Source organism: Cetorhinus maximus, chromosome 7 (genome assembly GCF_964194155.1).
Source record: "Cetorhinus maximus chromosome 7, sCetMax3.hap1.1, whole genome shotgun sequence".
NCBI classification, from domain to species: Eukaryota; Metazoa; Chordata; class Chondrichthyes; order Lamniformes; family Cetorhinidae; genus Cetorhinus; species Cetorhinus maximus.
The window spans coordinates 70,385,365-70,457,453 of NC_135885.1; positions in this window are offsets into that span (position 1 = coordinate 70,385,365).

Consider the following 72,089-nt stretch of genomic DNA (forward strand, 5'->3'; position numbering starts at 1 on the left):
AATGGCCTAGGAAGACCCTGGAAGGCTGCCAGCGAAGAAGACATCTTTGATGTTGTCAATAGGAAATTATGGTTTCCATAGTGGCTGCAAATGCAAGGCAGGAGGACAGGTCGGGTGGGCACTAGGCCCCTTGGTTTTCTGATGAGTGCCTCGAGGTCCTCCTGGAGGAGGTGGCTGCCAGGAGGGATGCCCTTGTCCCCAGGGACGGGAGGAGGAGGCCACCGCACCTTACAAAAAGAGCTTGGGAGGAGGTGGCAGTGCTGATCAGCAGCCATGATGTTGTGCAGCGCACCTGGTCCAGTGCCACAAGAGGTTTAATGAACAGCTGCGCTCAGAAAAGGTGAGTACCGTGTTGGCATGGATCAGTGTGTTGAAGTGTTCATTTCTGGCCATTTCCCCCACCGCCGTGGAGCTCGAGGGTGTTAGAGTCTGCATGTTAACCTCAATGACGCTGGAGCTGGCCAAGGGAGTGAGCCCTGGCTGCCTGGGCTGAGTGCCTTGTGATTTGAGGGCTACAACTCGGATGTGCCCTGAAAGGTGCTCCTCAGGTGGAGTTGGCCAGGCTGCAAGGGCGCTGCAGGTTGTGAGTGGACTAATCAATGCTCCTTTGTCCTTTCAGGAGAAGACAGCCCATAACAACATTGAAAGGTCATGGACCGGCGGAGGTCCTCAAAACCTCCTAATCCTCACGAGGTACGAGAAGGATGCCTTAGAGATGGAGAGCCGGCACACACCTCAGTCAAATGGCCGCGGAGAGGCTAAGGTGTCAGACAAATGTAAGAGTGCAGTGCACAGAGTTGAGAGTTCTGGATGGTGCAAACATTCTTGTGTAGTCTCTTCATTGATGGGAGCCTCAAAACTGGATTCCCCATTGATCATTGAAAGACAATGGCACCTCGATGCAGATCTCCATTTTCCCACCAGGGTGCCTGGCATGCACAGTGACAGTGTGATGACTTAAACCAATGACGTGTCATTGTTCTCCCTTAGATTTGCCACCGAGCACCCAATCACAGGACCCCGAAGAGCCACCCCTGACACCAGAGGCCCACCTGCGTCACACCTGCTATCTGAACCAGGCACCAGCGCAGATATCAGCAGCTCGATGGGCGTTAGATCGGTGGCTAAAATGACACAGCACAATGGTGAGGGCACTTCATACTCACTTCATACTCACTTGAGGTACAGGCAGAGGCAGACAGTGCCCGGGGCACTGGCAGTAAGAGGGCTGCTGGAGACCAGGAAGATGCTGAGTCTCTGGAGTCATCCATTAGGCGGCAGATGCTGGAATGTCCAGCAAGATGTGTGGGAGAATCTGGCGGAGATCCATGAGGGTATGCGTGTCATGGTCTCCATTATGGAAGAGTCCATGGGGAGCATCAGCACTCCGTTGACCCTCATGGCCAAGTGCACTGCCTCCTTTGTTGAAAGAGTGGCGACCCTCATGGAGAGGCAGCACCAGGGACAGAATCAGGGGTTCCTGCGGTTACGCTCAGACCTGCAAACCTTCACACATGCACTGACCTCAGGTGATCAGTGTCTGTGTGGGAGGTTAGTGAGGCACCCTGTATCCCAGCTAGGTGCCCATCTATCACTGGTGAGCAGGGAGGTCCATAGCAACCTCACGTTAGCACACATGCTGCCTGTCATCTCTGCGGGCTTCGTTCAGGGCACTCTGGATGATGACAGCAGCTCCTCTGCCCTTCTGCCAATGACTATGGCATCTGATGAGGCTGTGGTGACCGGGGAGATGCCAGCTGTGGCACTAGCCGCTCCCTCCCAGGTTGGGCCAGCACACAGGCTCCACTGGCCAGAGGACGACCGCCAAGGTCATCAAGGCCGACAGGACAACAGTCAGCAGGCTGTCTCCAATGCTGCCGCCAGTGAGTTGGGGGGTGGTTGGGGGTGGTGAGGTGCGGGGTGTGGGTGGGCGGCACCAAGATGTAGCACTTGCCAACGTAAGTTTAAGGCACCATGAGCACAAGAGGGACTGGTCATGGGTAATCTTCTGTTTACGGATGAATGAAGACCAGGGAAGGTCAAAATGAGATAAATCTTCTTCTGTCATAATGGCCTGAGTACGCCTCACCTTTTTTATTTAAGTTGGTGCAGGGTACGCCAGTATGTAATGCTGGATGTGGGTGGCTCTAAACTTTATTGCACAGGCACTGAGGTCTTTTGGGGTCAAAGGAAAGGGCTATTTCAGACATCCGGGATGGAGGAGACAGCCCTAGCATGAGGTGGTTGTGGTTATTTGGCAGCCTAGCTGAAGAAGCAATGGATCAAGGCATCCCTGGGGTTGTTGCATCCCTGGAGGTTACCAAGGTCTCCCTCCACACCCTCAGTGTTCTCCTCACCGTGCTCCTCTTCAGGCTCAATACTGGATTCATCATCTGTGGCTGTGCCGCTGTGTCAAGATCTTCTTCTTCCAGTGGGTCCCCCCTGCCAGTGCCAGATTATGGAGAGCGCGGAATGCAACCATTGTCAGTGACACCCACTCTTAGGGGTATTGTAGTGCTCCCCCTGAATGGTCCAGGCATCGGAAGCGAATCTTCAGAAGACATATGGTTCTCTCTATCACTGCCCTTGTGGAGGCATGGCTCCTGTTATACCGCTGCTCTGCCTCTTTTCTTGGGTGGTGGAGAGGCATCATAAGCCACCTTTTCAACGGATAGCCCTTGTCACCCAGCAGCCATACATTCAGACGGGTGGGAGCACTGAAGAGCCTTGACATCAGGGAGTGTCTCAGGATGTACGGGTCATGAGAGCTGCCAGGGGACCATGCACGGACTTGCAGAATATACATCCTGTAGTCACACACTATCTGCACGTTCATGGAGTGGAAGCCCTTCCTGTTGACAAAGGCACTCGGCTGACCTGCTGGCGCCTGGATAGCCATGTGTGTGCAGTCGATGGCACCCTGGACACTGGGGAACCCAGCAATCGCTGCAAAGTCTCTGGCTCGCTCAGCCTGGCTGGCCTCAGCATATGGAAATTAATAAAGTCAATACCCGCCTGAACAGAGCTTCTGTCACCAGCTTGATGCAACTGTGGGCAGCTGACTGGGAGACTCCACACAGATCCCCCACTGAGCCCTGGAAAGAGCCAGAGGCATAGAAGTTGAGGGCCACTGTGACCTTCAGAGCCAGTGGCATGGGGTGTCCACCCACACAGTTGGAGCTAATTTCAGGCCCAATCATCTGACAGATGGAGGCCACTGTCTCCCTTGTGAGGCGGAGCCTCCTTCGGCACTGCATAGACATATTGAGGTAGTTACATCGCTGCCTGTAAACCCTGGCAGCGGGATAGTGGCGCCTTTTGAGGCCCCTTCTGCCTTGGACTTCCTGCTGGCCCTGCACCCCTTTATGCTTGTGCCTCTCCTCACACAGATCCCTCCCCTGGAAGCTGCATTGGGACACCTGGCCTCCCCTCCCTTCCGCCCCTCTCTTCCTCCTCAGAGGAGGTGCCTCCAGCGGAGATCAAAATCCCCATTACCAGGGTTATAGAAGGTTGTCTGATACCTGGAAGGGTCCACATGATCTGAATTCTCCGGGGTCCTTGGAGACACCAAGGAGTCCTGAAATGAAGCCTGGAAATGCTAAGAATGAAGCCCCGAACAGAGATGAAGTTGCCAAATACTAATAAGTCACCAGCAGCAAACTACCTACCAAACTCCTCACTATTCACACTGGCAACGCTGCTGACCCTTTTCATCCCACCAACAGATGAGGTTTTGCAAATTGTTGATTGCCCACCTGCCTGTTTTGCCTGTGTGACAAGCGCGAAATCGCATGGGCAATGTAAAATCACTACCAATTGCCCTTTTAGTGACCTGAAGGGGCCTCTTAATTAACAGCGGGCGTGGCTCTGACTCCTGCTTGCACCGGCCAACCAAAATTTCGCGCAAGTGGGCGATGACGTCGGGACGCTCACTCGACGTCAGCACCCGTTATTTTACGCTTGAGTGGGTCGGGACCGTGCTCGCTCAGTGAAAAATTCTGCCTCAAGTTTTTGCTGGATCTACAAATCTGCTACCCTCTGAAATAAAACCAGAAAATGCTGGAAATACTCAGCAGGTCAGGCAGCATCTCTGGAGAGAAACAGGGTTGACATTTCAGGTCGATGATCATCATTTTATTACATTACAGAGCAGGTTCAAGGGGCCAAATGGCCTACTGCTCCTATTTCTTGTGATCTTATGATAAATGTGGATGCCGCTAAGGAAATGCATACAGAAATCAATTTTCGTCCATTCGCTCATATGGAAAAGTCTTTGGTTACAGACATTGATAACAGATTTAGAGTATAAGAAACAGTTGCCACAATAGAAAGAATTTAGAGCAAGCTGGAGGTGTGTGGGCCCAAAAATTTGTGATAACCAGGCTATTCATGATGGATGTCATTTTCCCTGAGGCGGGAAATGTGGGAGATTGTGACTCGACATTCACCTAAAGTGATGTCAGGATTGGTGTTTAAATGTTAGCCGCAAATGGAAATTTTCATGAAATTGGTGTTTCCGGTGAGGCAGGCAGGATCCTGAAGGCTGTGAGACCTGAGACAGGTAATGCAATCCTGAACCTTGGTGGCAAAGCAGCTACCTCAATATGTCTGAGGTGCAGTGCCGAAGGAGGCTCCGTCTCTCAAGGGAGACAGTCAACTATATCTGTCAGATGATTGGGCCTGAGATCTCCAATAACTGTGTGGGTGGACACCTCATGCCAGTGGCTCTGAAGGTCACAGTTGCCCTCAACTTCTATAACTCCGGCTCATTCCAGGGCTCGGTGGGTGATCTTCATGGTGTCTCCCAAGCTGTCCACACTTGTGTCAAGCAGGTCACAGACGCTCTGTTCAGGCGTGTATTGACCTTCATCCGCTACTGTTGGGACCAGCAAGCCAGACACAGCAAGCCAGAGGCTTCACGGCGATTGCTGACTTCCCCTGCGTCCAGGGTGCAATAGACTGTACACATGTGGCCATCAAGGCGCCAGCAGGTGAGCCCAGTGCCTTCGTCAACAGGAAGGGTTTCCACTCAATGAACGTGCAGATAGTGTGTGATCACAGGATGCTGATTCTACAAGTCTGTGCAAGGTACCCAGGCAGCTCCCACAATGCTTACATCCTCAGACACTCCCAGGTGCCAGGGCTCTTCAGTGCTCCAGCCTGGCTGGCTGGATGGTTGCTGGGTGACAAGGGCTATCCCCTCAGAAGGTGGCTCATAATGCCCCTCTGCCATCCAAGAACAGAAGCTGAGCAGCGGTACAATAGGAGCCACGCCTCCACAAGGGCTATGGTGGAGAGAGCCATCGATCTTCTCAAGATGCGCTTCCGATGCCTGGACCGCCTGGGGGCACCCTTCAGTACCCCCCAGATCGTGTCTCGGTGATAGTGGTTGCATGCTGTGCTCTCCATAATCTTACGCTGGAAAGGGGGGACACAGTGGACAATGAAGACGTCGACGCAGTGGCTGTGGCTGCACATGATGAGTCCGAGGATAAGCACACACAGGGAATTGCTGAGGTGGTAGTTGCTGACCTGGGCATACTCCAGAGAAGCAGGGACACCCAGCAGGCTTTAATCCAATGACTCTTCAGCTAGCACAACACAGATGGACCACCAAGACAAGCCTGGGCTGTAGGCTCAATACTCAACACCTAAGTGCAAAATCTGCCTGGTTAGGAACAGTCACTAAGGGCCTAGTTAATAAAGCTGAATGTCCAACCAAGCACTCATTACAGTTTTGGAAACTACACATGCAGAAGAAAAGAGGCACCCTCAGCCATGGTGACATATCTGAATTTATTCTGTCAAGCAAAACAATTTATCCCCAAAAAAAGAGAATAACGTTACCAAAGAAAACAAATCATAAGGACCTCATCTCGGGCCAACACATAAGCACCAATGATAAACCCCTGGTGTGCCTAAGGTGCCTAATGTTTTTGTTTCCTAGTACCAAGTCTTGGTGCTGCCCCATCGCTTGGATTGGCATCTGGGACAGCCTGCTGACCCTGCTGTCCTGTTGGCCTCGATGACCTTGGCAGTCATCCTCTGGCCCGTGGAGCCTGTGCTGGTCCCACCTGGGAGGGAGCTGCCAGTTCCACAGCTGGCATCTCCCCAGTCGTCGCAGCCTCATTGGATGCTACGGTCACTGGGAGAGGGCGGAGGAGCTGCTGCCCTCATCCTGAGCGCCCTGAGAGATGCCCGCAGAGATGCCAGGCAGCTGCACCAATGTGAGGTCGCTTCGGACCTCCCTGCTCACCGTGGTTGGATGGGCACCGAGCTGGGAAATTTCATGCCCAGACCATCTCCCACACTGGCAGTGACCAGCTGAGGTCAATGCTGATGTGAGGGCTTGCTGGTCAGAACGCATCCCCTGACGGGTCTGCTGGAGGAGCCTCTCCACAAGAGCAATCACGCTCTCCATGGAGGACGCGTGGCACTCGGCCATGAGGCTCATTGCTTCGGCGATTGTCCGCGCAGACACCTCCACCACGGAGACCCAGCCAAGCGTAGCCTCATGTGCTATGATGTGCTATGGGAGCCCAGATGCTCCCGCACACTCGGCCGCATTTCCTGCTTTTGCTGCATCACTGATGACTCCAGAGGCACATCATCAGCCACCGACTGAGCATGTGCCTGGTCCCCTGCAGTCCTCCAACTGCTGGTACTATTGGCACTCTGTTTCTGCCAGCTCCTCCAGCGACTGTGAAGTGCCTCACTGCTGTGCCCCAGGACACGAGCCAATGTTCAAATTCCCACCGAGGTGCTGATATCTGCCCTGGTGCCTGCCTGGCAGAGATGGGTGACGCTGGTGAGACTTCAGGCCCCTCAGGTGTGAGAGGGAACCTCTGCTGCTCCTCCTCCTGGCCCTGCTCCGCTGATGCTGAAAGGAAGAACAAGAATATTGGACCAGTTAACATGGAGACAATGACAAAGTGCATCCCTGTCCCCCGCTCACCCTTCCATAACTAATGGTCAAGCCATGTTGCAAAATTAAATCAATTAACATTCAGCACTGCTATGGCTGTTGGGAGAACAATGCTGACCTCACTGTTGGACATAAATACCTGGCCGTGGCACCCCAGCCTCACCGACACCAGTGGACCTTGGCACATGGTGCCTTTCCCGATCCAGGACCTCCTGCTTGAACCGGCTAAGAATGGCGATCTGCGCCTGGCCGCTGCCAGTCCTCGCATGCTCTGCCATGTTATGACCATTCTTCTCCTGAAAATGAGAGACAAGCATTGATTTGTGCAAATTGCACATGGACTCTCTTCGCACACGGCCGGCCCCAACCAGAGTGGGACATGTCAGGACTCTAGAGCCTCCTCACCCTGCAGTTGCCAAACACACACAAAGATGCTAGGCCTTTCCCCACCCCCACTGCCCCCAGACTCATGCTGCCTACATCACATTAGGGACCACACGGCATATCCTTCCACTGCAAGGAGGCGCAAGCACGTGGAGCACAGAGCTCAGCAGATGGTTCTTTGCGACTCCACCTTGACGCTCCCCTCCCAGTATGTCATCACCCTGACTTGGACATGACCTGGAGTTCAAACACAGCGCCTAAGTGCAGCTCCTCCAGGTAACCCCCAAAACAGTCATGTGGAACTCAGTGTAACACATGCTGCAGGGGCAAAACACATCTCTCCATCACCCTTTTAGGCTGACCTCAGCATGGGCAGTATCTGCTGGCCCAACCAGCAAAGGATAAATGCCGTCAATGATTCAATGCAGTCACTACACTCAGGCTTGGGGGGAGGTGGGGGCGGGATGGGCAGCAGGTGGGTAAGCCGATCTGCTGGGTTACATGACCAATGCCAACATGGTACTCACCCTGCCAGAGCGCAACAAGTCACTGAAGTGCTTACGAAACTGGATCTAGGTGCGCCGCACCACGTCATGGGAGCTCACCACCTCCTCCCAGGCACGTTTTGTCATGTGGGGGGGCCTCCTCCTCCCATCCTGGGGAACCAGCACCTCCTACCGTGCTGCCACCTCCTCGAGGAGGGCAGCAAGGCAGTCATCTGAGAAACGAGGGGCATGCTTGCCCCCCGCCCTACCCTCCGGCCTGGTCTGTCCCGTTGCCCTACCCTCCAGCCTCGCCTGCTCTGCTGGCCTACCCTCCAGACTGGCCTGCTCAGCAGAAGCCCTCTGGTGAGCCCTTCCACTTGACATTGTGAGCAGCCAGCCTTGCAAAGACTGCCAGTGCATCATATAAACAGGCCACCAGGTCACCATTGGATCCGGCGGACAATTCACTCCCGCCACTGCCCGCCCACTCCCGCTATCCTTGGGAGTCAGGCATTACACTGGTTGGGCCTTAATTGGTCCGCCCGCGTAAAATGGCAGCACCTGCTCCCACTCCGTCCCCCCCCCTGCCAAAGAGAAAATTCAGCCCAAAGTGTTGCTAATGGGTGCCTTGCTACTGGAAGTCCATTTGAGTCTGCTCAGAAAACTGAGTGTAGGGACTTTGTTTAAAAGGATGCTGGAAGATTCACCATGTTGTGGAAGGGAGAAGAGATCCTGTTAAATCCCAGGGGAATTTGGGGATTTAAGAGACTATGGGTTGGAATCCTCGTGTTCCACCAGCAGCAGGAAGCTTGGTGGGCAGGGGAACCTAATCTGGTGTGAGGCCAAAAATCAGTTTCCTGACAGTAAGATGAAATTAAGGAATTATGCTCTCAGGACTTTAAAGGTGGGTTAAAAGTGAGTTGAGTTTCAATGTTGAGAAGCCCTTTTGCATGCATTAGCAAGTCACGCATGCTCATTAAAAGGCCCCCTGGCTGTCGTTAAATTCCCCACCAGTGAGAAATTAGAATGCTTTCACTTTTCCGACTGTGCATAAGTGGTGGGCACCTGGTGAGGTAGGCTTCTTCCATAATTAATGGTGAGCTGTCGCTGCGTTATTCTCTTTGGGGAGTGTCTGTAAATGCCAGCCTATGCTTGAGACCAGGTGGTGACTGTACAAATTGCATGGAGGGTAACCAAGGAAGGGAAGAAGGGTTAGCGAGGAAGGGTGGAGTAATGGCCAGGCAAAATTTGGAAGGGATAGTGAAGGCTGTCAGGTGCCCTTTAAATATGGCACTGGGATCTTCAACCCCTTGAGATAACGGCAGGATGGCAACTTCCTGCCTTCCCCTGCTGCAAGAATTGGCAAGCTCCTCGCAGATGCACATTTAATGAGCTGAACGTTCAAGATTGCGTGTGGTCAGCCATCCTGCACCTCCTCCCCCACAGTGGAAATCACTCCCACTTGCATACCTACCACTGAATTTAGACTCCAGAATGAAAGATTCCGGTCCATATTTCTACTAAGGGGTTGGTGTAAGGTACAAATGTGGCTAAGGGATTTTGGTTGTATTAAGGTGATAATACAGAATACCTTTTCTGTAGGTTCATGTCTTAGTTCCCTACCAAGTAATGTCTAGACAATGTTTATTTTAGTATGTTTTTTATAGTAAAAGTCTTAAATGTGAAATTCTGTTGTGCTCTCCTTTGCTTTGGTCACTGGAAAATTCATACCTCTTTTTAAAAGCTTTAACTCTTTATGGTGATCATAACATTTGAAGCTCCATCTGGTGAGCCTTTGAAAATAAGGAGCAGATGGTTGGACATCTGGTCAGGCAACTTCAAAGATTCTATTGTATTAGCTCAGGAGGGTTTGTTTGTTCAGTTGTGTAATGTAATCTCATTATGAATGCATGTCTGAGTTCCAAACCCCACTGATGGATTTAACTTATAACAAGGGCTGTTTGACACAGCTGCAGAGAATACAACGTGCTTTGTTTGATTGACAGTTTTATGAACTCATAATAGGTTTAAATGTTTCGCAAAGGTTTTTGAATGGCTGTTTGTTTATTTTGAAAGATTAATGAGCACTTTAGAGGAAATATTTTGTAAGGGGAATGTCAATATCTATGTGCTTTTAAGTTTTATGAGCTTCTAAGAGGGGCAATATTTTCAACTGGAGTTTGAATTGATAATTGTTTTTTTTAAGCTCATGAACATTTCAAATGTTTTAAATTGTTATATTGCTCACGAGTTCTACACATAGTAGATACAAGTAAGTGTCACTGAAGATACATGGGGGCATGGAGGGGCATGTGGACATGGAGCTGTCATGGAGGATATGAGGAGGTATGGGGGCAGGGGTGTATCGAGGAGGCATTGGGGGTATGAAGTTGGCATGGGAGGGTGGGTGAGGGGGTGAGGGGCGAGGGCTTGGTGGCTTAGCAACCACAAAGAGAACTGGGCCTATGTCCCAGCAAATGGAGGTGGGCCTCCAAACCTGCTGGCCTCGACATCTGCCCACCTCTGTGAACGTCATGGGTTTGCTTTAGGAGGCATGGCCACAACTCCACCCTTTCCCGAACTCTGGGGGATGAAAATTCTGTGTGAATTGGCTAACCTTTAGAAGTCAGGAATACAATGTTGGGAAATGAACCAATGCACTCTTCTCAACTCGAAGGGGAAAATATAGACCAAGGATAATTTTAAACTGGAGGGAAGTTGGACAAGTGAACATATTTTTGGTGGAATAAACAGAGGAGGTCAGGTACAATTATATAGAGTTAAATTGCTAAAGATTTTATCATTGATCGCTAAACTCAAAAGACACAACCACATAATGCAGAAGCCTCAAGTGAAATTATACATTAGGAAAAATTGCACCTCTTCCCCATCCACAGGATAGGAGATACATGGAGCAAGAATAAATTATTATTTTTATAGAGTTGAACTGACCTCAAATTAACCCAAATGGCTATATATCAGGAAATAGCATTGAGGACTATTAAGACATTAATAGATCCATTTGATTCACATGGAGTTTCGGGAAAGAGGATGCGTATTTCACATTGGTGAATAGACAAGGGATTCCATGATTAAACATGATCAAGGACTTTTTATTTAAGGATAGAGATTTATAAATTTTATAAAACCTACGAGAGCTAAGAAACGTCTAAGTTAATCAAGGAGAGCCAGCACTAATCTATTTAAATTTATCAAATGTGGATTGTTTTGAAAGGATTTTTTTTTTAAGAAGTGACTGTTAGGATAAAGAAAACACCGCCGATGTAGTCTGAATGGACTTAATGGAGGTGTCTGATAGATTTTCTCACAAGAAACATTTTTTAAAAAATGGACATTTGGTATATGAGAAGATGTGACTACGCTGGAAAAAAAAACTCAGTTAACAGACAAGAAAGAAAAAGTTAGGGCAAACAGAGATGGTTTGAAATGGTGTACCCCTGAAAGCCTATCCACCATTTGCAAGGCTTATATCCAAAGTGTGATGGAATATTTATCACTTAACTATATGAGTACATTTTCCACCAAGATGTATGATCTACAGAGACACTACAGCAATTCAGCAATGTTAGTTTGACAGCAACTTCCTCCTCTGCAACCTTGGCCATAGGGTACTATCACCAGTAGTACAGGTCAAGGGTCAAGCAGAAACCCAAATACCAACAACTCAGATAACTAGGAACAGACAAAAAATGCAGCCTTACTACTATCAATGACATCTTCAGAACAAATTGTTAAAAAGATCTGTTGAGCAATGTGAATGCAATTCTGTAAAGAAGAGACTTAGGGGTGAATTTATGTGCATCTATCCATTTCAGAATGCTATAAGAATGCTGGGTGGGACCCGATTCCGGGATTCCCATCCCCATTCTCTTTCTGGCAATTTTTGCTGGCGCAAGATAAGGATGTAGAAAGCGAGCGCACAGGCAGCCCTCACAACTTTGCGGGAGTGAGCTTTTCAATTTTGATGGAATTGGACAGCTTTTGAGGGAGATGTGTTTTCTGGTTTCTCAGGGGAGTCATGAACCATGTGGGCCCCCTGGTCCGGAGTCAGGAACCTTTTGAGAGGTATGTTTAAAAAGTGTTTGGATGGCATTATAATGTGTTTAAAAATATATATTTATGTATGTGTTTAAGGCTTTTATATGGCTTTAAGTATGTTTAAAAGTTAAAAGTTAAGAGACCATTAACTTGACCAGTAAGGTTGTGTAAGATTTCTCCAATGAATAAAGTCCTCTTCTGCTTCTATTGTATGGTTAATCAAATATGAATACATGTTGGGGACCCTGTGGTTTAATTTTCACTTTGATTTAATGTCCTGACATCTGCTGACCCTTTGAAGCACTCACACAGTAACCAGTAGGTACTGTACCAATGAACCATATATTAATACCAGCAAGTCTTTGAAATGCTGATGAAATTTTAAAAAAACTATCAGGTGTTCAACATGCCCTTTAAAAAGAAAATGGCCCTTTACATTCTCATAAAACTGTCAATCAAACACAATGAATCTCTATTGAAGAAACCTATAATCCATTTACTACTCTTAACCTTCTCCAAATAATGGTGGGGCAGGAAAAGTAACAAAGAAATAACAGTTGTGCCCAGAGCAGGTGTGCCACTATTTGAAAGCAAAACTAAGAGAAAACCTGAAACATATGAAGAAAAGGAAACAAAACAGGACAAAATTTAAGTCTGAACTCTGAAGGCTTTAAATTGCCGACTTGAAAGATAAGGTGCTGTTCCTCAACCTTACATTGAACTTCACTGGTGCAGTGCAGCAGGCTAAGGACAGAGAGGCCAGTGTGAGATCTAGGGGAGAATTAAAATGACAGGCCACCAGAATCTCAGGGTTATGCTTGCAGACTGAATGGAGCTGTTCCACAAAGCGTTCGCCCAATCTGTTTCATCTCATCAATGTAGAGGAGGTTACATTGTGAGCACAGTAGATTAAATTGAAAGAAGTAGGGATAAATCATTGCTTTGCCTGGAAGGAGTGTTTGGGGCCTTGGATGGTGAGGAGAGAGGAGGTAAAAGGTCAAGAGTTACATCTGCTGCGGTTGCACGGAAAGGTGTCATGGGAAGGGGTTGGGATGTTGGGGGACTGAGGAGTGGGCCAGGGTATCACAGAGGGAATGATTGCTTTGGAATGCTGGGAGGGGAGGGAAATATGTATTTGATGGCAGCATCATGCTGGTGGTGGCAGAAATGGCAGAAAATGACATGTTGAATATGGAGGCTGGTGTGGTGGAAGGTGAGGACAAGAGGAACCCTATCATGGTTCTGACAGGTAGGGTGAGAGGGGAAGTGTAGGAAGTGTGGTGAATACGATCAAGGGGACCCTGTCAACCATGGTGGGAGAGGAATCCTCAGTTGAGGAAAAAGGAAGCCATTTCCGAAATGCTAGTCTGAAAGGTTGCATTATTAGAACAGATGCAACAGAGATGGAGGAACTGGGAGAATGTAATGGAGCCCTTACATGGTGTAGGTTGTGAGGAGGTATAGTTGAGGTAGCTGTGGGAGTCAGTGGGCTAAAGAGCTTAGTTTAATATATCATCCAAAAATTAGCTCTTCCGACAGTGCACCATTCCCTCAGCACTGTGCAAAATGATCAGGCAAGATTTTGTGCTCAAGTCTCTGGAGTCAGATTTGAATACACAACCTTTGGACTCAGAAATGTGTGTATGACCACTAAGCCAAGACTCATGCATCAGAGAATCTAGCTCAGGCAGAAAAGCAGTTTTTATCATTTGATCTGCAAGATGTCACCTCAGACAACGCAAAACTCCCTCAGTACTGGACTGAAATGTCATTTTAGATGGTATGCCAAATCCTGGAGTAAAACTTAAATCTATAGCCTCATTATTTTGTCATCAGGAATAACATTGCTGGAGTATAATTAAGCCAAATTAACAATTGTGATCAAAGTTAATTACAAATTAGATTTTCAACCAAAAAGATCCCAAACTTAATCAAAGTAAAATGAAGAAACGGATAGATCCTGATTGATCTCAGCTGAGGGATTAGTGAAGCTGTAATAAAATATTTTCAATATAAAAATAATAATTTGAATTGACCTTTTACAGATGTTGCTGGAAAGAACAACTAACTCCTCTTAGCACCAGCTAGTTAGGCAAAAGGATCACAGCAAGTCAATCTTAAAGTATTTGGTATCTGCAATCTTTTTGCAGTATTTTATAATCCCTCTCCAAATCCCCAACAGTAAAAATATACTGAAGTAAAATGAAGTAAATCTGGACTGAAGTTCCTGTTTTCTTCCATAAATGGCTATATTTGGTTAAATTAACAAACATTAGGAAATGCATACAATAGAAATCTCAAGCCTAAAGCATGGCGTTTCTAGGTCCTGTTGCTCCACTGTGGTTTGGTACGCAGGGAGATCCAATTTGAGGTAGTCCTGCTGATATATAACTTAATGTATTTAAGTGAAACTGCAAAAGCAAACTATAATTTCCTTCCATAAAATTGGAGAATAATTTGTACAAAAAAACACTCAACACACAAACAATATTTTGCCCTTAGGTAAAGTTTAAACATTTCAAATGAAATTTTCCTGTGATCATTTTTTCAAATGTAAGGGCAGCTGCTTAGGCACATACATAGATGTTTAAGAGTTCTGTTCAGGTCCCCCTCGAGATATATTTTTTGCTGCTGTTTTTATGTTGCTCTATTTATTTCTCCCGACTGACCATATGGGCTTGGCTGTTGTGTCTAACATTGCAAATTTTCCCATTCATTAAGTTGATTCACACTTGGAACATGGAATAAAATACTAAGTTTTTGACTTGACTATGCAGCTGCAGAATGGCGCAAGAATTCTTCATAACGCCCCAAATAAAGAAAACTCATCTGTTATACTAACTTTTTCTCATTATTTTGCAAGAGCAAAAGCAGTGTTGAAAGGGAAAAATATTTAGTTATAATAAAAACAGAAAATGCTGGTAAAACTCAGCAGGTCTGAGCTCCTCTCTATGGATGCTGCCAGACCTGCTGAACTTTACCAGCATTTTCTGTTTTAATTTCAGATTTCCAGTATCTGCCGTAATTCGCTTTTAAAAACATTTAGTTGCCTTTTTCACAGAAATTCCATTTTTTTTAACTCATTTCTACCTTTTCACTACAATTATCAAAGATAGCAATTTCAGGCCTAACATGTCATAATCAAGAAAAGAACTGAATACTTTAATTTACTCATTTTTATAGAAAAAAAAAATCAGTTACCACCCTTTGTTTCAAAAGGATAACTATTTTTTCAGAGAAAAAGAATCAGAGCTTATTGACTAAAGTGGATTTAAAAAATGCTCTGGGCAGAATTTTGCTCTTGGTGGGGGTGCTCGGCAGGCAAGGGTGGTCAGGAAGCCAATCACCGCCTGCGATCGGCACCGCAATGCAATTTCACGCTAGCGGGCCAATCAAGGCCCACCCAGTGTGAAATGCGGGTGGCAGCGCTGAGTGCTGCCTGTGCGGGGGGTGGAGGGGGGGTGGGGGTCCGGGGAGGGGGGAAGGGGGAGGAGGGCGAGCGGGCCGAGCGTGAACTTCGCACATGCACGCAAGTGAGCATTCACAATCTCCCTAAGGCACGGAGCTGCCTCAGGGAGATGAGGAGATATAAAAAATTTTTTTAAAATAAAAATGTAATGAAACATGGTCCCTGCTAATGTCATTCTGTCACATGAGCAGGGACATGTTATTAATGAAAAATTAAAGGTTTTATTTCATTTTTATTTGCTTTTGGAAACCTCATCCCGCCCATGGATGAGGTTTCCAAAAAAATGCAAAGTCCGCTTGGCCTTTTTGACTGCCCGCCAACTGTTTGGTTGGACGGGCAGCGACAAATTTAATTTAGTAGATTACTTAATGATCTTAACAGGCCTTTTAATTGTTGGTGGATGCACTGCTGGCTCTGGCGTGCGCCCGCCTACTGAACTATCAGGCGACTGCGCATTGGCGTCGGCAGGCTCAGCCGATGTTAGCGCACATCATTTCATGCTTGAGGTGGTCAGGCACGCGCGCGCGCCCGCTGAGTGAAAATTTCTGCCCTCTAATTTCAGATAGTCACACCAAGTCACATGTTACATTAGAACACTTAGTTCTAGGTGACAGTTATGAATGGTGGCAATATATAGAACGATGAGGCAAACTCATAATTCACCACATGCTGAATTCTCATTCAGTCTGGCTATCAATGAATGTCTCAAAGTTTTCTATCACAAAATGGAAATAAACTCTTCTGCTGGTTGAAGAAGGAGCCTTAACAACAGCTTTGGGAGTATGCACTTCACAGTTATATAATGATACACATAATTAAAGAAGTGCGTAAAGGACCAAATGTGCTTGGGATTGTAAAATAAGTGGACGTGTAGAAATATTACAGTTTTCTGATGGATCAATGTACTGTGCCATAAAGTGATAGTTTGGGGAAAAGCAAACCTATCAAAAGGTGTTATTGAGTAAAGACTAGGCACTTTCTCAGAGAGATGGGTGAGAAAATGCCAAGGGCAGAATCTTGCCCTTGTCAGGCAGGCTTGGCAGGGGTGGGCGAGGGCGGTCAGGAAGCCGACTGCCGCCCCCGATCGAGGCCAGAAGGCAATTTCATGTCAGTGGGCCAATTAAGGCCTGCCCAGCGTGAAACGCGAACGGAAGCACGCAGCGCTGCCTGTGCGGGTGGGGTAGAGTGTGAGCGGAGCAAGCGCGACCTTTGCACATTTCCATGAGTGCGTGCTTCATAATCTCCCTGAGGCATAGAGCTGCCTCAGGGAGATGAAGAGTTATAAAACAATGAAGAACTTAGAAGTGTAATGAAACAAGTCCCCTCATGTGAATCTGTCACATGAGCAGGGGCATGTTATGAATTACGTTTTAAAATTTTAATTTTATTTTTATTTGCTTTAGGAAGCCTCATCCCGCCCCAGATTAGGTTTCCTAAAAAGTGCAAAGGCCACTTGTGCTTTTTGCCTGCCTGCCAACTATAAGGTTGGACGGGCAGCAAAAAAATTAACTTAATTGATAATTTAATGTCCTTAACAGGCCTTTTAATTGTCAGTGGGTGCACTGCTGATGCCCGTATGTGCCCGCTGACCAAAATATCGCACAACTGCACGTTGACCTCGGGGCACTCGCCTGACGTCAACGCGCATCATTTTACGCTCGAGTGGATCAAGCGCGCACCTGCCCGCTGAGCTAAAACTTCTTGCCCTAAGTTATCATTTTGGTCTGATGAACCATGTAACATGCGCTTATAAAATGGGATTGGAAGTGGCCTGGGAGCAATTAGCCTAAACTTACCCTGGACCAGGGAATGTTGCACAGCATGGTAGAACTAAGATGAAGTAGAAAGTAATTTTGAACAAATAATAGAAACCACAAAGTGATTTACTGCTGCATAGATCATTTCTCAGGTTTTATTGCACTGCAGAAGAAACCAAACATGATATTTTTTCATCAAGGCTCTGATCCAACTCAGATCATATACAGAGTACATCAGATTGTGTTTGATATCAATTGACTTTGAAAAGGATTTTTTCAAATGAAATCTAAGTGTACTGAAGTCCATGTCAAAAAAAGGCTTGATTTTGGCTAGTTCCAAAGCACCCATGTTCCACATCCATCCTCAGGGCGTTGGCTTATTGTATTTTAATTGGAGAACAGGTTTTATAATGGGAAACAAAGAAGTTGAAGATTTCTGCTTTTTTTACAATAACACATAGGTTGCAGGTCCTTTGATTTGTTTCAATTTGCCAATGTCTTTAAAGGAAAATGTTAATTTACCTTTTACATTAAAGTCACATTAAATGCAAATGCAGAGATGCTGGAAACGATAGAATGTCTATAATAAATTACAAAACTAAACTGCACAGAATCAGCATGAGTGAAACAAGCAGCACAACAAATTCAAATAGGTTTAATGGAATCTCTAGCTTTATCTCAAAATCAATGCAATGATACAAGTGTCTTAATTTTGGTTTAATGTGAGCTTTGTGAGGCTTTCATTATTTTCATAGCCCTAGATTTTTTTTTACCTAATGTGCACAGTGAGAACAGTGAAAGTTAGGTTGTGATACCTAACTCAAATCACTTATTTTTACACTTGTTGGGCAGAATTTTGCCGTTGGCGAGCAGGGGACAAAGCCCGCTCACCGACGCGTAAAATGATGCGGGGTGATGTTGGGCAGAGCCCCGGACGTCATCTTGCCCCATTTAAATTTTCAGGAAGGCGGGGGTGCAGCAAAATCCGCTGCAGGCCCGCCGACCTGTCAATGGCCAATTGAGGCCATTGACAGGATCATTTATACAATTAAAGGACCTGCCCGTCCAACCTTAAGGTTGGCGGGTCAGCCAGGAGCCCCGGCAGCAAATAGATAAAACATGAAACCTCATCCACAGGCGGGATGAGGTTTCATGCAGGATGTTAAAAATTATGAACATATCCCATCTCATGTGACATTGTCACAAGAGGGGGACATGTTAGGGATTTTTTTTTTCTATTTTTAATATTGTTCAAAGTGGAAGCGATGTCCCTGAAGCAGCACTTAACCTCAGGGAGCTGTGCGCTCTTTTGTGTGCGTGCTCGAAAGAGTGCATTCTTGCTTTTAGGCCCTCCACGCCCGCACAGGAAGTGCATAGCGCTTCCCGCCAGATGTCACGCTGGGCAGGCCTTAATTGGCCGGCCCATGTAAAACGGCAGTGCGGCCCGCTTCACTGGCGGGGATCGGCTCCCCGCCCGCCCGACAGGCAAAAAATTCATCCCATTGAAACATAAAAAGAGCTGAAGTTTAAATCAATGTCCAACTCAAACCTGCCCCCTTCTCTTTGTTAAAATTGGGCCTCATGTCTGCGTACCTATGCCCATATATACCCTAATTATATTTCTGTTGCATTCGGGTAAGTTCACAGCGAACAGAAAAATCACAATGGATTCTCACTGTTGGGCAGTGTGTTGTGCTCTCCTCCATGGCGAGTTGTGTGGCGAGCAGGCATTTAAATAGTTGGGAGGGTAGTAGGTGGGGAACCCACTGCCTTTCTGCCTCCGCCCTGATTAAGTCCATGGTCCAGTGAACGGTCTTCCTGCCCCACTGCCAATTTAGGCCTTTGAATGACCAATTAATGCCCACTTAAGGGCCTTATCCTACCATCACTGATATTAACCCAGCAACAGCTGAGAGGCTTACTATGTGGGGAACATCCTGGAGTAGGTGCCGTACCAGCAGCAACCACTTCCCCAGTGGCACTGCTATTTAATAGACCTGGCGGCCTCTGATTGGCTGCCAGCTCTTGGTGGGCGAGTCTTCCACCTCCACCCCCATGTCTTTGATCCCAGGGAAGGTCCCCCACTGACCTGTCAAGTGTCTGAGTGAAACAAGATGTGGTGGCCTTTCCTGAAAAGAGATGATGTGAGGCTCTCGCTGGCTCACTAGCCAGTCACCTAGATCCCTGTCACTTCCACAGGACACTGCCCATTATATTTAAAAGTCAGCTAAATTATAAAAAGCATTTGCTTTTTTTGTGACCCAAGTCTTCACTTAGAGCTAAACTGCCAACAATTGAACGTCATTTTAGATGCAATAGGTAACAGCCCTAAAATTACACTGCGGAATATGAGCATGCAAATACTTAAAATATCAAACTGCTTAATGTAAACCTCAGTTAAGATATGTAAAACATACGGCTACTATCTCTGCTAAGTGGCAAAATGAAGAATTTTAGACAAATGTATTAAGGCTTCATATGCTCATGTTACCTTGGACAATTTCACGGTTAATATGGGGAAAAAATCGGATAAGGCCCAAAAATGGATCATGGGGTCATAATGCTCGATTAAGCCACGCCCATTTGTTGTGATACAGGCTGCATGCAAATTTTGTGCTTTTTTGAACTATATGTAATAGAATGCAACTCATTGTTAAATACACTGCTGAGTGGCTGCATGTATCAGTAGGGCACTCAAGTTCATGCCAGGCTAGCACCACATAGATGCACTGCAGAAACTCACCAAGGTTCCTTCGATAGTACCTTCCAAACCCACAACCACTACCATCTAGAAGGACAAGAGCAGCAGATACATGGCAACACCACCACCTGGAAGCCCCTCCAAGCCACTCACCATCCTGACTTGAAAATATATCGTCGTTCCTTCACTGTCGCTGGGTCAAAGTCCTGGAACTCCCTCACTAACAGCACTGTGGGTGTACCTACACCACATGGACTGCAGTGGTTCAAGAAGGCAGCTCACCGCCACCTTCTCAAGGGCAATTAGGGATGGGCAATAAATGCTGACCTAGTCAGTGAAGCCCACACCCTTTGAATGAATAAAAGAAAATTTAAAGCTAACCTGTACTACTTAGAGCCAGCCTGTACCTCTTAAAGGAAATGGGTATTCTGGCTGCAGCAGGTGCTGGATGCTGCTGAGGAAGTCTGAACAATAAGATTAAAAATATTATAACAAGGGTGAGAGTGTGCTCTAAGGTTCTCTAATGCAGCACTGATGGCCTTAGTGCAGGAGGTGAACACGAGGAGAGAGGTCCTCTACCCACAGAGCATTTTGCCCCCCAGACAATGAGAAGGCAGTAGGCAGCAGGCAGCTGTCACAGTGTATCCCCAAGGGCCAGGATCAAGTGCAGGAAGAAGTCCTAATGCAGTCAAGCTTTGTGAAAACATCTTCAAATGCCATGTCCTTACAATGAACCACTAACCTCACACAGTGCTTCAGTCACCAGCCCCTTCACTCATCTATCAACATTCACTACCAAGCACAATTCACACGTCACATTAATAACCTAGCCTCACCGTCAAAAGCTTAGTTCTGTTCCATGCCTCACACCGGCACAGCACAGCTTGCATACACTGCCAGTCATCAAAGCATGAGAAGCACATCACCCAAACACATTGCACCACAATTACTGGTGGGGGAGGGATTTGTTTAGCCAAGGCCTGAGTGATAGGATCAGAGGGCATAGATTACAATAGAAAGCTAAAGAAGGTTTGAGAGAAAGGTTTTGTATGTAAAAAAAATGACCTGAAATCATACTGCAGGCTATTTATAGATAAATAGCTTATTGATGCTTATTAACCCATTTAAAAGAAGTGAATAGTATTGAGGTAGCATCTCAAGGTGGAAATTGCAGGCTATTGTTTTGATAAAATAAATCGGTAAGCTTTATGAGATTTTCTCTTTTCAAAATATGAATTAATTTGACTCAGAATTTAGAGCTGGTGTCATGTTCATTGTGATGATTGCGAAACAATTGTCTACTCCCATTGGCGATGGGCGTCATGGTGGGTGGGGGGTGGGGGGTACAATATGGCATGAGGGCAAAATTCAGTTTCACGCTGCCGTGAAACCATTTAGCCATCGTCCCCTCTGCCCGTCAATGGCGGGCCGCTTTTCCCACCGTCCAACACCGGGAACCTAATATCAAAGCATTTGCATTTCTTTATCTTGCCTGCCCACCAGAATCATCCCCCTATGTTGAATTTACCTCCATGTCAGCGTGGTTTCAGAGCGACGTGATTCACAACAGCATTTTAAAGGCGTGCACCTGGCAAGCTGAACTTCGAGGTGAACTCGGAGGTGAGTGCACACTAATGTTGTGCAGTGCTTGCGAGGGTTGCCTGTTCGGCTTCATGAAAAAGGCGCCATGCATTCAGTCGAGGGCACGGGCACGTCTCTTTTTCTCGGCTGGCTGACAGTACAGTGCCAAGGCAAGGGCTGCACTGTGGTTGGGGTAAGGGAGTGGGGTGGGGGGGTGCAAGGCAGCACTGTCTAATGGTAGTTCACAAGCGCATGGGGGGCAGGGGGAGGTAAGCAGCCACGCATTAGGGAAACCTTGTATACACTGAGCATTCTTCCGCAGCTGAGGCATTTTAGGCGTTGCTACATTGATATACTTGGAGTCGGGCCTCTAGCTTATCTGCCCATTCAAGCAACACAAAGGCATGAAAGTGCCATCAAATGCTCTTGAACCTTTTGCCCCTCAGGCACAGACTGCAAACCAAAGAGCATTTTAGGGAGCTGCAGAACAATTGGACAATTGGGCAAGTTGTAAAATCTCTTTACAGAAGCTGGCCATGGAGCAGTCACTGCTGGAGAAGCTCACAGCCCCTTGAAATGTCATCATTCAGGTTTGGACCAGTCTCCCCCATGGTTCAAGCTAACAGTAAAGCCTAGCAGCGTGTGTTAGGAGAATGCCTGCGCTTGAGCTGAGAACACTGCAGGCAGTCCAATGGGCAAAGCTGCCACCAACTGGTCAGGTGGAGTGGGGCAGAGGTGGGTGGGGTTTCAGGCAGCCATGCAACGCACTAATCTCTGGCCATCTAAGAGGTGGCCAGCTCTCTGTGGCATGCGTTAAGGGGCCTTGAGGCAAAGCTGGAGCCGCACACGTAACCATGAGCAGTCTCCAGGAGACCAATGCTAACCCAAGCGTCTCTCTCTTTCATCCTGCAGGAGGAGTACATCAGGAGCTTGGAGCCTGGTGAGATAGCTGCAAGCCTCGTGGCTTACAGGGAGTGGAGACAAAGGAGAAGAGAGTGACAGAGGCACCTGGTTGGCAGAAAGAGGAGCAACGCCCTCAAGAAGATGGAGCACTGGGGCTCCTGCTCATGCCGCTGTAGAGCCACAGCAAACCATCATGGATCAGTGCCTAGCTAGATCCAAGGCCTACAGATGGCACGTCATTCCTGCAGATGACCGAGGGCCAGTTGCTGAAGACTATGCATGTCCAGGGAACTGGTCGGTCACATCTACCATCTGCTGCAGGATTTGGTGCCACGGGGTCGTGAGGGCATCCACTGCCAGTGGCCATGAAAGTGACGGCGACACTCAATTTCTAAGCCAGTGGCCCCTTTCAGGGCTGTACAGATGACCTCTGTGGGATTTCACAAGTCTCCACGCACAAATGCATCCATGAGGTCACGGACGCTATATTCACGAAGAGACACAACTTTGTGCATTTCAACCAAAATCAGGCAAGCCAGGAAGCAAGAGCACTGGGATTTGTGGGGATCTCAGTTTTCCACAGGTGCAGGGTGCCATCGACTGCACTTACACGGCACTTAGATCTCCATGGCAACAAGCATTGCAGTATGTAAACCGCAAGGGCTTCTACTTGATGAATGTTCAGCTGGTGTGCGACCACAGCAAATGCATCCTGCAGGTCTGTGCACATTTCCCAGGGAGTGTCCATGACTCCTACATCCTCAGTAGATCTCAGATTCCTAACATCTTCCAGGTCCAGAGAGGCTGCAGGATTGGCTCTTCAGGGACAAGGGCTAACCGATGAGGATGTGGCTGATGACACCAGTGCGGCAGCCTCAGACTGCAGGAGAGAGAAGGTACAACGAGTCTTGTGCTGCAACTCGCACTACGGTGGAGCAAACCATTGGGATGTTGAAAATGAGGTGCCGGTGCCTGGACCGGTCGGGTGGAGCCTGCAATACAGTCCAAAGTGGTTGTCATGCTTCGCTGTCACCTGCTGCGTCCTACACATCCTGGCACTGCAATGGGAGGAGAGGCTGTTTAAACAGGAGATGGAGAAGTTACATATCTCCTCCGATGAGGAGGGCGTCAATGGGGATGAGGGTGATGAGGTTCTCGAAGGCGAGGATGACGGCCCTGAGGCCATGGCAGGCGCGCTCAGGAGGCCCTCTTGGCGCTAGGTTCATGGAAAATGATGACAACATGCAGTGAGGACACTTCATAGATCCTCACATTGCACCTGTGAATGTTTGACTCCTGTCTCACTGGCAGCACACATACCCTCTGTGTTAAGGCTCTTGTCATGGAGACACAGCAGATGCCCATAGTCCCTACATTCCAGGAGGATGATGACGATATGCAGTGGGGACAGTCCATAGATCCTCACATAGCTTATGTGAATGTCTGACTCCTGTCTGGCTGATGGCAGCTCACTTCTGCTCTGTGAACAGGGTCATGTCATGGAGATGCGGCAGGGAAACTTTAACTTGTCCTGGTTCTATGGCATCCTTCGTGAGCTGAACCGTTCAGGACCACACTGTCACCAGACACAGATGCTGATGAGAAGAGGAGCCAGCTGCACGTCAAAGGTGCTGGGAGCGCACAGAGAGAGTGATGGAGCTCTGTGCTGTCGGCCCAGGACATTCTAGCAGTAATGATAAGCCCCATCGAGGTGCAGGCATGACTGATGTGTCCAGTGACAGTGAAGGCACACCATCATGTGCTGGGAAAGTTGCACAAAGTACAGGGTAGAAGCCCTGGACTGAAACATCTGCCTTTATCTTGTGCAGAAAGGTTTCACATCTGAGTGACACGAACACTGCTCATCAGAACAAGGAGCCACAGGCAGGGAGACATTGTTGGGAGATCATTTACAATAGTCAACATTATGTACAAGTGATTAACACCCATGCCCATATGGTAAAACTACGTTTTCTTAACCTTCCTAACCTTGCCACTACGAATTGGTGCTCCCCCAACATCTACAGCGGAAGATGAGGCAGCCTCCTGGCTGCTACGTCCTGTCTGTGATGACTTTGGCGGTCATCCTCTAGAGGGCCAAATGTGGAGGGCCCCAGCCTGCTTTGGGTCCCTTGCTGTGGGGCAGGTGCACCCTCCTTAACCTGTGGAGCTGGGGCTGATGGGGTCGAGGGGATTTGGATCGGCCAGACATTCCCGGAGTCACGGCCCTGGGGTGTCGAGCTGCTGGTCCTCCTCTCTATGGGCCGCTGACAGCCCCTGGCTGAGTCCTTGAGGAGAATGGGAAGCTGGAGTGAGATAGAGCTGACTTGCAGCCCTCCCATGCTGACACTGTTGGAGGACAAACAATGGTGTCAGCGATGGAGTTCAGCCTGTGCGGCAGTGCAGGACCGATGCCATGGACCAAGGTCTCCAAGGCGGCCACCATCCTGCCAATGTTGAGCTTGGCTCATTGACATGATAGCACAATTACCCTGGTCTAAAGGTGGACGGGCTCCTCCATTGTGCCTTGCAATCTGAGGAGTGCAGCTGTCATCCCTTCCTGCTATTCCCGTGATTCACTGCAGCTCCAACAACCAATTGAGGACCGAATCCACAGGCTCATCACCTGACTTGAACTCAGCAGATCCTTTGCCTCCAGCAGTCCTCCGAGTGCCGGTGAGCTCGGGTGTCCCTGCCTCCGCCTGCTGTGGAACAGATTGTGTGCCATGCTCACCAGATAGTGAACCCGAGCCTGCTGTACACGTAGGTCCCACCGAGCCACGCGTCACAGCGCTGCTGGAGGGTGCGGGTGAGTGCTGTGATGGGTCTTCAAGGGTGCTGTCCTCAGGATCCTCAACCAAGGTGCCATTGGTGCTTGAGTCGGGGCTAAAGTTGCCTGAGGGAGACGTGGCAGATGTGCCTATGAGAGAAAGTGGAGATTGTTAGTGTATGGCAGCCGCGGTACACAGAACCGTGGACTCACAGTTGTGTTGCCAAAGGCGTGATCTGGTGCATGACCCTCACTTGGATGCTTGGCGCCAACTTTGCCATTGCCACAGTAATGGTCATCTCTAACGGGAATGAGGACATTGATGTCTGGCACTCCACACGCCCCGTTCTGGGTCCTCTCCCTTTCATTGTGCGCAATCTTGTCCTGCATAAAGACAGATGGAGAAAGTGTGAGCAAGGCACATGCCTGGCCAAATGAGAAGGTTGCCAGGCGTGCATGTGTGTGTGCACTATGTGGAGCCATGGATGTGATGAGGAGACAGTCTCCAGAGGAGATGAGGCCAGATGGAGATATGAGGGTGTGTGTGAGTGAGTGAGTGGTGATCTCCCTTGAGGTGGCAGTGAGTGAGATGCTAGTGAATGTGTGATGGGCTTGAGTATGTGAGATTAGAGTGATGAGATGGTTGACTTACCCTGGCTGCACGGATGAGATCATTCATCCTTTAACTGCACTGGAGGCCAACATCTTGTGGGCAGCATTGGCACTGACCGCCGCTGCCACTGTCTCCCAAGCCGGATTGATGATGTTGCTGCCTCTCCTGCGACCAGAACGGAGGTAGAGGACATCATGGTGAGTCTCCACTGCGTCCAAAATGTGTTCCAGAGATCCGTCACTGAATTGGGGGCCTGCAATCTTCTTGCCTTTCGAAGCCATGACTTCTGTGCAGCTGTCCTGGGCTGGAAGCACTGAGAGGCATGCGTGCGTGCAACTGCACTTTATATATGGCGCCCAGCGTGAGGAAGCAACGATGTGACAGCGTGGCAGGCAAATCGGAGGCCTCCCACCAGCAAAACGGTGTGCTCCCCATGAGTGAATAAGTAATGAGGTGGGAAGGGGATGATATGGCGCAAGAACCTGTCATTACAACCAGCAGGTAAATTGACTTTTTTCCTGCCCGCTACCACACTTTGTGCAAAGCTGGGATGATTCCGCCCAGTGAAGTATTTTTGCCTCTAATCAATTATTTATCTGATGCTATCTTTTCACCAACAACATACACATGGTTAAACTCAGTTTCTGTAATTTGAAAACCTAAGAACATGAGAAATAGCAGGAGTAGGTCATACAGCAACTCAATCCTGCTCCACCAGTCAATAAGATCATGGCTAATCTCTGATCTCAACTCCACTTTCCTGCTCTATTCTTATAACCCTTGATTTCATTAGCATATTTACCAAAATATTTAGTGATCTCAGCAGTGTACATACTCAATGACTGAGCAACCATAGCCCTCTGTAGTAGAGAATTTCAAAGATTCACAAGGAATTTTTCCTCATCTCAGTTCTAAATGACAAACCTCTTATCCTTAGATTACGCCCACTAGTTCTAGTCCTATCTAAGGGAAAATGCCTCTCTGCATCTATCCTTAAACCCCCTTAAAATCTTATATCCCTCTTACTCCTTTAAATTTCAGGAAATGTAGGTCCATTCTGCTGCAGGGTAAAAAAAATAGGCTGGTATTCCAAAGGTATTCATATGTATTGGTGGCTTGCATTCATCAACTTGTGGTTTTGGAGGGATGGGTGTGGTTAATAGGCTAAGGTCTGTTGAATACAAATACATTGGTGTCATTCTGAGCTGTAGTGTCTATGATAGTTGGCAGGACAAAATGTTAAATTGCAGCAATCAGAAATCATAGCATGAACTTATGTACCTGTCAAATGGATGAATATCTAATATATTGAGACACATCTTTTTTAATGTGCGTTGTTCTGGTTTTATCTTCAAATTAATTTTGGCTATATGATGGCTGCATTACAATAACGAGGCAATCACTTTGACACTGTCAGCAGTACAAAGCCAATAAGAAACTCTGTTGTAGGATTTTACCTTGTAAAAGGTGAGTGACTGTTTCAGACAACACTTTTATTTTGACTTTTTGTGCTGGAGAAGCATCTTTGTTGTTTTGACCTTGAGGAGAAATAGCCAAGTCTGTAATTGTAGTTTGCACTGAATACTGTTTACTTATTTGTCTAATATTAACAGTTAGTTTATGGCGTGAGTATTACATGATATGTTCAAGTAACCAGGTGCATTTTAGCACAGGGTTGCTGTTCAATCCCTGCATCTCACTAGACTTACCTATATATTGAACAGGTAAATGTTCAGCCTGGTGCACAAAGCAGAGCAAGGTGCACTTACGACAGCACATTTAGAATTTATAGTACAACAGTGGCACTAAACCCAAGGAAATTCCTAACGTAAAAGCCAAAAGATAGAACAATTAATTCCCATGGAAGTGATCCAATGACATATTTCAATGTGCCTTACATCATTTTATAATTTATTTGTAAGACTTCTAAATACATTTTTCCTAAAGAGAGTGTTAAATAAAAGCTTTTGTAACAATTCCAAAACACAAATGCAGCATGTTGAAATTGCAAAAAAAATTTACTCTATATTAATGCTATACCAACTTAATTAACTTGTTTTAATAGACTTTGGGTGTGTATTAAGGTGACAGTTTCAATTTTAATAACATTAGTTATGTGTCTACTATAAGCAAAGTGAATCTGTGTAAGCATTAGAAGGATTAAAGGAGATGTTTCCTGAATTATAATTGTGATTAATGCAAAATGAGTTTGTATAGACCTTTAAAATAGTGAAATAATTATAAATTCTAGGTCATGGCAAAACATTCCCTTGCATACAAAATAAGAAGAAAGATATGAATAATTGATAGGCTTTAATTACTCAAATGCTGCCATGATTCTCAAGAGAAGCAAAAGTTACTGCACAGCAAGACATTTTCTTTCAGAATCATACCTGCACTAAAACTGCATAATCTGGGTGCCTCGTGGGGTGCAATGGGCTTGGATACCAAGAACTGGATTTAAATACAGCCCTATATGGAATGAATGTCTCTTCTTTGATATTGTAATGGTCCAAAGCCAAATAAAGCTGGGGCACTCGGTCTTATTTCTTTTGAGCTCTGTTGTTCTATTGTTACAATATTGTTGATAATTTATTAGTAATTAATAATTGCCAGCACTAAAACTGGCAAAGTCACTCTTAAGCAGAATTTTGAAACATAACCAGCATCAGGACACACATTAATGAAGTTTACCAAGAAGGATAGCTGGTATGCAATACAAATACGTCACACTTGTGTAATTGGAATGCTTTATAAGATTGAGGCTACTGTAAATTGTTGGGATAGATTAGAACACATTTATTCCACATCTAACATCAAGACTCTATCATGGAATTATGAAATATTTCATCCTTCATGTTGATATGCACAATAACCCACTCCTTATTAATTTACACTCTTTGATGATTTATGTCAATTAATATGTTTTGACATTTCTTAAATATTACTGATATTTGTGACCAAGGCTTCACTCTGAATTATAAACTTTACCCAAGGTTGAGCTTGCTTGGAATCAGAATGTACTAAATCTTGTCTCAACCAAATATTTATGATGAATTCCCAACCCTTTTCAAAAACCATCCTCTAAACACTAACTTTACTGAGTTGGACACAATAGGATCAGATTTTGCAGTTAGTGATGAATGAATAGTGTTAGACATTCATGAAACCTCACTTGCCCACAGATTTTCAATGAGATTTTGCACTGGAACTTTCTGTGATTAGAAAGTCATTTCAGTGTAGAGCCTACAGGGCTTTGGGGACCTGTGTGAATGGGGAAAGTGACTGTGTTTCTCCTCAACCAATCAAGTTTAAGAATTCTTAATGAGCAGCACAGAATCTGAACCAGGAAGTGTCAGTTAGAATAATTCATTCAATTTCATATCAGTTGCAGAAATGAAATAAAGACAGGAAGAGGAAAAGTTAAACAGGAATTAATACATTTTGAATCTTCAACAATAATTACAAGCTGAAGCGATGAGACTTGACGCTTGTAAAACATAACTTTCAGTGTTAGAGAGGTTTTTTGGCAGTAGATAAGACTTATCACGCCATTTAAAATTTAGTTGAATTGGAATGAAAAAGCTCTAACTTCTTATGGCAAAATTAGTGCGCATATATCACAAAGTAAAGTGCTATTCCGTGTTTTTCAATGTTGAACCTCTGAGTGAAATACCATTCCCACAATGCAAGGGGAAACTGTAGCATGGTGGCAATGTCACTGGCCAAGAAATCAAGAAGCCCAGGCTAATGCTTTGGGTATTTGTATTCAAATCCTATTACAGCTGGTGGAATCTAAGTTCAATTAATAAAGTCTAGAATTGAAAGGTGTTCTTAGTAATGGTGATAATGAACTGATCATTGATTGTCATAAAAACCCATTTCGTCACTATTCCCCAACTGTCAGAGTGTGCTCTTTCACATACATGCAAAAGAGTACACATCTCCCTGAGACTAAGTGCTGCCTCAGGGAGGGCGCTGGCAGCGTTTGTAGCTTGAAAAATAAAAAAAATTAACATGTCCCCCTCATGTGACAATGTCACACGAGATGGAACATGTTAATAAATATCAAAAAAAATTATTAAACTTGTTAAAAACAGACATGAAACCTCATCCCACTGGTGGATGAGGTTTCATGTTTTTTCAGAAGCCCACTGGGGCTCCTGGCCTGCCCGTCAACCTTAAGGTTGGATGGGCAGAGCCTTTAATTGGCTTAACTACCCTGTCAATGGCCTCAATTGGCCATTGACAGGTCGGCAGGTGGACAGTTGTTCGCGCTGTGCCCCCGCCTTCCTGAATATTTAAACGGGTTCCCCCCGACGTCATCCCGCGTCATTTTTGCATCGGCGAGCAGGCCCCGCCTCCAGCTCGCTGACAAAAAAATTCTGTCCCAAGTCATTAATATAGAATGTATAGAGTTGGGGCCCATGGACCGAACCCTGTGGCACTCCACTAGTTACAGCTTGCCATCTAGAAAAAGACCCATATATCCTGACTCTCTGCTTTCTGTTGGTTAGCCAATTCTCTATCCAAGCTAATATATTACCCCTAACTCCATGTGATCTTATCTTGTGTATTAATCTTTTGTGCAGCACCTTATCAAAGGCCTTCTGGAAGTCCAGGTATACTACATCTATAGGATCCCCATTATCCACTTTGCTTGTCACATCTTCAAAGAACTCTAGCAAATTAGTCAAACACGATTACTCTTCATAAAACCATGCTGACTCTGATGGGTTGCATTTTGACTTTCCAAATGCCCCATTACTACTTCCTTAATAATGGATTCCAACAATTTACCAATGACAGCTATTAAACTAACTAACTGGTCTATAGTTTCCTACTTTCTGCCCCCCACCGCCCCCCCACCCTTTTTGAATAAGGGCGTTATATTAGCATTTTCCCAATCCACTGGAACCTTTCCAGAATCCAGGGAATTTTGGAATATTATAGCCAATGCATCCACTAACTCCGCTGCTACTTCCTTTAAGACCCTGGGATGTAGGCCAACAGGTCCTGGGGACTTATCACCCTTTAACCCCAATAGTTTGCTCAATACTTTTTCTCTAGTGATGGTGATTGTTCTAAGTTCCTCCTTCTCTATATACTCTGCACTACCTGTTACTATTGGGACCTCTTGAAGTTCCACACCATCCTCCTCGCAGCTCTCAACACTCCCAAGTTTCGTATGATCCGCAAACTTTGAAATTGTCCCCTGCACACCAAGATCTAGATCATTAATATATGTCAGGAAAAGCACAAGTCCCAGTGCCGACCCCTGGGGATCTCCACAACAAACCTTCCCACAGCCTGAAAAATATCCATTGACTCTCTGATTCCTATTTTTCAGCCAACTTTGTATCCACATTGTTACTGTCCCTTTTATTCCATGAGCAATAACTTTTCTCACAAGTCGGTTGTGTGGCACTGTATCGAATGCCTTTTGAAAGTCCATAGACACCACATCAACAGAATTGCCTTTTCTGTTATGTCTTCAAAAAACTCCAGCAAGTTAGTTAAACATGATTTCCCCCTTTAAAATCCATGCTGACTGTTCCTTATCAACCCATATTTTTCCACGTGACTACTAATTCTATCGCGAATAATTGTTTCTAGAATCTTGCCCACCACTGAAGTTAAACTGACTGCTCTGTAATTGCTGGGCTTATCCTTACAACCTTTTTTGAACAAAGGCGTAATGTTTGCAATTCTCCAGTCCTCTGGCACCACCCCTGAGTCTAGGGAAGACTGAAAGATTATGGCCAGTGCCCCTGCAATTTCTATTCTCACTTCCCTCAATATCCTTGGATGCATCTCATCCAGTCCCACTGCCTTGTCAACTTTAAGTACTGACAGTCTAGTCAACACTTCCTCATCAATTTTGAACCCCTCTAGTGACAGAGTTTCCTCGTCTGTCACCATGGCTTGGGTAGCATCTACCTCCTTGGTAAAGATGGATGCAAAGTATTCAGTTAATAGCTCAGCCCTGGCCCCTTCGTCCATGTGTAAATTCCCTTTTAGGTCCCTAATCGGCCCTACTCCTCCATTTACCACCCTGTTACTATTTATATGCCTATAGAACACTTGGGATTCCCCTTTATGTTGGCTGACAGCCTTTTCTCCTAATCCCTCTTCACTTCTCTAATATGCTTTTTCACCTCCCCTCTGAACCTTCGATATTCCTCTTGCTTCTCAATTGTATTTTCTACCTGACACCTGTCATAAGCGCACTTTTTCTTCTTTATCTTAATTTCAATCTCCTTTTTCATCCAAAGAGCTCTGGATTTGTTTGTCCTACCTTTCCCTTTCGATGGAATATAGTTTGACTGTGACTGAGCCAATTCTTTTTTGAAGGTAGCCCGTTGTTCAGCTACAGCTTTTCCTGCCAATCTTTCGCTCAGTCTATCTGGCCCAGCTCCGCTCTTGCCCCATCGAAGTTGGCTCTTGTCCAGTTAATTATTTTTACTCTGGATTGCCTATCATCCTTTTCTATCATCATCTTAAAATTTACAATACACTGTCTCCTAAATTTTCCCCCACAGACACTTGATCTACTTGGCCCACCCCTCATTTCCAAGAACCAGGTCAACAGAGCGTCTTTTCTTGCTGGATTGGACACATACTGCTGTAGAAAATTCTCCTGAGCACAATCTAGGAACTTTTTCCCCTCTCTGCCCTTTACACTACCACTGTCCCTGTCTACATTCGGGTAATTAAAGTCTCCCATTATAACTACTCTATAATGTTTGTATTTCTCTGTAATTTCCCTGCAGATTTGTTCTTCTACATCCTTCTCACTATTTGGCAGTCTATAGACTACACTGAGCAATGTAATGGCACCCTTTTTGCTCCTTAGCTCTAGCCAAATTGATTCTGTCCTTCAACCCTCTGGACATCCTCTTTCTCCAGCAGTGATATGCTCTCCTTAATCAACAGAACCAGTCCTCCTCTTTTCCTATCTCTTCTGAACACCAGGTACCCGGGAATACTCCCATAACGTCAGCATTAAAATAAGTCTGAGGAAGGCAGGTCCAGGGGTCTCATAGTCACAAAGATGTGGCAGGGGATCAGTAATGGAAGCCTACACTTATGGGGCCAAGAGGATCAGTCATACTTCTTTTGTCCTCACAAAAGAAAAGCACTAAAATGAACTGGAGTGCCACTTCAGTTCTGTGACCCTCCTGTCAGGTCAAAGTGCCATGGCAGATATTCTACTCAGGCCAAAGTTAAAGGGGAGAAATTTGTTCACAAAGAGCCACTTCCAGTCATGCTACACAGGTTTACATCAATTCATTGGGGCAGACAGTGTCACAAGCCTCTACCTACAAGGTCTCTGTGGCACTCTTCATTAAAATCATTGAAGAATGCCACACAGGCCATTCTGGAAACAATGATATAATTGAGTCTCAACTAGCAGATGTGAATTAGTACCTGTCAGCTTTGGGCAGGCTGCTCAGCCGCCTGTCCAGCTGGGTCTGTTAAAATTAGAAATGACAAAACAGATAGATTAAAATCTCCCTCAACATCGCAGAATCTAGCACACATGTGATTCCATAATATCTCAAGGTACATTGAAAATGCTATACTGCTACTGACTAGCTTGAATAAGATCTTCCATGTTGTCATATTCACATGACAGATTATATTGAGTGCTCACGCTTCCTTAAACTTGGAGTGCCTGAGTGCAGATACAGGGACGTACACAGCACTTGAGAAAATCCATTTACTAAATCAACATGCAATTATTTGTAGCCAGAGTAATCTGGAAAATTAAATTAGTGTTCTACACACTATACTCACCTCGACCAGACTCACAAACAGAGTAAGACGAGGAAGGATAAAACCAGTCTACTGATACAGTAGGCAGTAACACCAATGAAACCCCAATTCCATTCATCCAAATACTTTCCAGGACTACATGCAATGACAGCAAGATCAAGTCTGATAATTGTTAGGGTTGTGCTTGCCTAACTTGCCTATGACCAAGCCCAATACTTCCCTATACACACCCTCTGAAAAAGCACTTTACAGTCTTCCAGACTCAATATTGAGCTCAACAATTTCAAATCATATACACTGCCTGCGTTCCCCCAACTATTTCTTTTAGATTGCAGCTATTGGTAATGACTCTGTCATCCCAATTACACATCCACTAGACCCATTTTTTTGTTTCTTTACCATCTCATTGCACCATCAATCCTTTTGTCATCTAATCTCTCCTGCCTTCCAGTCTATCACAGGCCTTCTCTTTTGTTCACCCTTGCTTTCCGTACTTGTTTAAAGCCGGTTGCATTTCTAACCTGAAACTTCAACTTTGTTTCTCTCTCCACAGATGCAGTAGTGCTGCTGAGTATTCCAGCATTGATTGTTTTTATTTCATGGTTCCAGATTTGAATATCTGGAATTATTTCAGATTTTCAGCATCCATGGTATTTTGCTTTTGTACTGGCAATTCCTGGCTGTTTGCATTCGCACTGGTAGCAGATTATAAACTTCATCAGTGTAAATTTAGTTCAAATTTATTGTTTTTTTGTCAGAAACCCAGTAGCTTGCTCCATTAATTCAATGGTCTGGAGTGAGCTCAAAAGATATTCAAATCTGGAACCATGTTCATCCAAACGCAAAGAATCAATGTGATTAGTGTTTTTTTTAAATGCTGTGTTGGTATTGGCAGGCAAGTTTCCTTTAGAATTCCTTTTTAAATTTATTGTTGGGATTTATAATATATTATTGATTCACTAAGCCAGTGGAACAAGCTATAATCTTGAGAGACTTCAATATTTTGCATCTTTGATCTTTGTTCTAGGGATTAAAAACTGAGAGTGTGAAAACATTCACAATTTAGGAATACTTAGATACTAAACCAAATGGCTACTACCCATATGTTTAGACAGACTCTGAAGTGCACTGTTTGCACCTAACTTTCTGATGTCAGTGCATTTACAAGAAAAACTCCCATTGCAGATTTAGACAGTCAGAATACACGTGCATTGGAGTGGAATATTTGATGTAAATGTAATTTAAAAGGGAGATATACATTTAAGAGGAATATCAGAATGAAGGAACAAATATTTTTGAAAGGTTTTGGAAAGAGGTTTTGATTCATTTTCTGAGGTTAAACAATTCAGCAGTGCTGGTGCCTGAAGTAGGTATGGAGCTATATGAGGCGGCCATAAGAAATCAACCCAGAGCAAAACTGTCCGTGTCCATTGCTGTCGGGTGTATTCGGTGGCATGAGTGGAGAAAATGGCAAGAAGGCAAAAAATCGGTTTCACGACATCATGAAACCAGTTTGCGATCGCCCGCTCAGCCCGTTGATGGCTGGCCACATTTCCCACCATCGGACGTCGGGAATCTCATTGTAATACATCAACATCTCATTATAAGGCTAGCACGCCGGACTCAACCCCTCCGCGGCTGGATCATCCGCCCGTGATGGCATGATTGCACACCAATGTGTTTCACAAAAGCATATATAAGGCGTGTGCTTGGCGGGCTGCACTTTGAGGGCAACTCAGAGGTGAGTGCACAGTAACGTTGTGGAGCACTCGCGAGGGACACCTGTTGGACTTGAAGGTTGAGGCATGTTGGGGCGTGGGGGCAAAGGCTGCCTGTAGTTGAGGCAGATTTGTGGAGAGGGAGGCAAAGGTTGCCTTGCGGTTGAAGGTAGCGTACAAGCATGTGAGGGGTTGGGAGGGAAGGGGGTGGGTGAGGGAAGCGGCCATGCATTAGGGACACCTTATATAAAGTGACCATTCCTCTGCAGCTGAGACAGTTCAGATGCGGCACATTGACATGATTGGAGTCGGGCCTCTAGCTTAGCTGCCCACTCAAGCAATGCAGGGGCCTCAAAGTACTATGAAGTGGCCCAGAGCTTTTCACCCCTTGGGCACAGACTGAAAAGTAATGAGTGTTTTAGTGGACTGCAGAACACGTGGACGACTGGGCACATTGTACAATCTCCTTGCTAAAGCTGGCCATGGAGCAGTCACTGGTGGAGGCGCTCACAGCCCCTTGCAATGTCATCATCCCAATTTGGACCAGTCTCCCCCAAGGTTCAAGCTAACAGTGCAGCCTTGCAGTGTGCGTTAGGAGAATGCCTGCACCTGAGCTGAGAGCACAACATGCAGTCCAATGGGCAAAGCTGATGCCAATCTGTCAAGTGGGGTTGGGTGGAGGAAGGTGGGGTTTCAGGCAGCCTTGCAGTGCACTAAACTCTGGCCATCCAAGTGGTGGCCAGCACTTTCCAGGATGCGTTAAGGGGCCTTCAGACTTAACCACGAGAAGTTCTTAGTGCACCCATGCCAACCATGCGTCTCTCTCTTTCATCCTGCAGGAGGAGTACATCAGGATCATTGAGGCTGGTGCACTAGCTGTATGCCTCGTGGCGTACAAAGCAGAGATGATGGAGAAGAGAATGGGTGAGGCCTGGCTGTGCAAAGGGAGGAGGACATTGATTGGGATGAGGGGAGGAGGTCCTTGAAGGCGACGATAACGACAATGAAACCCTCACACTGGCCCGGCGAGGCAGGCACGCTTGGGAAGCCCATATAGCTGCTAGATTTCTGGAGGATGATGATGACATGAAATGAGGAGACACCATAAGATCCTCACATTGTATCTATGAACTTTTGACTCGCGTCTGGCTTATGGCAGCGTACACACCCTCTGTGAGAATGCTCCTGTCATGGAGACACAGTGGAGGCCCTAACCGCCGCTTGATTGCAGGAGGATGATGATGACATGCAGTGAGGGCACTCCATAGATCTTCACACAGCCTCTGAAAATATCTGACTCCTGTCTGACTGAAGGCAGCTCGCTTGTGCTCTGTGATCAGGGTCATATCATAGAGATGCAGCCATGAAAATTTAGAAGCATCTGATGCTTTGTCCGCCTTCAACATCTGAGCCCTTCAGGAGCACAGCATCAGTGGTCACAGATGCATAAGAGATGGGGGCCAGTCCCACCTTAAAGGTGCTGAGAGCACACAGAAAGAATGACGGAACTCTGTGACATCTGCGCACAACATTCTGGCAGCAATGATAAGCACCATCGAGGTGCAGGCATCAGTAATGTGTCCAGAGAGTGTGAGGCTAGGCCATCACTTTGGTCTGATGGCTGCACAACGCACAGGGAAGAGGCTCTAGACTGAGACACCTGCCTTTATCTTGAGCAGAAATGTTTCACATCTCAGTGACAAAAACACTGCTCATCAGAACAAGGGGCCATGGGCAGGGAGACATTCTTGGGAGTTTATTAACAATAGTGAATGGTATGTACAAGTGATTAACACCCATGCTCAGGCTGTGCAAATACATCTTCTTAAATTTCTTAACTCTGCCGCTATGTCTTGATGCTCCCTGGACAACCACAGCGGAGGTGGAGGCAGCCTGCTGTCTGTGATGACCTTGACAGGCACCCTCTAGATGGCTGAGACCTGCAGGGAGTCCTGGAGGAGACCTGGCCTGTTTTCGGGGTCCTGCTGTGTGGCAGTAACAGCCTCCTCGAGCTGTGGAGCTGGAGCTGCTATAGTCGCAGGAAGAGGGGTATTGGATGGGCCGGACACTCCTGGAGCCACCTGCATGGATGGCCCCGGGGTGTGTACCTGCTGATCCTCCTTCCTTTGGGTGCCCAAGGGCCCATGGCTGATTCCTTGAGGAGAAGAGAAAGCTGGAGTGAGATCGAGTTGCCCCACATCCCTCTCACGTACACACTATTGGAGGCCAACTATGGCATCAGTGATGGAGTTCAGCCTGCACAGCAGTGCAGGAGCAATGTCCTGGATCAAGGTTTCCGTGGTGCCCGCCATCCTACCAGTGTTGACCTCGGTGTGTTGACTTGTTGGTATCACCTCGGCCTGAAGGCGAGTTGGCTCCTTCATCGTGCCCTGCAATCCGAGGAGCACAGTGGACATCCCTTCCTCATGTTCCTGAGCTTGCCTTTGCAGCTCCAGCAACTGTGATATGATCAAGTCCAGAGGCTCGTCATCTGAATCGGACTCAGCAAAATTCTGGCCTCCAACAGTCCTCTCAGTGCTGGACACCTGGGAAGTCCCTGTCGCCACCTGCAGTGGATCAGAAAGTACGATGTGCTCACCAGATTGTGATCCTGAGGTTACCCTAAAGCTATGTCCCACCGAGGTGTATGTCTCTGCACTGGTGGAGGGTATGGGTGAGCGCTGTGACGGGACTTCAAGGGAGGTGCCTTCAGATTTCTCTTCAAAGGTTTCTATGGTGCTTGATTGGAGTCCTGGGTCATGGACTCTGCCGTCTGTTTGGCAGATGTGCCTACAAAAGCAAGGGGAGATAATTAGTGCATGGCAGTGGCCTGTGAAATAGGACACATCACTCACAGCATGGTTATCTGATGGATGCTGCTCTGCTGTATCCTCGCTTGGGAGAGGACCGCTGACCTCACCGTCAGCACAGGAATAGTCCAGATCCTCACCGGCCAGCTGGATGGTTCTGTTTTCAAAGTCCATGAGGACCTGATTTCAGGCATTCCTCCACCGCTAAACGACTTCTCCCTGTTGTTGTGTGCCAGCTTGTCCTGCATAAATAGAGATGGAGAGAGTGTAAATGGGATGCCTGCCAGGCCAGATGATAAGTATGCCTAGCACATGTGGGTGGTGAGTGGTCCCATGGACGGGATGAGGATAATCCAAGTGTGTGTGAGAGAGTGAATGGTGATTTCCCTTGAACTTGCAGTGGGTGAGGGCCCTATGGATGTGTGATGGGTTTGTGAGTGTGTGAATTGAGAGTGATAAGAAGAGTAATTTACCCGGATAGAATGAAGGAGATCATTCATCCTCTTGTGGCCTTCGGTGGCTCTTATGCTGGGCATTGGCACCGACCACCGCTGCCACTGCCTCTCAAGCCGGATTAGTGATGTTGCTGCTCATCCTGCGGCCAGAGAAGGGGCAGAGGACATCACTGCATCCAAAAGGCGTTCAAGAGATGCATCATTGAACCTGTGTCTGCAGTTTTCTAGCTTTTCAGGGCTGTGTCTTCTTTGCCCCAGTCATGGGCTGGAAGCACTGAGAGGTGGGCGTGGTACACTTTATATATGGTGCCCAGCTTGATGAAGCAGCGAGGTGATGGCGTGGCGGGCAAATGAGAGGCCACCCACCGTGAAAATGGTGTGTTTCCTGGGAATACATAATTAATGTGCCATTAATGGGACATTTTACCCACCGACTACTGCACTTAGTGCAAATCTGGGATGTTTCCACCCCCTGTTTACCAATCCACTGCACCTTCCTGATAGATCAGCAAAGCACATGTTTGCAAGAAGATGCAGCAAAGTTTCAGATTGTAGATGACTGTTACACTGTACACTGTTGTCAGTGCAGAGTAAACGGTTAACCTCCGGAGCACCTGATACTGACGTGACTACTGATGCGACCATGATGCAGTGTCACATGGCTAAGAGACTGTGATTTGTTGGGAAGCAAAAGTACAACCTCACGTAGAGCACTGAGAGATATATAGATCTGTAAATAAACAAGAATTTTTTTTTACAAATAACAGTTGATGGTAGCATTCTTAGGGTAACAGGAAAGCCCTTGAAGAAACCCCATCTAGACCCTGAAATCAAGATAAAATATAGTGGCAGTGGACAGAGCACAAAGACCCACAGAAACTCCAAAAGAAAACTGCAGACCTGAAAGACCTACAAATCCTTGGGAAAAGGACAAGAAGAAAAGTAATTGAAGACTCACCTGAGAATGGAGCATTGTGGGTGCTGCAAATACGGGCAGACAAACAGACCCAGTGTCCAGACAGCATTGAGTACAGGTCACAATTTACAAGCCAAACTATTGAGCAGCAACAGATCAAGAGCTTAGGGTAAGAATGAGATCTATATTGACACTCCCAGGAATGTTCTGAAGAACTGAAGGCTTACAATAGGCCCAACAGCAGGGCAATTGGAGGAAGAGATTCTCCTGATACAGAACAGCTTCAGGTTTGCATAAGAGGGAAGAGAAGGGTCAGGTTAGTACTTTACTCTACACAGTAGGGGCCATAGCAGACAATGTTATTGCAAAACAGGGTGTCCATGAGGCTTCGAGCACATATGAGGAAGTCCTCCGGGCATTCAATTCGTACTTCAGTGTTAAAAAAAAAATTGATAATTGAATGAGCGGAATTTAATAAGAGGCAAAAACTGGGTGAATCCATGGGTTCATTTATAAAAGACCTGCATAGGCTCATGGAGAATTGCAACTGTGGGATCCTCAGAGATGAATTAATACATGATTGTATATTGGTTAGGGTCTTCGATGAAACCCTGTCAGATCTTTTGCAAAAGCGGGAAGATTTACCTCTCACAAAGATAGTACAAATAGCACAACAGACTGTTCTTAGGAAGCTAAACAGAGCGGTTGTTCATGGAGAAAGTGATGTTGGTTGGAAAAAAAAATGAATAATGAATAATGAATAATTCAACATGTTGGACAAAAAATAGAAAGTACAGTGAAAATGCAGTGAAACAAAAGCTCACAAAATCAGGAAAAAGCATGCCAATCGCTATTAGAAAGATATAATAACAAAACCAAATAAAATCCAAGAAGTGGAAGAGCCACAGAAAAAACAAATAACCTTCTTAGGAGAAGTTAACAAAATAGAAAATAATTATTGGAGTCTTAAATTAGACATTGATGGCCACCCCACTGAATTCAAGCTAGATACTAGGACAAGTGTTTCAGTATTATCTGATGAAGTAGAATGGTTCAAAAGTATCACACTGCTGCCATCCTCAATCTAGTCACAAGGTCCAGGATGGACATCGCTCAGCAAGGTTAAGATACAAGGATAAAGAAATTGCGGAACCCCTGTATGTGATGAAGAACTAGGAGTCATCTTTACTGAGCACAACATTTACTGAGAATGTTTGAGCCTCATTTACAAAGTTGATGAAATTGCTGATGAGCAGTCCAGTGAGGTATTCAAGGATGAATTTCCATCTCTATTTCCAAGCTTAAGAAAGCTGAAAACAAAATATCTCATATCCCCAAGGGCAGATGCTAAGCGAGGAAGATGCCTCACCCACTCTTTGCCGAAGTCAAGAGTGAAATTGAACATATGTTACAACAAGGGGCCAACTCTCCAGTAAGCATACTGGCTAAATAGTGTTCTGGAATGGTCACAGTACCAAAGCCTAATGGTTCAATTAGAACCTGTATGGACTTGACTCAATTAAAAAGTCAGTAGAGCACAAAATACACCCGATGGCATCAGTGAATGAAAGCCTCACCAAATCAGCAAAAAGCACCCTCTTCACAAAACTGAATGCTCATCAGCTTTAGTAGCTGTCTCTGGACAAAGAATCCAGATTTCTAACTACTTTATCAGCCCATTTGGTGGTTATTGTTTTAATAGGGTACCATTTGGAATTTACTTCTGCACCTGAGATATTCCTGGAAGGTACAGAAGGAACAATATGCCATATGGACAACATTCTTGTTGACGGTTCATCAAGCGAAGAACATGACCGTCGAATGAGAGCAGTCCTCAAAGTCCTTCAGGGTGCAGGTTTGACATTAAATGACAAAATGTGAATTTGCAAAGCCTATGATAAAATTCGTAGGGCACATTGTGCAAGTTTCAGGAATTATGGCTGAACGACTAAAAACGCCGGTGAGTAGAGAGCTTGCAGAGCCTAGAAACATCACAGAATTGCAAAGATTCCTTGGGATGGTCAAACAAGTAGGCAAGTTCCTGCCAAAATTTGTGGAAATCAACAAGCTGTTATGCTATTCAGACAAGGCCAATAGTGGAACTTGGACCAGCAAAATGCACTTGACAGGATTAAAAATCTCCTAATTTCACCAGAAATTCTAACACACTGCAATCCAGAGTTGCCAACAATTATAGCAGCAGAAGCATCCTCTACAGACTTGGACACGGTGCTCCTTCAAGTACAAAAAGATGGACAAAGGAGACCAGTTTATTATACCTCAAGATCTCTCACAGACACAGAGAAGAGGTATGCAATTATTGAGAAAGAAGTAATAGCAGCCACATGGGCCTGCAATAAGTTCTCTGATTATGCCATGGGATTAAGGTCTAAAATTAAAACCGACCACAAACCTTTGGTTACTCTTCTTAACCTAAAGGAAATTGCAAAAATGCCACCTAAAATGCAACATTTTAGACTGAGCCTCATGAGATACGATTCAGTTACTGAGTACCTTCAAGGGAAGTACCAGAGGACAGCAGATACATTATCAAGAATACCAGTGAAAGGAGGCAAGTTGTAAGATTTAAATTTTATTGAGGAAGTGGAAGTATATACTTTGCTCGTTGCTTACTATCCATGTAAAAGAGATTACAAGAGATTAAGCAAGCACAACAGCAGGATGATAAATGCATCAAAATCGAAAGAGTATTGTCAGAATGGATGTCAGGACTATACTCCTAACAACCCAATACTTCACCAATATTTCATCAGAGAAAACCATAGAACTATAGAACACTACAGCACAGAAAACAGGCCATTCGGCCCTTCTAGTCTGTGCCGAAATATTATTCCGCTAATCCCATTGACCTGCACCCAGTCCATAACCCTCCAGACCTCTCCCATCCATGTATCTATCCAATTTATTCTTAAAACTTAAGAGTGAGCCCGCATTTACCACATCAGATGGCAGCTCATTCCACACACTCATCACTCTCTGAGTGAAGAAGTTCCCCCTAATGTTCCCCCTAAACCTTTCCTCTTTCACCTTAAAGGCATGTCCTCTCGTGTTTATCTCTCCTAATCTAAGTGGAAAGAGCCTGCTCACATTTATTCTGTCTATACCCCTCATAATTTTGTAAATTTCTGTCAAATCTCCCCTCATCCTTCTACGCTCCAAGGAATAAAGTCCTAACCTGTTTAATCTTTCCCTGGAACTCAACTCCTTAAGACCCAGCAACATCCTAGTAAATCTTCTCTGCACTCTTTCAATCTTACTGATATCCTTCCTGTAGTTAGGTGACCAGAACTGAACACAATACTCCAAAGTTGGCCTCACCAATGTCTTATACAACCTCATCATAACATCCCAACTCCTATACTCAATACTTTGATTTATGAAGGCCAGTATGCCAAAAGCTTTCTTTACAACCCTGTCTATCTGTGACGCCACTTTCAGGGAATTATGTATCTGAACTCCCAGATCCCTTTGTTCCTCCGCACTCCTCAGTGCCCTACCATTTACTTTGTATGTCCTACCTTGGTTTGTCCTTCCAAAATGCAACACCTCACACTTTTCTGCATTAAATTCCATCTGCCATTTTCTGGCCCATTTTTCCAGTTGGTCCAGATCCCTCTGCAAGCTTTGAAAGCCTTCCTCGCTGTCCACAACGCCTCCAATCTTAGTGTCATCAGCAAACTTGCTGACCCAATTCACCACATTATCATCCAAATCATTGATATAGACAACAAACAACAATGGTCCCAGCACAGATCCCTGAGGCACACCACTAGTCACAGACCTCCAGTCTGAGAAGCAATCATCCACTACCACTCTCTGTCTTCTCCCACACAGCAAATTTCGAATCCAGTTTACAACCTCTCCATGGATACCAAGTGTCTGAACCTTCTGAACTAACCTCCCATGTGGGACCTTGTCAAAGGCCTTACTAAAGTCCATGTAGACAGCATCCACAGCCTTTCCTTCATCTACTTTCTTGGTAACCTCCTCGAAAAACTCTACAAGGTTCGTTAAACACAACCTACCATGCACAAAGCCATGCTGACTACCCTTAATCAGCCCTTGGCCGTCCAAATAATTGTATATCCGATCTCTCAGAACACCTTCCAATAATTCGCCTACTACTGACGTCAGGCTCACTGGCCTGTAATTAACTGGTTTATTTTTGGAGCCTTTTTTAAACAACGAAACAACATGAGCTACCCTCCAATCCTCCGGCACCTCACCCGTGGCTAAGGACATTTTAAATATTTCTGCCAGGGCCCCTGCAATTTCTACACTAGTCTCCCTCAAGGTCTGAGGGAATATCATGTCAGGCCCAGGGGATTTATCTACCTTTATTCGCTGTAAAGCAGCAAGCACCTCCTCCTCTTTAATCTCTATATGTTCCATGACACTACTGCTTGTTTCCCTTCCTTCCTTATACATTATGCCAGTTTCCTGAGTAAATACTGATGCAAAAAAACTGTTTAAGATCTCCCCCATCTTGTGAGGCTCCACACATAGACGACCACTCTGATCTTCAAGGGGATCAATTGCGTCCCTTACTTTCCTTTTACTTTTAATATACTTGTAGAAACCCTTCGGGTTTACCTTCACATTATCTGCCAAAGCAACCTCATGTCTTCTTTTTGCCTTCCTGATTTCCTTCTTTAGTATTTTCTTACATTTTCTATACTCTACAAGTACCTCATTTGCTCCATGTTGCCTATACCTGCTATACACCTCTCTCTTCTTCTTAACCAGATCGCCAATATCCCTTGAAAACCAAGGTTCCCTATGTCTGTTAACTTTGCCTTTAATCCTTACAGGAACATGCAAACTCTGCACTCTCAAAATTTCGCCTTTGAATGCCTTCCACTTACTGAACACATCCTTGCCAGAAAACAACTTATCCCAATCCACTCTTCCTAGATCCTTTCTCATTTCCACAAAATTGGCCTTTCTCCAATTTAGAATCTCAACTCGAGGACCAGGCCTATCCTTATCCATAATTAACTTAATACTAATGACATTGTGGTCACTGGACCCAAAATGTTCGCCTACACATACTTCTGTCACCTGACCTGTCTGGTTCCCTAATAGGAGATCAAGTATTGTATCCTATCTTGTTGGTACTTCTATATATTGATTTGGAAAACTTTCCTGAACACATTTGACAAACTCCAAGCCATCCAGCCCTTTTACAGTATGGGAGTCCCAGTCAATATGTGGAAAGTTAAAATCTCCTCACAAAACATCTCACAATGATCAATGATTTCTTAGTTTTTAGCGTTAGATTAGTCATTCCCTAAGACACTTCACTCGACATACTCTGAAAAATCAAGGTCATTTGGAATTAGTGAAGTCGAGTAAGAGCCCAGCAGTTAGTCTGGTGGTCAGGCATCAGTCACTCTATTGAAGAGTTAATCACAAATTGTCTTACGTGTTCAGTGAATAGCAAAAGGCAGAGTGGACCACTGGCAACCTCCACTTTTCTTTCAAGGCCATGGCAGTGCCTGGAAATGGATTTATTTGTGTTTAGACCATTATTAGGAGTCATTTTGTACAAAGTACTGAGGAACATTTTTGCCTTATTTACATGTGAAAATGAAAGTCAAGAAAATACTATGCCATATCTAGATGTAAACTTTAAATCCCTTCCTTACCACTTTAAATGTTCTCCGGCTTGCTCTATTTACTGTTACTACAAGGGCATGGGTTTTAGTTCAGGTTAGGTGTAGAGTACGGTGGCTATAGCTTCCAGTATATAGCTGTACTGTAGTGCAGCTACAGTAGTTTCCCTAGACTTGGCCCAACATGCTATATATTAAAATATCTACACCAACTCTTGAGTCACAAGTTGATTTCTATTCTGCATCTCTCTAACTGGTTTGACCCTGGAAGCAGCTCTTAAAGTCTCCTCTTCAGTCTAACATTAACCTGTCGTTTCTTTTTAAACTGCTTAGAAATTCTACAATAGGATTGGACCCTGAGCTGCTTTGATTCAAAATTGTTCTTTGTGGCTTAAATGGTATTGTATTATATGTTTCCCTCTACAAATAAAGCAGAATTTACTTTCATTTATATGGCACGGAAAATAAACAAAATGCTTCCTAAAACCTCTGCTAAGAATTATATTTAGAGCGCATTTAAATGATAGGGGCTACTTTCAGTTTTTAAATACATTCCACCAATTAAAATAAAAAATGAAACAGCGAGACATTTCCACACAATTGATCATCTCATTATTAGCTCCTAATCTTTAAAAAACTATTATTTGTACTTTTGCCATCACCATAATGTGGCCTGGACCTGTATCAATGAAGCAATTTCTAGCTCATTGGTTTTGGATTTATCAAACACAGTAATTGTTAGGTAATACCTATTGCTTCATGATGTTGCTTGAAATTACATTATGACAGTAATTGCTCCTCTATTACGCATTTGTAAATAGTTAATGGATTTACTTCATGCAAGTCATTTCCTGTTCGAATAGAATTCAGTTTACTGATCTGGTTAGCATCTATCGGAAGATTAAGAATTTTTTACAGGCGTAATAACATTCACAATGATGGCTGAATGTTTGGCAACCAGCCATGGGATACTGAATTCCCCTCCTTATTCATCAATTAAGTCATGATGAGAAGTAAATCCAATACACACACATGCCTATTATGCTTGGAGAACAATGGAAAATGTTGATCTAACATAAACAATAAATAATGGTATAGAACGAACAGGATTAATGCCTAGAAAAAGGGGAAAATGATAAATACATCAGTTGGTATTATTGTGAAAAGCTGGGTTGGCTGGGTTGCCAAAGAACTTAGGCATCCATTTTTGACATGAGGGAAGGGAAGCATATAGCTGCTGAAACAGAAAGGTTGAGGATACAGATCAATAATCTATATTCAAAGGTGGCGTGGTTGTTGGAGGTAGCTTTTCAGAAGACAGCTTCTCAGTTACCTCAGCAGGAGATCCAAGATTTTCTGAAATAGTTATTTTCTGTGTAATATAAAATAATCCTCTCAATCCCAACTTGAAATTCATTTTGTGCTAGTTTTTGTCATGGAGCGCAAAAAAAAAATAGATGGGACACTGATTATGACATACAGCATGCAAAATTGGTGCTGCCTCCATGTTAACTTGATTGTAGTAGTGGTCTAAGCAGGGCTCATGCTGCTGGCTGTCTGAGCATCCAGCAAGGAGCCAAGCAGCATACACTGATAGTACTTGGTGCAGCCACCATGCTCCTCCTAAAGGCAGTCTGTCCGTCTTAAAGGGAGCTGTACTCAATGAAAGAGAGAAGCTGGCTTTAGCTGCACGTAGGAGCTGCACAGATTGAGAACCATAGAAGCAAAAGGATTCCTAAGCTCATGATATTGGAGGCCTTGGTCATGAATATGGACAGGAGAAGCAAGGTCATGTTTCTGCAGGAGGCCAGGTGACCCTCAAGAGACACCTGCTGAAGAGAATGTGAGCAGTTGACCAGGGAGGTCAATGCAAAGAGTTTGGGCAAGAGGGCTTGGCAGCAAGAAGTATAATGACCTCATGTAGATGGTCAAGGTCAATGAATGCATCTTCAAAGTACCTCATATTTGCTGCATCACCAACATCTCATGCTGCTCAATGTACCACACCTCCATCACACACCCAGCAGCAGTCCCTTGTACTCATATATTAGACAACCATGCTGTCAGTGATGTGTCCTGTTTCACAGGCCACTGCCATGCACTAACTATCTCTTCTTGCTTTCACAGGCACATCTGGGAAACAGCCAATGGAATTCATGACCCAGGGCCTTCAATAAAGCCCCGAAGAAACCTCTGAAGAGGAATTTGAAGGAACTTTCCTTGAGGTCCCATCACAGCGCTCACCCACACCCTCCACCAGCGCAGAGACACACACTTTGGTGGGACATGGCTTTAGAATAGCCTCGGGATCACAATCTGGTGAGCACATCATACTGTCTGATCCACAGTAGGCGGCGGCAGGGACCTCCTTGGCATCAGCACTCGGAGGACTGCTGGGAGGCCAGAAATTTGCTGAGTTTGAGTCAGGTGACGAGCCTCTGGACTCAGTCATGTCACAATTGCTGGAGCTGCAAAGGCAAGCTAGGGAACATCAGGTAGGGATGTCCGCTGCACTTCTCAGATTGCAAGGCTCAATGGAGGGGTCCATCCGCCTTCAGGCTGAAGTGATAGCGCCAGGCATGCCAATATACCCAGGTCAAAACTGGTAGGAAGGCTGATAGACTGGTAATCCAGAAACCCAGAGGTAATGGGCACCCGGGTTTGAAACCTAGCATGACAGATGGTGGAATTTGAATCCAATAAAAACCTGGAATTAAAAGTCTAATGACGACCGTGGAACCATTGCCGATTGTCATAAAACCCATCTGGTTCACTAATGTCTATTAGGGAAGGAAATCTGCCATCCTTACCTGGTCCATAAGACCATGAAATGTAGGAGCAGAAGTAGGCCATTCAGCCCATCGAGTCTGCTCCGCCATTCAATGTGATCATGGCTGATCTGATAATCCTTAACTCCACTTTCCTGCCTTTTCCCTATAATCCTTGATTCCCTTACTGATTAAAAATCTGTCTGTCTCAGCCTTGAATATACTTAATGACCCAACTTCTACAGCCCTCTGCAGTAAAGAATTCCACTGATGAACTACCCTCTGAGAGAAGAAATTCCTCCTTTTCTCTGTTTTAAATGGGTGACCCCTTACTCTGAGATTATGCCCTCTGGTCCTAGACTCTCCCACAAAGGGAAACAACCTCTCAGTATCTACCCTGTCAAGCCCCCTAAGAATCTTATATGTTTTAATAAGGTCGCCTCTCATTCTTCTAAACTCCAATGAGTACAGGCCCAACCTACTCAACCTCTCCTCATAAGAAAATCCCTCCATACCCAGAATCAACTGAGTGACCCCTCTCTGGATTGCCTCCAATGCCAGTACATCTTTCCTTAGATAAGGGGACCAAAACTGTTCACAGTATTCTCTGGCCTACATGTGACTCCAGACCCACAGCCATGTGGTTGACTCTTCAATGCCCTCTGAACAAGGGCAATTGGGGATGGACAATAAATGCTGACTGAGCCAATGACACCCACATCCCATGGACAAATAAAAAATAAGAAGTCTCCCTGCCTATGGCTCCTTGTTCTGATGAGCAGTGTTCTTGTCACTCAGATGTGAAAACTTTCTGCACAAGATAAAGGCAGGTGTCTCAGTCCAGGGCCTCTTCCTTGTGCTCTATGCAACCTTTGGATCAAAGCAATGGTCTGGCCTCACACTCCCTGAAGACATTACTGATGCCTGCACCTCGACGGTGCTTGTCATTGCTGCCAGGATGTAGTGGGCAGGCGTCACAGAGTTCTGTAATTCTCTCGATGTGCTCTCAGCACCTTTTTGGAAGGACTGGCCCCCATCTCTTCAGCATCTGTGACCAGTGAAGCCATGCTCCTGAAGGGCTCAGGTGCTGAAGGCGGATATAGCATCAGATGCTTCTAAAGTTCCATGGCTGCATCTCTATGATATGACCCTGATCACAGGGCACAAGCGAGCTGCCCTTGGTCAGACAGGCGTCAGACATTCTCAGAGGCTATGTGAAGATCTATGGGGTGTCCTCACTGCATGTCGTCATCATCCTCCTATAACTGACTATTAGGGCCTCCACTGCATCTCCATGACAGGAGCATTCTCACAAAGGGTATTCAAACTGCTATAAGCCACACTGGGGTCAAACGTTCACAGATGCAATGTGAGGATATATGGGATCACCTCACTGCATGTCATCATCCTCCACAAATCGAGCAGCTATGTGGGCCTACCGAGTGTGGCTGCCTTGTCTAGCCAGTGCAAGGGCCTCATCCCCATCATCATCGCCTCCAAGGACCTCCTCACCCTCACCCCCATCGGCATCCTCCTCCTCTTCCATCTCCTCCTCAGCCAGCTTAACTCCCCTTTGCAGTGCCAGGCTGTAAAAGGCACAGCAGACGACGACAATGCGTGACATCCTCTGCGGATTGTATTGCAGGGCTCCACCAGACCGGTCCAAACATCAGAACCGTAGCTTCAGCATCCCAATGGTCTGCTCCACCAAGTTGCGAGTTGCAGCATGAGCCTTGTTATACCTTCGCTCTGCTGCAGCCTGAGGCCGCCGCACAGGTATCATCAGCCATGGCCTCAGCGGATAGCCCTTGTCCCTGAGGAGCCATCCCTGCAGCACCTGTGGACCCTGGAAGACTCCAGGGATATGTGACTGACTGAGGATGTAGGGGTCGTGCACACTCCCTGGGAACCATGCGCACACCTGCAGGATGCATTTCTGTTGGTCACACACCAGCTGCACATTTAGCAAATGGAACCCCTTACAGTTAATATAGTTCACCATGTGTTGCGACAGAGATCTGAGCACCATGTGAGTGCAGTCGATTGCACCCTGGAAGCCCGAGATCTGAACAAATCCAATTGCTCTTGCATCCTGGCTTTCCTGGTCCCGGGCTAAATGCACAAAGTTATGTGCGCTCGCGAAGCTGGCATCCCCGTGACCTCATGGATGCATTTGCAGGTGGAGGTTTGTGATATCCCACAGAAGTCAACTGTGGAGTCCTGAAAGGAACCACTGGCGTAGAAATTGAGTGCAACTTTCAATTTCACAGCCACTGGCAGTGGATGCCCTCTATGTCTACGTGGCACCAAACCCTGCAGTAACTGGTGTGACTGACCAGTTCCCTAGACATTCACAGTCTTCAGCGACACTGGTTCTCGGTCATTTGCAGGAATGGCAGGCATGTTTATAGAGCCTGGGTGTCACGAGACCCCAACCAGCGATCACTCACTGTGGCTCTATGGAGGCATGTGCGGGAGCCCCAGCCACCCCTTCTTCCTGAGGTTGCTGCTCCTGCCCCTGCACAGCCAGGAACATCAGTCGCTCTCTCCTCCATTGTCTTTACTCTCTTTAGGCCATCAGGCATACACCTAGTTCACCAGGCTCCATGATCCTGATGTACTCCTGCAGGATGGAAGTCAGAGACACGTGGTTAGCATGGGTATACTAGGGGCTTGTCCTGGTTAAGTGTGAAGGCTCCTTAACACTTTCTGGAGAGTGGTGGTCACCAGTTGGATGGCCAGAGATTGGTGCTCTATATGGCTGCCTAAAACCCCACCCACCTCCGCCCCACTCCACCTGACCAATTGGCGACAGCTTTGCCCATTGGACTGCATGCTGTGCTCTCAGCTTAGGTGTAGGCATTCCCCTAACCCACACTGCAAGGGTGCACCATGGGGGAGACTGGTCCAAACCAGGATGCAGACATTGCAGGGGTCTGTGAGCACCTCAAACAGTGCCTGCTCATGGCCAGCATTAGCAAGAGATTATACAACGTGTGCAGTTGTCCAACTGTTCTTCCGTCCACTAAAATGCTCATGAGTTTTCAGTCTGTGCTGGAGTGGCGAGGGGGTGGGGGGGGGAGGGGGGGTGGTGGTGTGGAGGGCATGTGGTGAAAAGCTTTGGAGCACTTTGATGCCTCTGCATTGCTTGAGTGGCAGATCAGCTAGAAGCCCGACTCCAAACATTTCATTGTGGCTGTGCCTGAACTGTCTCAGTTTCAGAGGAATGGTCACTTTATCCACGTTTTCCTAATGCATGGCCACTTACCTCGCCCACCCTACCCCCCACCCAGAATGCTTGTGCACTATATGCAATGGCTGGGCTGCCTTTGCCCCCGCCCCCCCAAAAGTCATTTCAATGTCAGGGCTGCCCTTAACCCCGACCCCTCGCAACGCCCAAGCTTGAAGTCCAACAGGTGACCCGGGCGAGCACTGCAAAATGTTACTGAATACTCACCTCCGAGTTCCCCTCAAAGTGCAGGCCGCCAAGTGCACGCCTTTTATGTGCTGTTGTGAAACTCGTCGATGCGTTTTCCCAGGGTGGGGGGGTGGGGGGAGATTCCGGCGGGCTGCCTGATAATGATAGGTTGATGTATTACAATGAGCTTCTGGATGTCCAATGGCGGGAAACACAGCTCGCCGTCGGCAAGCTGAGCGGACAAGCATGAACTGGTTTCACGCCGTCATGAAACCAATTGCGCCATATTGTACGTTCATGCCACCGAACACGCCCGACGTCAATCCCATCATTGGTCAAAATAGAGTTATATCACATAAAAGGTAAAATTGCTTTGACTTCCAAACTGAACAAAACACAACTGAATTTCCATCATCATTTCTTGCTCTTTCAACTCCTTTCCCAATTCAACAATTCTCAATTCCATCCACTGTTCTAGTTTATTTTAAAAGGCAAAAATTCCCTTAGTACAGTCTATATAAAACATCATACATAAACATGCGAAACATTAGATATTATGTCTCAGTTTAGCGTGGAGGGTCGGGTGTTATGGTCCATCCACAGTCTGTTCTCACCATAGCCATTTCCTACCAATGTGGAAATGCTCTACTCCTTAACTTTGCAGCTCTACATACAACCATTATATCTCATGACAAAGCATTAGTTCACAACAATAATCCCACATTCAATATCTCAACATCTTTGAGTGTGTGATGTCATTTGTAAAGAAATTAATTGGAGCAGTTTGCATCATCAAACAACTTTACAGTCCATCTTTCTGAGAGCGAGCACGTAATTCAACACTAGCTTTATTTTTTGCCAAACCTAGATTGCCTAAGTTACTCATTCATGAATTTAGTATTGAAATAGTTGACAAGTTTAGATTAGCTTGGCTCAAAAAATTATTCACACTGTAATACATTGAAATGAACTGTACACCAAAAACATTCTGCTAATTTACTAATGTAGCAGGGGAGCCATGCTGTCTGCCGAGCCTCTACATAGGTGGGATTGTGGAGGTCGGCCTGGGCACTGGATGCCATGGTGACCATCGGCCGGATTTGATGCAGCCCCACTGGGAGGTGGCGATAGCAGTGGAAGATGCAAGGTTGGTCAATTTTTTTCTCACCTGAGGCTCCCTCAGGATTTTTGTGAGTAGTTTTGGTGGGTTTTGCGAGGGGCAGGACTTGTGCTGAAGGCACAGGCAGATGGTAGGGGCTGGCTTTCAGCTGCTTGAATTGGGATTTGAGCTCTCAACTGTTTGATTTTTTTTGTAATGACCCTCAAAATGAACCTTTTTTTTTACTTAATATGTTTGGTGCTAGTGGAATAAAGAGTCGCTAAACTGGAATCTTCAAGTTTTCAGCATTTTTCTGTGTCACACTAATGCAGTGTTGGTGTTGGTGGAGGTCAAGAGAAATATAATCAAGCAGAATTTCAACTTCTTGTCAAGGTATGAAACTGGCATTGAGGATCAACTGTCCGTTAGAAATTGTACAATTTTGAAAGAGAACAAGGGAATGAAAATCAGATGATTTCTGTGACAGCCGATCTACAACAACAGTTTTAGACCCGGGTGAAAGGTTAAAAATTTACTCCTTTAGCTTTTAATGGAGACAAGTCTAACTGGCTTTTTATGAAGACAGCGTTACAAAATGCTTACTCGATAAAATATTTAAGGATGCATTAATGAAATTTGTAGTTCTATTTTTGAGGTGAACTCTGATGCAGTTAGAAGAGTTTCCTCTTTTTTTGGACTTAAGGATTTGGTTTCTTCTAATTTTTGTGTATGGTCCAAGGTTTGCCAATGGAGGAAGATGGCTCGAGGAGGTTCAATGCCAAATTCCTGGCCTAGAAAATGCATTATCCTCCACCGGAGACAAACTACACTATCCACTATGTCCACCCCAATACATGCAACTAATGGCAGGAAGGATAGCTTGCCCTAATTTCTTTTCCTTTTTGCCTAAGGCACAATAAGTATTTATGTTATGCAGAAGATTGCTGATAGATTCAGCACCCCTGTCATTTTTCAAACTTAATCTCCCATGATAGCTTGGGATGTGTTCTTACATTAAATTCATTAAAGAAGTGCGAGTTGTTTTAGTTGTTATGGCTCCAAGGATGCATGCTTGGCCTCTACCTCTTCCTATCCACTTGCTGCCCCTTGGCAACATTTTTCGAGACATTGGCCTACACTTTAATGCTAACAACATCCAGCTCCACAACTCCACCACTTCTCTCAACCCCTCCACCACCTTGTTGTTGTCAGATAGCTTGGATCAACATCCAGTCCTGGATGAGCCACTATTTCCTCCAATTAAACAAAAGCTAGATACTGCAGATGTGGGAAATTTGAACTAGAAACAGAAAATGCTGGAAATACTCAGCAGGTCAGGTAGCATCTGTGGAGAGAAACAGAATTACTGTTTCAGGTCGATGATTAGCTTTCCTCAGAACCAAGGAAAGATAGAAATGTAATGGGTTTTGAGCAACTGAAAGGGGGAGGAGGAACAAAGGGGAGGTCTATGATAGGGACGAGGGCAGGAGATAAATAAATGCCAAAGGTTTTGTGGTAATGAGTAAAAATACAAAAGATAACCTCTGACCTTCCCCTCTCTGGCTCTGATTTGTCCTCAACAAGGGCCTTAGCTTCATCCCCTTACTCCCCCACCTTGGTGAAATTCAAGCTCGGCATGACACTGAACTCTTCCTCCTTTACCTTTGCCTCTGTGCTCACTTTGGCCAGGAATCTTTCCCCTGCTCATCAGGCTCTTTTACCCATCTCTAATAGTCTCATTCCATTTGGACTCCTTCATCTGGTCTCTTACCTACTCTAGATCTTTTCATTAAGAACTGCCTGCTCAATCAGCCATCTCAAAATCTCTGCTCCACTCACTCACTCCAATCTGTCTTCTTCTAAGCTTATAGCACTCCATTCTCTTAGGTCTAACCCTAACATTGTCATCAAACCTGCTGATAACGGTGATGCTGTTGGGCAGGATCTTTAGGTTGGCGAGCAGGGGGCGGGGCCCGCTCACCGACGCGTAAAATGATATGGGGTGGAACTCCCAACGTCACCCCACGTCATTTCCATTTTCAGGTCGGTGGAGGCGCAGCCGAATCAGCTGTACACCCACCGACCTGTCAACGGCCTATTGAGACTATTAATAAAACAATTTAGGTAATTGAGAGGGCTGCCCCTCTAACCTTAAGGTTGGCGGGCAGGCTGGGAGCCCTGGCGGGCTTAAGAAAAAATGTGAAACCTCAAACATGAGGTTTCATGAGGGTTTTTAAATATTTAATAAAGGTTTGAGTTAAACTGATGGACATGCCCCAATTCATGTGACAGTGTCACATGAGGGGACATGTCATGGAAATTTCTTAAACATTTACCTTAAAAACTTTAATTCTGAGCCGATCTCCCTGAGACAGCACTTAGCCTCAGGGAGATCAGTGCGCTCTTTCGCGCGCATGCGCTGAAGAGGGCACTCCCGGCTGAGGGAATCTCCCCCTGCCCGCACAGGGAGTGCATAGCACTTCTTGGTGGATGTTACACTGGCCCAGCTACTTAAAATGGTGGTGCGCCCCGATCAGAGGCATGTCTGGCCACGCCCACTCCTGCACTTCTCCCCCAACGGGGGGGGGGGAAACTTTTTCCCATTGGTTCCTATTATACTGACCACTACCTAGCAGGTACCAATCACCAACTCTCCAAGACTTCCTCCTACCTCCCCCTGGGCCATGACCCTACTACCAAGCATCAAGTCATTGCATCCAGGACTGTCACTGACCACATATCCTCTGGAGATCTTCTCTCCACAGCTTCCAACCTCAGAACCCAATCCCAGACAGCTCACTTCCACCTCCCATCCAAAATTCACAAACAGGACTGCTCTGGTCAACCCATTGTTTCAGTTTGTCCCTGCCCCACTGAACTTTTTATTTCCCATTTCAACTCTATTTTTTCCTCCCCTTGTTCAGTCTCTTCCAACCTATGACTGTGACTCTGCCAATGCCGTATGTCACTTCAACAGTTTCCAGTTCCCTAGTCCTAACTGTTTGCTCTTCACTATAGATATGCACTCCCTCTACACCTCCATCTTGCACCAGTATGTTCTGAGAACTCTCTGCTTCTTCTTTGAACAGAGGCCTAACCAGTCCCCATCCACCACTGCACTCCTCCCCCTGTTGAACTTGTTCTCACATTGAACAACTTCTCCTTCAACTCCACTCACTTTCTCCAAATAAAAGCTGTTGCTATGGGTACCTAAATGGGTCCTAGTTATGCCTGCCTTTTTGTGGGCTATGTGGAACATTCCTTGTTCCAGTCCTACTCAGACGCCCTCCCTCATCTCTTTGTCCAGTACATTGATGACTGTATCAGTGTTGCTTCCTGCTCTCACCATGAACTGGAAAATTTCAATAACTTTGGGCGGAATCGTCACAGATTTGCACTAAGTACGGTAGAGGGCGGGAAAAACGACGTTATACCTGCCGACCGCAATGGCGGCTTTTTACACCGCATCGTCCCAAACCCATGCATTAACTACGCAATTCTGGGTTACACACTGTTTCCATGGCGGGCGGGCTCTGATTTGCCTGCCACATCGTCACCTCACTGCTTCATCACGCCAGGCACCACATTTAAAATGCAGCCGCGCTCAGTGCTTCCAGCCCAGGACTGCAACAAAAACGACATGGCCCCGAAAGGCAAGAAGGCTGCAGCCCTTGAACGCCTTTTGGACGCCATGGAGGCCCGCTGTGATGTCCTCAATCCCCCACTCTGGCCGCAGGAGAGGCAGAAACATTACCACTCCGGTTTGGTAGGCGATGGCAGTGGTGATCAGTGCCAATGCTGCACAGAAGATGTTGGCCATCCAATGCAGATAGAGGATGAGTGATCTCATCCGTGCAGTCAGGGTATGGCAACCATCTCATCACTCTAAACTCACACACTCAAGCCTATCACGCATTCACTGGCATCTCACTCACTGCCAGCTCAAGGGACATCTCCACCCATTCTCACACACACACCCTCACATGTCCATCTGGCCCCATCTCCTCCTCAGCCCTCACCATCCTGAGGCCAGTTGCACAGATCAACCTATGTCCCCACACACACCCTGGGTTACCCTCCTTCCTCAGTACAGCTCTCGTCCTGCAGCCTCTTCCCTTTCCTGAGGTCACTTCTCCCCCTTCGCTAAGCAAGCCCTCGCCCAGCAGCCATTGAAAAGGTGCCCACATATGGCTGATCTAGTAGGTAGAGACCTGCCGTGAGCCCCCCTAAAAGAGATGTGGTGCTGTCTGTGAAGCCTGGCACTGATGACTGCGAGTGCTGACCGAAGCAAGGTAGGCAAACAAACCTTGAAGTCCCAAGCGAAGTGCAGCTCACCAAGTGCACGACTTATATATGCTGTTGTGAAAAATGTCGGCGTGTTTTCCCGCCGACATGGGTGGACGATCCAGCGGTTGTGGGGGGGTCGGTAGGGGGGGAGGATGAGTCTAGCGGGCTGGCCTTATAATGATGTGCAGATATGTTACAATGATGTTCCCAATATCCGATGGCGGGAAATGCTGCGCACCATCAAAAGGGCTGAGTGGATGACTGCAAACTGGTTTCATGACATTGTAAAACCGATTTTTGGCCTTCTCGCCATAGTGTCTGCTCACGCCACTGAACACACCCAATGCCAGCGCGCACGGAAAATCCCGGTCAATTTCCACCCTTCTCTCACCTTCATCTGGTCTATCTCTGACTCTTTCCTTCCCTTCCCTGATTTCTCTATCTCCACTTCTGGGGATAGGCTATCGACTAATATTCATTTGAAGCCCACGAACTCCGACAGCTACTTTGACTAACTGACTCACATCCCGTTACCTATAAAAGCCTGGAATTTTCGGCCCAATCATGGTGGGACCCACCGCGGGAGATCCAGCAGCCCAGCCAAAAGTCCATTGATTTTCGGCAGGACCGGACAATCTCGGGGATGGGTGGGGCTGGAAAATCCTGTCCAAGGACTTTGTTCCATTTTCCCAGTTTCTCTGCCTCCATCGCATCTGCTTAGGTCGTGTAACCTTTCATACGAGTGCTTCTGCTATGTCTTCCTTTTTCCTAAACTAAGGATTCCTCCCCAATGTGTTTGATAGGGTCCTCTGCCATGTCCAATCTATTTCACTCACTTCTTCTTTCACCCCTTCCCCTCCCCCCCACAAACATGATAGGGTTCCTGTTATCCTCACTTCCACTCCACCATCTTCCACATTCAACGGATCATCCTCTCCCATTTTTGCCACAATGGGCTGGAAATTCCAGGCTTTTATAGGTAACAGGATGAGAGTCAGTTAGTCAAGGTAGCTGTAGGAGTTTGTGGGCTTCAAATGAATATTAGTCGATAGCCGTCCCCAGAAGTGGAGATCGAGAAATCAGGGAAGGGAAGGGAAGAGTCAAAGATAGACCAGGTGAAGGTGAGAGAAGGGTGGAAATTGACCGGGATTTTCCATGCGCGCTGGCATCTGGTGTGTTCAGTGGCGTGAGTGGACAATATGGTGAGAAGGCCAAAAATCGGTTTCACAATGTCATGAAACCAGTTTGCAGTTGTCCACTCTGCCTGTTGATGGTGGGCAGCGTTTCCCGCCATCGGATGTTGGGAACCTCCTCCGTAATGACACCACCCATCTTCCCTTGCCTCCACCTTTCCTCAGTTTTGATGAAGGATCAACCTGAAATATTGGGCAGAATTTTCCCCTCATTGGGGGGAAATTCAGGAGCGGGCGCATGCAGGCACGCCTCCGATTGGCACCCCCTGACGGGGGCGCGCTGCCATTTTACCAGCATAACATCTGCCAGGAAGCGCTATGTGCTCCCTGTGCAGGCAGGGGGAGATTCCTTAAGCCGAGAGTGCGCTCTTTCGTACATGCGCGCGAAAGAGCGCACTCGTCTCCCTGAGGCTAAGTGCTGCCTCAGGGAGATCGGCGCCAAATTCAAAATGTTAAAAATAGAAAAATAAGACTTCCCTGACATGTCCCCTCATGTGACACTGTCACATGAATTGGGACATGTCCATCACTTTTATTTAAACTTTTATCAAATTTTTAAAAACCTACATAAAACCTCATCCCGCCCGTGGATGAGGTTTCATGCTTTTTCTGAAGCCCGCCAGAGCTCCCGGCCTGCCCGTCAATCTTAAGGTTGGACGCGTACCTGATGCCAGTGCGCACAGAAAATCCCGGTCAATTTCCACCCTTTAACTACTGCAATTATTTTTTAAATGGCCTCAATAGGCCGTTGGCAGGTCGGCAAGTGCACAGCTGATTCGGCTGCGCCTCCACTGACCTAAAAATGGAAATGATGCGAGGTGATGTCGGGAGTTCCGCCTGACATCATCCTGCGTCATTTTACGCGTCGGCGTGCAGATCCCACCCCCACACCCCAACCGGGAAATCCTGCCCATTAACTTGTTTCTCTCCATAGATGTTGACTGACCTGCTGAGTATTTACAGCATTTTCTGTTTTTATTTCCCCAGTTAAACTTTGGAAAAATGGAAGGCATCATTTTTGGTACCAATTTCATCCCCCTCCCCAGCCATACTCTCAGTCTTATTCTAAACTGTTTGCAGCCTTAACATTCTATTCAATCCCAGCCAAGTTCTCTATTGCATATCCCCTGCACCATATAGACTGCCTATTTCAACCTCCATACTACCAGACACCTAGCCTACCTGTCTCCCCTCATTCTTGTATTTGTTGCTTCCAGACTTAGCTATGGTCCACTCCAGAGACTTGAGCACAAAATCTAAGCTAACACTCCAGTGCAGTGCTGAGGGAGCAAAGCACTGTGAGAGGTGTTGTCTTTCAGATCAATCATTAAACAGAAGCAATGTCTGCCCTCTCAGGTGATGTAAACGGTTTCATTACATTATTTTGAAGAAGAGCAGAAGATTCCCTGGGTGTCCTAGCCAATATTTGTCCCTCAACCAATATTACTAAAAAAGATTATCTGACTAGCTGTTTGTGAGAGCTTACTTTATGAAAATTGTCTGCCATGTTTCCTAAATTACAGCAATGACTATACTTCAAAAATCTTTCATTGACTTTAAAGCACTTTTGGGCATCCTAAAGTCATGAAAGGCATTCTTTGAATGTAAGTGCTTGCTTTCTTTCTTCTCCTGTCATGGAATCCTTCTATTTCCACCTGAACAGCTGATATGGCTTCAGTTTAAACCTATAGCTGAAAAACTTTGCATTTGATTGTGGAACAATAACTCAATGTTGCACACAAAGGTCAGCTAAATTATTTGCTCAAGTCTGTGGTAGATTTTGAAACATAGATTTTCTAACTTAAAAGTCAAGAATGTTTAACTCCCAAGTTAAGTTAACTTAAATTAGACATTGCACATCTGTGTTAAACAGTGTTCATTTTCAAATTCTATTTTTGATAAAAGCCAAATATAGTATATATTGAATATAAAATCACTGAAGTATTTCTGATCAACAGTTTTCAGAAAATCCATTTTGTGTGTTAAGAGGGGGTAAAGAGCATTCAAATAAAACAGCACATAACCAAATTAGCAATAGGTGCTGTAAGGGAAATGGAATTTAGCAGTGCAACACCCAGCATCTAACCAGACAGCCCTCACAAGAAGACTTTTATATCTGAAACATACATAAAATAGTTAGCATTGATTAATTTATTTTGCTACCATCTTTGAAAGTTGCACAACCTGAGGCAACAGCATTGGATAGATGTATAAAGAACCACAGTTGATCAGAAGATCTTTCACTGTGAGACATTAATTATATTACACAAAAGAGGCATTAATGAAACTACATGGCCTTGTGACACGTTAACATCGACTGATGTAGCCTCATTTATTCATGAGTTTTATCTTACAGTTCTAATGGTGCCTAGTTCCTGCTTCTTTTATTGTGCTGTAATGTTTTTGTTTGTCTCAACCCAACAAGTACTTTAAAATACAAAGGTTAAAATACAGCACAATACAGCAAAAGAACTCTGCTCATTCTAATCATGTTATCTTTCCTACTAAGTGCTAACTAAACAGATCTTATCAATTTTTGTCAGCACATAAAGGCTAATATAAAATACCAAACCCAATGCTTTGATCGATCAATACCAAATCCAATGCTTCTTAAAAGAATTGTTTCATTCATTCCGAGTGATTAATTCTATGCATTTACCTGCTAATATATGTTTTCTGGCAAACTGATAGTGCAGCATTATTATTCATTTCACAATCCAAAAATTACAGGCTAGGGTGTTACATACCGATCTGTCATACACAAGCAATGTCTATGATGTGATGATTTTAATGATGGTAACTCTGTTTCTGTATCCAGAGATTGTGCCTGAGAGACTAACTGTTTCCAGTATTTTCTGTTTTTATTTCAGGTGTAATTATGTTGATTCTTGTTCAAGCTGGAGGAGGAGAATGAGGAAGAGAAGTAGGGGAAGAATGGTGAGAATAAGCAGCAGGAATAGAGAAAACTAACTGGTCAGAGTTTGTGGTAAAGTAGCAGTGAGGCTAATGGTGCTGTCATTATTTATGCATAAATAGCAAATAGTAAATCAGACAAGGGAGAGGTGAATGGTTAAATACCAATATCTAAAAATTGCTGTCTGAGTTGAGCTGATCTTCTGTTAGCTTCATGAAGGTATCATTTCGCTAATGGCCTCACCATTGACATCCATTAGAAATTGTGAACTTGCTGTATTTGTTTGGTAGATACAAACTAAAACTGTAACAGATATTTAGAGCGACTAATGCAAGTCCTTTTAATGATGTGATAACTGTTACTGGCTTCCAATCAAACTTCGTGCCAAAAATTTACATTGAGAAGTGTGGAGTCTCATTCCTTCGGGTTGTGAAATGTTTGCAGAGTTTTCAAGACTAACAAATGTTAAGGTTAAAAATGTTTTTTCTTACTTTTTTCTCTCCATCATTCTTTTAATCCAGTCTTTCCCACCGTCTGTCAATTTACCATTCTGCACCTGATGTCACCTGGCTTCCGCTGTTTATTTCAGAATCTTTTATTTTCATTGACTAAATTAATACTTTGTTATTTGCACTGTTCACTTAGGTCCCATGTGCCCTGTTTCTCTCACTGTGCTGTTTTCAGCTTGCACTTTGAGCAACTTGGTGGGAAACAGTCCGGGCTGGATTGTAAAAGCAGGTTCGGGAACCTGACAGTCAGATGAATCCTGGGTCCTGTCCCGTGCCTCAATTGTGTCGGTTACGCAACACTATTTTGAAATGTAAATACCCTAATGGGTAAGAGGCGAGCTTGACACCCAATTAGCTGTGCTGAGCACTTCCAGGGAGTGGGAGGCACCTGCCTGGCACCAATGGCTATGGCAGATGGCAGCCATGTTGGGGCCTGCCACTTCCTTGCCAAAGAGAACAGGCAGCTCATCAGAAGGCCAGAAGGATAAATGATTGATAATGAGGATGACCAGGCCAAACAAAGGCAGTGTGCAAGTTCCTACAAAGATTACCCAAGGGCCTGATAACTTGCACTGTAACAAGAGGAATTTTTCTTTGGCCCTGAAATAACCCAGTAGTTGTCATTAACAGGCATTGAATGTTCGGGTTTGCCAAAATAAACTTTAAAAAATGCAACATGAAGCTATTAATGTATAGAGTATTATTGGAAAATATTTTTCTTCTAAAATAGAGGTTTAGTCTGTGGGTGTGTCTTAATTGGATTAAAGCCAGCTAGTCTGGGTGCTATGATGTGTTCCAGTTTTGAGATGTAAGAGAGGTAGAGTGCATTTTCATTTTTTGAATAGAGCATTCAAGAAGTGGGGTGAAATCTGGTACCTAGCTAGCAGAGACCAAGCAATATATTCATATTACTAATAAAATTGGTGCTATGAAAGGGGTTTTATTGTTAGAAGAGGTGGAGCTCAAAGAGGCTAGTGGTACAATGAGACTTTACATTCAATGAGCTGTGCTAGGTATAACTTCAGCAGTTTTCATGTGTGTGGAGCAGAGGCAATGTGAGATCAAAGCAACCATAAGCCTCCAATTGTCTCCACAGGAACCAAAGCGAAAGGAACCTCATTTTGAATTTGTGAGGTGAAAATGCTTTTCCTGGTGTCTGGTTACACCTATGTGTTGCTGTTGCCTCAATGGAGATTAGTTTGGCAATTTGTTAAATGTTATGATAGTAGTAATTTGTTGCCATGTGTATATATTTAACTTGTGTAAATTAATAAAATGTTTCAGTTAGTTTAAAGTAAAACTCCTCGAGAACTGGTGGCCTGATCCCTGAATTTAGAGTTGCATCTCAAACATAACGGGCTGAATTTTGCTGTCGGTGAGCAGGGGGCGGGGCCCGCTCGCTGATGTGTAAAATGACGTGGGATGACATCGGGGGGAACCCGCGACATCATCCCGCCCCATTTAAATTTTCAGGAAGGTGGGCCCGCAGCAAAATCAGCTGCGGGTCCGCCGACCTGTCAATGGCCAATTGAGACCATTGACAGGATCATTGCAACAATTAAAGGACCTGTCCGTCCAACCTTAAGGTTGGCGGGCAGGCCAGGAGCCCCGGCGGGCAATAGAAAAAAACATGAAACCTCATCCACCGGCAGGATGAGGTTTCATGTAGGGATTTAAAAAGTTTAATAAAGTTTTGGTGTAATTTATGAACATGTCCCATCTCATGTGACATTGTCACATGAGGGGGACATGTTAAGGATTTTTTTTTCTATATTTAACATTTTTAAAAGTGTTAGCAATCTCTCTGAGGCAGCACTTAGCCTCAGGGAGCTGTGCGCTCTTTCGTGCTCATGCGCGAAAGAGCGCACTCTCGCTTTTGGGGAGTCCCCCCATGCCCGCACAGAAAGCGCATAGCGCTTCCCACCGGACATCACGCTGGGTGGGCCTTAATTGGCCCACCCGCATAAAATGGCGGTGGGGCCCACTTCTCCGGCAGGGATCGGCTCCCCGCCCGCCAGAGATTGGGTCGGGCCCGCCCGCCCGGCAGGCAGAAAATTCTGCCCAACACTTAAAATATAGGTTATGACGGTTGTTTAAAATTTCCCTCTGGAATTTTTAAATAACTCTGCTTTACTGAAAGGCTGTCTCATAGCAATTGCCTTCCTGAGTGCCATGGCACCTTAACGGGTTCCTAAAGAAGCTTAATAGGCTGTTATTTGTCAACGAGTAGGTTCCCCATTTCCTCCCACCCTACCCTAACAGCACTTTGAAAATTTGAAACTGTCCCAGGGCATCAGGATCCCAAAATTACCTCCAGGACCCCACTTTCCAAATAACACCTGCACCAGCTCCTGACCCTGTAGGCATTTGTAAATTGAGTCCTCTATTTCAAATAAAGGATTCAAGGGAAGCCTAATAGCAAACACTGTTCCAGCAAAAGCTGGCCAATGTCTTCTTAAAAATATGTCCTGGGATAGAGTTTGCACTTCTGGTGGACTCAGCAATTCCGGTACAAATTGCATCTAAAATACCTGCATTTTGATAAGTGGTTTATTTCACTGAGTTTCTGCTCAAATTTATTTCATATCGGCAAATACAAAGTCTGCTGTGAGTCAATGCAATCAGACAGCATTTTAGAATGTAATTTTTTTTAAATTGCTTTAAAAGGTGTTCCTTTTAATCCTGATATTAAAATAAACCAAATGCTGGAAATTTGAACTGAAAAAGAGAGTGCTGGAAATACAAAGCAATCATTCAGCAGCTAAAAGCGAATGGTCTTCCAAAAATAAAATAATTATTTTCATGTAGATCTCATCAAGAGGAATCACTAGGAGCATTGTATTACTGTAAATCCTTATTTTAAGTTGCCCCATTCTAGATCTCTTTGATTTAATACTATGTTTTTATTCTTTCGTGGGATGTGGTGTCACTGGCAAGGCCAGAATTCGTTGTCCCATCCCTAATTGTTACAATTGAATGTCTTGCTAAGCCACTTCAGAGGGCAGTTAAGAGTCAATCATATTGCTGCAAGCCTGGGGCCACATGTAAACCAGCCCAGGTAAAGCTGGCATATTTCCTTCCCTAAAGGATATAAGTGAACCAATGGGTTTCATGGCCACCGTTACTGAGACTAGCTCTCAATTCCACATTTTTAAAACAATTAATTGAATTTATTAATTAATTGAATTTAAATTGCACCAGCTGTTTGCAGTGGGATTTGAATCTGTGGCCCTAGAGCATAAACCTGGACCTCTGGATTACTAGTCCAGCAACATTATCACTAGGTCACCGTCTTCCTCAATATTTTATTGAATATCCAATCCGTCTACAGCTCCATCCTCTACTAGGATGACCTGAAAGCTCTCCGCTTCTTCCTTGAATGGAGGACCAACCAATCCCCTTCCACAACAACCCTTCTGTACCTTGCTGAGCCTGTTCTCATGTTGAACAACTTCTCCCATCAACATCATTCGCTTTTTCCAAATAAAAGGTGTTGCTATGGGTAGAGTCCATGGGTCCCAGCTATGCCTGACTTTTTTGTGGGATATGTGGAATATTCCTTGGTCCAATCCTACCCAGACCTCTTTTCCCGGTTCATTGCTGAGAGTACGAGCGCTGTTTCCTGTTCTCGCTCTGAACTGAAAAATTTCATCAACTTTGTTTCCAGAACAGGGTAATTTGTGAACCAAGTGCAAAGTTGGGAATGTTGTGCAAGTGGAATCTCCCTGGTAAGTCTGTGCCAAGATGTAATTTTTGGTAACAGTTGAATCTGACTTTGAATTTTAAAACTATTAAAGGAACTGCAAGCAAGTTAAGATATCTAGTTAAGGGAAAATGGCAGTGGCAGTTAACTGTCAATCAACTGAAAATGGTTGCAGGAGTAAGTGTTAATTACTTAGCAATTGTAACTTTGGGTGTGAGTCATAAACTTTCCATATACGTAGGCAGTGTTTGCACAGAGTGAGGAGCACAGCATGATCTGGGAACAGAGTGCTTTATGAACTGAGTGCTGGGTCAGGAATTTGGTGCAAATGAGAATTTGGTGCAGAAGGAGGAGGAGGTGCTGCTTTACATTCTTTTTGTTTCAGCTCCAGTAGCTTGTGAGTGATCTGTTACCTCCAAGCTCAGTGGTTGTAACTTCCTATCACTTTACTAAATGAGTAACTAATTAATTAATAAGATAAATAAATATGGTTAGACAAACGCAGCACATCAGGTGATGTGTATTGACTAAATATGTGGGACCTTGTTGGTGCCAATCCCAAAGGAGGATCTGATCCCCCAGCCTGGGGGTGGGTCCAGTGGTGAATAAGCCAAAAAGAAACAGTCCTAATCCTTCTAGCCCACAAGGTGTGCTGTAAATACTCATCTCCCAGAGGTTGTCCTCATATTTCTGCAACTGCAGGTTTCCTGAGGTCTGAGAAACATGGACAGTCACTGTTAAACCTGCAATTACCTCCAAGGCTTTCAGCATCCTTAACATGGTTAAATAACTGGCCAGCCTCCTGGCAGCGGGTTGATTTCCTGCCCATTGTCCAATCTCATTAAAACCTGTAAATTGGTGGGCTTGCCAGCGCTTTGAATTTTTCTCCATTAACCCCTCACCCACACCCAATTCCACCTGCTCACCCCTGTTTAAATTCTCCGCGTATATCAGTAAAGCTAATTCCAGCAGATTGCATCAACTATTAAATTATGAGAAATTTGTGCAGGAAACTATTAAAGTCTAATTCTATGGATATCTTTTGAAGAGCACTGCAGTCATATTACAAATGGACATATGCAAGACAAATTATATTTCATATTGAAAATCCAGCTTTGAGAACAGCAAGGTAATGCATATTTGTAATGGAATAGCACGTATGATTACACAGTGATAGCTACACTATCAGACTGCAAAACAAACTCAGTGTGCTGAAAATATTATTGCGAAAACAAATCAAACACTATGGCCCAGATTTTCGCTCTTGGGTCAAGTGCCAACATTTAAAAATGACCACCCACAGGTCGGATTTACATTCCATGAGGCAGGCTGGATTGGGAGTTGGGCCTGTTGGCCCTGGAATGAGTGCAGAGGCTGCCCAGCATGGAGATGGGCGCGGAAGGCCTGCCTCTGTGCTCTGGCACAGTATTAAAATAATTTTTTAAAAAAGACTAAAACAAAAAACATCCCTTAGCTCTCACCCCTCACCACCCCACCCTCCCCCCGAATCAGCCTCCACACACTCCCTATGCCCTGTCCATGACAACTTAAACCACCTCATGCCCCATGGCCCTCATACCCCCATGCCAACCAATGTCCCTCTACCCACCTCCATTCCCCCTTATACCCCCAACCTCCCCACATTCCCATGATCCTTTATAGCCACTGTGCCAACTTAGCGTCGACTCTTGCCAACCCTTACCCACCACCGAGCACCCTTTGCTCTTACCACCTATGTGTGGACTCACCTTGTATCATTTGACAGTTCTTTGACAGTTCTTTGACAGTTGGATAGTTTTTTGACAGTCCTTTTATAGTTTGACAGTTCTTTGATAACTGAATAGTTATTTGACAGGTCTTTGACAGCTTGTCAGTTCCAATGAGTTTGTGCATAAAAAGTGAATAATCATGTTCACTTTTAATAATCCCAAAGGGTGCCTTACCTCTCCCAAGAGGTTCTGGGATTATATCCAAAGGGGTACCTTACCTCTCCAAAGGGATACCCTGGTCCAAACAAATCCACCAAGTTCAGACCTCTTCTTACTTATTCTAATCTGCACACTTCAGGTTTCATATTCCTGGCCTACCAAAATCACACTTCAGTCGAGGCAGTTGGTGATTTAGATGGTCAGCTGCCTCCGTAAATCATGCATGAACCCTGGCCCGACTCTCCTCCTGCCTCCGCGAAAATGAAACATGCTGTGTTCGGTGGCAGAACTTAGAATTTTTGGCCATACCCAGGGCTTTTGCCATGACAGAGAGACTCTCTGTCATGGTTAAAATCTGGATCTAGGTTGTGCAAGTAGATTTATAAAATGTAAGTCACAAGAAATTATAGTAATACCATAAAGCATGCATGACACCATCTTTGGCTATTGCACTTAGTTTTGCTTGCTTTTTAACATGTATTTTTGGGATGTACTGTTGTGTTCATTCAGATGAAACACATCAATCCTGATAATTGAAGCACTTTTCTAGTTTTAACATTCTATGGCATCATGAAGCAATACCAAGGATAGGTTCAATCTTAAAGTTGGGCTCTCTTCCTTATATAAATTACTGGATCCCCAGTGTTAGAGAAAAAAAAACTGCATCAATGTGATGGTTAACATTTCAAACAGCAGCCTCCTTGTGACCTTCCTGACAGAAATTGCCATGCAAGTATTAATTTGTGTTGAATTTCAGGCAATTCGTGTCCTGTGTGTTTACACCTCCTAAAAACTGGATTGGAACAGCCCAATATTAATTTACACTGAACGACTTCCTGGCTATGTCCTGTACATTCATCTAAAATTTCTCTTTTCAAAAACTTGCAATAAATAGAATAATGAAAACAATGATGCACTATCCGTTACAATGGGGAGAGAAAACTAAACCTGAAGGCGGTTGAGGCTGCAACATTAACTCTTGAGTTTCATTTGTTTGTCCTGTGATTTGTGGAAGTTGAAACCTTAATGGACGCAGGAAAATTAAATGCGCAGAAAGCAAGGTGACATTGAATAAATGATGAGCAATAAAAAAATCCTTCATAGAAGCACATGTTGGGAGGGTCAGATGTAGAGAGGCGGTAGGAAGCTTATGTGGAGCAAAAATGGCAACATGTTGGGCTGAATTCTATATAAGTTCATAGCACTCATGAACGGAAAAGAAGTGTTGGCAAAACCATAACTGTTCTATTTGAAACATTTAACTGCAACAAGCCAAATATTGCAAAAACGTAGATTACAATTTGGAACAGGAAAATTGACACACTTAAGCCAGTAGCTCTCAAACATTTTGGTTGGTTGGATTACTAATGACAGACGCCCATATCCAAATCTTAATACTACATAATACTCATAATAAGAAAACGTAGTCTTATAATGACGATTTTAAGAAAACAGGTATTTGCTTTCAAATATCAATGTGATGAATGTGCCTGCATCTCACTGCTGCATCTGTCTCTTTTTGGTGTTCTGTTGGCACTCGGAAATCACTCTATATGAAAGCCAATGCTTCTTGTTTTTCATGAAAAAGTATATAGAATTGCAGAATGCGGTTTCCCAATAAACCCATAAAAATCCCATGTAAATAAAAGTAGAATTTGATTCATTCAATATAGTAAAGCAATGGCCCTGCAAAGCAATGACAGGCCAGCTGGAGGATAGTCTGAAGATTATTTAGCAGCTGTGTGCGTCTCCTTGAGTGACAGTGTACTAATGCAAGAGGTTGCAGCCTCTGTCAACTAAGGGTAAAGGCGCTACAGGGTCTTTTACTAAAAAAGCTCAGCATCCTAAGGCAACCTAAGCATTGGCAGGGGTGCATGAGTATCTACACAGTGGCAAGTTAAGATCCAAGTAGTGATGATGGTGTCCTGAGCAGTCCCTCACGCAGGCAACATGTAAGGCCGGTCCTGTTTGGTCAGTACTTTCCCATTATTTGGCAGAGTCCCTGAAAGTCTCTATGGACCCTTATTGTACGCATTCCTCATTTAAACAATCTAAGCAGAAACATATTTTAAATTTGTGTTTTAAAAAAAATGATACCCTGTTATTCAAACTGACATTGAATGCATTCTCAACACAGCATTTACAGGGAATATATTGAGAGGGTATTTGTACAGATCTGAGCAGATATAAAAGAAAATGGGTGGTGGGAGGGATATCACACCAGGGCTATATCATTGGGTTAGTTCACTTCTACATCAGTATCTGTGCTCACTTTCACTAACTTGTCACCCTCTCCACATGGGTATGGGTGGTGTTTTTGAGAACAGATCTATTGAGGAAAGAGATCCAGACTATTGGATATTTTCCCATTTCTAAGCAGAAGCCATGGGCTGGATTTTTAAATTGGTATTGGGCCTGGATTGGAGGTGGGCAGGTATGTAATTTGGCGCTGATGGCCTCTGTGCTGGTTCACCGCCATGATAGAGGTGTCAGCTGTGGCTCAGTTCATAGCACCCTTGCTTTTGAATCAGAGGGTTGTGGGTTCATGTCCCACTCCCGGAAAACCAAGAACTGTGATTGTACTCGAAAGAGTTGTGACTTGATAACTCGAAAGAGTTTCACCGCCATGATCCTAGCCTCAAGCCATTTTAAGGGGGTGGTTTGGTGTCATATTAACTGCCACCAATTGAGGCCAATTATTGATAATTATGTGGCCTATTCAATCCGAGTTCCCACGCCGACTGGGATTTTCAGTTGGCAATGCCATGTCCAAGCCAATGTGATGGGCTGAGGGTGGGAAGTGAAGGTTGGGGTGTGGCACCAAGGGCTCACACAAGGGAACCCATAATGCCTGGTGAGCTACAGCTGCAGCTGCTGGCTGTCACTGGAAGAGGTTGCCCCTCTAGGATCATAGTCAGGCACCAGTGACTTTTTTTGAATAGCGAAAGAAAACTTTCCTGGCCTTCTCCCTCCCTCCATCACCTCAGCTGGTGGGGTGGTCTGCACCTGAGACAGCTCTGTGCCCTCAGGGAGCTGTCAGCGTGCACTCCTACGGAGGCACAGACTTTCATGCTCGCCCTCCGCCCGCCCCCACCCCGGCAGTGCAGAGCATTGCAGCGCGTGCTTCACCAGCCAGCGTGATCTCGCGGTCAGGGGCCGATCACAGGCGGTGGACCTCATCCTGGTCACTCCTGGGCCTGCCCGCCTGACGAAAGTAAAATCCCGCCCAAAGAATGACTCTTTCCCCACACAGTCGAGGCTTTTGGTTGATATTTGAGTCTAATGGCAGAGTTCAGAAGGAAACCCAGCCTGAAGTATTTCCTGTCCCAGTCTATAAACAATGCATTTGATGAAAATAAAGTAAATTATATTAACAGTGTTCTTTTAGCACAATGAGATGCAATTAGACAGTGAAGTCAAATAAATGCATACAGTTACAATGGTGAAGCTTGACAGCCATTTCAACTTCCAGCAACAAATGCTCTGACAAGAGTCAGGATGTGTAATCAGGTCAAACCAAGCCAGAAAGCATCAAAGCTCCAAATGAATATGACAATTCTGGCCTGAATCTTATTTGTCATATGCAAAGGTCATAATCATACATTTCACTGACATAAAATGATTCGATTGCAGAGTACTTATTTGCTGCCAGTCATTCACTATTGCTTTACTTGGACATTACAAATAAACCTTTTGTAGTTAATAGCAGTATCTAAAATATAGTTATTTTTCCCCAGGAAATCAGATGCACATTGCATTTACCGCTTTAATTCTCACTTCCTCCTGCTTGCTCTGCATCATCATCACAATATGAATCGGTTTATTGCAGCTTCCTGAGAGCTGTCAAAACTCTTATAGAAATTAGAGATAAACGAACAAAAATCCTCACCCAGCAGCTTGTTGAATTTGCTTAAACTCTCTGTTCTATTTTCAGAGACTTTGAACATCTCCAAACCAGCCTTACAGAAATGCAGTGCAAGTCAGAATCAACCACAAACAAATCCCAAATGAGCAAAGAAGGAGGATTGATATTCTCAGACCCAGATATATTTTGAGAGCTTGCACTCTGACTTGGAGATGATTCCCAGTTTCATGTTTCTGAATATTACGCAAAAAAGTTTATTTTAGGAAACCTATCTCAACAAAATAAAGAAACAAAATGACATTTTCTGGTAAACGGAATAGATAATTATTTAGCCTTTTCACTGACTGCGAATCACCTATCTTACAGCTTTGGAACGCAATGGGGTTGATGTGACACTAATTTACTTTCATAGTGTCATAAAGCCTTTGGAACTTCAGACTTGGATAAACTGCTAGCTTCTTTCACAAGTTTGGGCCCCATTGTTTCAAAATTTTACTCGTTTTGGAAAGGGTTCAGGTATGTGTGACAGTGTCAATTCTCATTCTACAGATATCAAGGGAGGCACTGGTCTTCAGCAAAAGCACCAAATGGACATCAGCAAGTCAGCAGCCTGTTTTGCACCTTTTTCAATTTTATTTCTCATTAACTTTAATGGCAAAAAAACTTGGTGGAGTTTAAAACAGATTGCCATTCTGCTATCACTTATTTTGTGTAAACATTGAGGACCTCTTCCCAGAAGTTTGAAACTTGAAACATCAAAGTTTTTGACTTCTCAGTGATATTTTCCATGACGTTTAAACCCTCTTGATAAAAACATCAAGGGGGAAATGTTTGATTAGATCTGATATCAGGCACGGGGATAGTAATGCATGATTACCCCACAGTCCCCCTGAGACAGGCAGCATGCAAACATTATGTGAAACATGCCATTGACTAGCTACATGCTCAGCAGGTGGCCAAGGTGCGTGCTTGGCTAGCATGATGCACAGTTAACATGCCCCTCTTAAGGACAGCCTGCTGCACTAAAAGGGGAACTGCACTCATGCCATTGGGGCTGCTTAACCCACCTCAGGAAGGCTTTGGCGGAAGGCAGAGAACAACAAATGGGAAAATCAGTCACAGAGAGAACATCTGGGTTTTTGAATGCTGTGCTGGAGCCTTATCAATGGATGTTGAGGAAAGGGGAGGCACCATGTTTCCACAGGGGACCACGAAACCCTCAAGATGGGGGCATGGATCAGGGAGCCCAGTTCCTGCAATCTGGCCCTGAGGCCCTGGATGCAGTGAAAAGGAAAAGTTCAATTACTTTATACAGGAGGTCAAGGTCATTCAATGCATCATCTGTGAAATCTCCTGCCCATCACACCAGCGAACTCTCGCAGACCCGTCACTCATCCATTAGCAAACAGGATTCATGCTAACATTCACATACTCCATTTCAGCC